Below are 71698 nucleotides of genomic sequence, written 5' to 3' on the forward strand. Positions count from 1 at the left end.
TTCATCGTTAAAAATGCGTAAATTAGTTATTTTAATCAAAGTTTGTTAAGTTTATTTGATATTTTAAACATATTTCATGATTTTACTTTGATTGTTTGCATCATTTGACACAACTTCACTTCGATGTTAACTCAAATACTAACGTGATATAAATTTAATAAAATTGAATTAAATAAATAATTTACATATTTCTAAAATTTTAGAATTATATTAGATCAAAATTTTGAAAAGAGACTAATTTAAATTTTTACTAAAATTTAAGAGACCAAATACATATTTAAGAAAAAAAAAATTAAAAATAAGCCTAACCAAGAACTATTATACTTTGTATAGAAAAAAAAATTTAAATCGACCATTTTAAAATCAAATTCAAACAGTCCTACAATTGAAGAATAAAAATTCTGGAGAATTTTTAAACCCATATAAGACTACATTCTGACACAATTAACAGCTGGAAAAAGTGTTATCACTAAAATTGAAACACGAAATATTGAAAAAACTCATAAATATAATATAAACGTGTTAGAATGTGATGATGTAAATAACTATTTATTTTAATTTAAATGCTACAAACAAAGCTATCAAGTGAATTAAAATTATCTAGTCTTTTATTTTTTTAATTCAAAAGCAAAAAATAAAATATATTATGACACAATTTCATTATTCAAAAATTAGAAATTATAATTGATAAATACATTATTTAAACGAGGATTCAATTCCATGTAATGTAAACAAATTTTCGAAACAAGTTTTTCTTCTTTTTCTTCAACATTTTCTTTCTTTTTCTTCCTCTCGAGCGAGATGACGACACCGAAAATACCTTAATTTAATTCTTCAAAAGTTTATAAAAATAAAATTATATTACATTATAATACAATCTTATTTTTATACAACTATATACATAGATACGGTACATTTATCGGTTATGACACGTATCCAATATGTCGATATATTTATTTTTAAAAATAATAAGATATGATACGTAATTGATACATGATATATGAATATTGAAAAATGTATAATAATTTTTAAAAATATAATAAATATATAATTGTTATTGTGTGAATCCAAATTAAAATTATATGTACTAAAGTTGTCAACATAAAAATTATAAATTATTGTCATCACAAAAATACGACTACAAGAAAATGACAAATTTTAGTAATAAAAAATATGTTAGATACCAATCTTATACTTAGAGACTTGGTAGCTAAGACCTTGGTGACTAAGTTAATGATCAATTCAGAAATAAATTATTTTGGTAGTCAAAACCTTGCTAGCTAATGTTAGTGACAAATTTAGAAACTAATTCATAATATAAATTATTTTAATTATCAATTTAGAAACCAATTATAATTTTTTGAAACTATTTTAGTTGTTAATAATTTTTATTTTTTAAATTGATATCTAAATTGATCATTATATATATATATATATATATATATATATATATATATATATAGTGAGTAATTATTTGTTGTCACTTAAAATTTTCTTGTAGCGTACTACGACTTTATAAATTATATACTTCATTTAAAGTATTGATAAAATAATATATTAAAGTATCGGATACATAGATGTGTCGTACACAGATACATGATCCAAAATGAAGTATCGGTGGTATATAAATGTACAGGTTTGTCAAAACAATAATAACCAAATACCAACATATCTTAGTAAACAATATTATATTTGTTACCAAATTAATTACAAATATTTTCCCACAATAATATACTTATAAATAGATAGAGATTGAATTTCTTAATATATTTATAACTATATATAAAGAGGATTCTCTCTTTCCTCTTTTGTGTCCACATTTCATAGTTCCAACTTTACCTTTTATAATGTAATTATTTGTTAAATTTTTAAAAATTAATGGTTACTTTTACATGTTTTTATAAAACTATTTACTTCCTTATTCTTTTTTTTTCCTACATCAACCGTTATTTTATTATATTTTCTTTGTACATCTTTATAAATATAATTTTATTTTATTTATTAACTTAATAACATTATAATATCATCGATTACTAATATAATATAATGCATAATTAAAAAATACATAGACATACACGATAGTGCCTGTGTTTACACTTATTAAATAAACATAATAAAATAAAATATTCTGTGGACAAAATGGTAGTGACGGACGCAAGGTGCTACTTGAAAACAATTAACGTTGTGAAAGGACAAATATATATGTGTTATGTTCTGTTATAGTCTAAGGACTGTTCTTTCCCCCTCTCGCACCCATTCACGTTTTTCTTCTTCACCTCAACACTGCTCCTTCTTGTTGCCAACAACAAACACAAAAAAACCAGTGCCAGATTCCAACACTCACACATCAAACATTCGCTCACTCAACAGAAATTCATCGTTTAGTTAATATGTTCAAAAGGTTTTCGCTCGGGGTATGAATCAGCACCCACCTTGTTATGTCGTTTCTTCTTCTGCATTGTCCTTTTTATGCAGGAAAACGCATGAAAGTTGTGAGAGTCTTTATTATTATAATTATATTAATATAACTGCATAATCATTATCTTGCTAATTGCTTCTTGTCCAGGTTAATGGCCATTTTAACACACTCTGGAAAACAAGATCTCCTCCTTCATCACTGTGATTCGTTACGTTCCTTATAACTTAGAGGTTTCAAGTTCTTCATCTCCTTCTCCTTGTTCTTGTTAGGAATGTGAAATGTTTATCTTTAATTTCCGGAAAAAATTAAAAGTTTATTAATGATGTTTCTGCGTTTCTTTTTTGACCGCTTTTTTTACTTTAAACTGCTACATAATTTATTTAATTGGAAAGTTATGCTAACATTAAAAGTGGCATTAACGCGGTTCTCTGTTTTAAAGTGTAGGAGTTGCGAGGTTTCGCTGCTTTATGATTTAGCACATACTTTTCGAATTTGAGTACATTATTAATGAGGGAAACATGTGTTTTGAACAGTAGAATTAGATAGTAAAATCTTGTTCCTTTTCATTTCGGAATGTGAGATTGTAGTGTTAAAAGAGTTGGATTGGATTCCATGATGTTCTTTCTTTGTTAGTTAATTCCGTGCTTGTTTCTTCTTTTTCAATATGCTTAATAAAGAGAACTTCTTACACTTTCTTTTTTTAATTTCAAAAGATGAATCTCCCCCTATTTTTCTACTTTGGTGTTTCCCTGTTCAATGCTCGTTGTCCACCAAGCACACATAACAAATTGTTATAAGAATCCCTATCTATATTACCATCATGTCTATTTTTTCTATTTACGATAATGTTCATGTCTATTTCCTTTCCTTCCTCATTGAAAATATTATGGGAAAATGTCAATGTGTAAGTCATTGAATGGCCACTCTGAATGCCCTTCTTTCACGGCTAAATGGAGGTTAAGAATATTTTTTTTTTCATTGCAATTACAAAAAAGTCCACAGCACATGAATGTGATTTCACTCACATAAATGGGTAAAATGGGTATCTTAGTCATTTACAAGATGAAGATTTGGACGTGTCTGTAATGGGGTGTCCTGTCAGTAGAACGTGCCTCTTAAATATTTTCTGGGATTTTTTGACACAAAGTTCTAGTCATTCATTTCATCAGCTAATAAAAAGACACTTTTGTCTTTTAGAGCGTGATTACGATGTCAAATTACACAGGTAACACTTGTTTTGTGTGTTATTTTCTTGTAACTAAATTGATGCATAACATGTTTATCCAACAATGCAAACTGAATTCTACACATTTCACCCAAATATATACCAGTAGCAGTTTCTCAAGGACTAAATTCATCCATACAAAAATTTCAAGTACCAAAACTCTTGTAATTTTCATTTCATCTTCTTACAATGCTGCCCAGAATCTCTGCCCTGATAGTATTTTCTTTAAGTGATGTCTTCAATTTTAGATATACTTTCTTCAGGTACGTCTAAAAGGGAGTAATAAAGGAGTAACTTTTGGAAATGAAATAAAGTGAAATTTGGTGGATGCAATTGTTGTGCATTTATGATTTGATATGTGATGATGATTAGGAATGCATTCATCCTGCATGAACCTATTTATTTTCCCCCAACTTCATTGACCTTCACATTGGATTCCCTCAGTTAATGATATTTTTCTGAACTGTTATAGTCCTTGTGGGTCAGGGAGCATTCAAGTAGCAAGGTCCTAATTATTAACCCCTTTTACTTTCCTGGAACACAAGGCAGTTAAACCATGCAGCAGACCCCAAAGACAAGGTAATAGCTTCAATTTTCTATTCTTAGTTCAAAATTATATTGTGATGTTTAAATGCCATGATAAGGCTAAATCAATGGGATTTTTCACCTTAAATTATGTTCTCATTTCTCAATTCTCATACTTTCAAATTCAAATGTTAACTACTATATCTGGAACATAATGTGCTCATGGATCTAAAGCTTTAATGCATAAACTGTATATAATAACTCTGTTCCAATTGACGGGTATAGTTAAAAGTTCTCACATGGTTACTAACTTAGCACCAACTCAAGCAAATGTTTTTCAACTATTTACAGTTTCAACTTTTAACTCTCCCCACTTTTACAAATTTCCTCACATAGTTCGTGTCATTTTCATATCGAGCTATTAGCTATATGGTGTTGAAACATTCTGCAATCAGGGTAGTAAGAATCTTAAAGTTTGATGCTTGTCTTTCTTTTTTGGTTAATTTTATTCCTTAATAAGCGCATGTTTCTAAGGTTAAATATATTTGTTGGGTTTTTGTCGCTGAGAGTTTACTTCTGTCATTTTTTTCATAAGACTAATGATTTGTTGTTCAAGTGCGTTTTAAATGGGCGGCGTTAACTGCGGAATTGAAGATTGGACCCGGGGCTTTTATTCCCAGTTACAATTATAATTATAATCATTAATATTGTGAGCAAAAGTTTTAGTTTTTCTAACTGGAATTGATTTCGCTGCATCACTGTCTATTTCAAATGGCTATAATGTCACCTTGTGTAACAACTTTATAGTATTTTTTTTATAGAGGAAAAAGCATAAGACAGTCCAGTCGTTAATTATCATTGGTTGTACGATGGTAAATGTTTGACGATAGATATATAAGAATAACATTTTCGGCACGAGTTATAAGGTTCAAATTTGAATATTTATTACCATATAAATCAATAATCATAATATGGGTTTTAATGCTTTGCAAAAAGTTTTAATTTTGAAGTTGAATTAATTAATTATATGGTTAATGACACTTACGTTACATCTGACAAGACTTGATTGTAACTTTAAGCAGTATTACTCACGTATTTATTACTCAATTACTCTTTACAGCAAAAGTAAATGTAATTAACTCAGCACTTGTCTGTTTAAATCTGTGTAACAGTTTGGGTTTAGGAGCATCCAGTGTACTCTATGTTCAAACCACATAAAGGAACTCTGTAACATGTTAGCAACTACCAAGTTCAGATTTCCCTGTGATTTAAAGAAATTGGTTTTGCTTTATATGGCAAAGTGTTTATTGCTGGTTTTTATTGCTAGAGTTCATAGATGCGTCTTTCCACATACCAATGCAACTTTTCTCGTTAACATGACCATCATAATTCATATCGCTTAGATTTTATGATTTCAGAAGTAGCTACTCTGAAGTGCCTCAGAAAGTGTCTCCTCGTGGTGGTGGACGCCAACTCAGGCCTGCTACACTAGACACTGCATCTTCATCAAACCAAGCTCACAAAACTTCAAAGGATAATAGAAGTCCTAAAGTCACCGACCGCAGATCACCCAGAAGTCCAGCTCCAGAGGTAGGTGTAGAATTTAGTTAGGTTTAGAATCCATTTAAAAAAATAATATTTTTATTAGAAAGTGTTTTTGTGAGAAGGTAACAGGCACGGAAAATCTGTTTTTAGTTTCTTTCTTTATCTTTGATTAAAAATTAAGCTTTATGCTTACTTAAAGCGCTTTTGTTTTTTGCCGAAATTGTAGGATGCTGTTATGATTATGTTTATATTTTTCAAGGCTTTGGAAAAGGTGGTGTTAACTGTTGTCTAATTAGTTGAAGGGTTTAATTCTACTCACTTTTATTGATATTCTTGGACAATGTACTGATATAGCTAATGAGAACGTGATAATGTGGCTTCTAATGGCGTGGGCACTTAATTCCTGTACAAATGCACGTTATCTGTTAGATAGATATTAAAGTCTCCTTTTTGAAGGATTCTGTTCCCGAGCATCTGCTGCATTCAAATAAATTGAGTTGGTAGAATAAGCTACTTCACTGCCATGTAATAACTTATCATTGGTTCTATATACTATATTTGGTGGCATTGTATATTCAAGCTTTGTGAAAGATTAGGTTGCTTCTGGGCCTCTTTTGTTTTCTTATTTTGTTGGCGTAGGTTTTTCTAATCCTTGTTGTTTTATACAATTCCTTATAACTATAGTCTTCTGATGTTTTAGAGGAAGCGTCCTAGCAGAATATCTGAATTAGAATCTCAGATTTCTCAACTGAAAGAGGATTTGAAGGTTGTGAGGAACCAGCTCAGTTTGTCTGATTCATCCAAGAAGCAAGCTCAGCAAGATGCTGAAGAGTCCATGAAACAACTATTTGCCGTATCTGTGAAACTTGAAGATTCTCAACAGCAACTTCAGAAGTTCTCTGCTACTGAACAATCTCGTGTTCTTGAGCTCCAGAAAACTATAGAAGATCATGATAAGGCGTGGCAATCCGAACTCAAAGCTGCACAACAAAAGCTCTCAGACAACACTTCTTCACTGACCTCTGCTATCGATGAAATTCAGCAGCTGAAGGTTCAACTTGAATTGGTAGCTAATTGTGAGAATGCACACACGCAAATTGCAGAATCATCGGACGTGGAGTTACTGAACTTGAAGGATAACTTGGCAGAATCACTTTCCCTTGTGGAGAACATGAAAAACCAACTCAGGGATTCTAAAGAGTCAGGTCAGGCACAAGCTTTGGTCAATGAGACTCTGCGACAACTTGAAGCTGCAAAAAGAACTGTTGAGTTCCTGAGAGCTGATGCTGCAAAAGCTGTGCATGGCTACAACTCTGCTGCTTCGGAATTAGACCAATCTAGAACACGGGTGGAATCACTAGAGACACTAGTCAGTAAACTTGATTTTGGCCCCATTAGTAACAAATGCAACCATTCTTTAAATGTTGCAGATGATGGGAACATGGAGCTGAAACCTGAGATATCACAAAAGGGTGAGGTTCCTAATCACACTGATGCAGAAATTTATTCTCTGAGGTCTGCCATAGAGACTGATGATGAGACTAAGCACCTGGAAGAACATATTCAGTGTTCATTGAAGCTCAGAAAAGCCTATGAATTGATTGAGCAGATAAAATCAGAATCAAGCCAGAGGGAATCCGAGCTAGAGGTAGAACTGAAAAGAAAGAATGCTGATATTGAACATTTGAAGGCTAACCTGTTGGATAAGGAAACTGAGTTGCAGGGCATTGTGGAGGAGAATGAGAAGCTGAATTTGCATCTTCAAAAGAGAAATTCATCCCAAAGAGAACTTGAACTGAAAAAGGAGCTTCGAAAACTAGATGAATGTGTGGCTGAGTTAAAGGGTGATCTAATGGACAAGGAAACAACATTGCAAAGCATATCAGAAGAGAATGAAATGCTGAAGTTTGAGATCAGTAAGAGGTTTGGACATGCTGAAGTTGCTGCAGAACTTGAAGCTGCTAAGGCTGCAGAACGTGAAGCTGTTATGAAACTTGGTATTGTGATGGAAGATGCAGAAAGGAGCAACCGAAAAGCGGAGAGGGTAGCTGAGCAGCTAGAAGCTTCTCAGGCAGCAAATTCAATAGTAGAAGCTGAACTGAGAAGATTGAAGGTACAGTCTGATCAATGGAGGAAAGCTGCAGAAGCAGCTGCTGCTATGCTCTCAGCAGGGAACAATGGGAAGCTGACTGAGAGATCAATGTCTTTAGACAACAACTATAACTCTATGATGAATAAGTACTCACCTTTCTGTGAAGAACTTGATGATGATTTTCAGACCAAGAAAAATGGCAACATGCTGAAGAAGATTGGGATCTTGTGGAGGAAACCTCAAAAATAGTAACTGTTTGGTTTAGACCAGTTTCTAATGTTGTAGTGCAATGTAATCTTATGTTACTGCAATGTTTATGTTATACAATTTTGTCTGACCACAACCTTTCTACTTGTTTGGTGAACATGGTCTACTACTTCTGCTTTGTAGTCAATTTATTTAGTTAAGCCCTTTTATATGATCCACCATTTCTCTATCTAGAAAATCCATGAAATTATATTTTCTTTGTGACTTGGTGGTATCAGGAAGCATTGATTTGATGATCTGTCTCAATGTTTGTTTCTTCTCCATTTCATGGAAATTCTCAATATTTGTACTCTCAAGACTATTTTTTTTTTAATTATGTATGCTGGAATTGAAAAATGTATATTAAAATTCACAAATATATGGATTGGTCCGCTCGTCCCTCATTGAAAATTCGGGTTCAAAAATCTGCCCACTCCACATAAATTCTGGCTTATGTGTCGGCCGTTTTTTTTTATATAAAACTTTTAATATTTAACAAATCGAAAAAGTTTAACAAGTTTACGAATTTAAGCATAGACTTCAAAAAATTAAATAATAAATTAATAATCGAATATTTTTGTTATATCTATATTTACATACATATTTGTGCTTTGATATCCGGATGAATTTTTTAAATTTTAAGATATTCAAAAATATATAATATTTATTTTTTTCATTTATATAAGAATTTAGAATATCTGAAAATTCAAAAAAAAAAGTAACTAATACATAGAAGTATAAATTATTTTTTTAATATATAAGTTGGAGCAGTACACGCGAGATGTGAGTTATGCGAGTCAAAATTTTGTAGGCGAACATACTTAATATTTGAGTCCCGTGTTTTTTTGACAGGTCAGCTCGATGGAAGAGCACGTTCCCACCACTAATTGCACCTAATAACATTATCGTCTTTTATATAATTTAAAGAGGTAATCAAGCAAGTACGCGTAGGTATAGATTAAGACATTCTCAATGTTTCATGAACCTAGGATCCAAAATGAGGTTCTTTGAGCTTTTGTTATGGGGTTTTTCTCCCTCCACCTCCATAATGTTTAACTGCACCCACCTCATAATTTTTCCAATGGCTATTTTACCCTTTGAAAAGTGAATTTCAACTTACCGTTTTATTAATCTTCCAGAACATGATTTCTTCCATAGAATTTCTGAAACTGAATATTTGAAATAAGATTTTTACAACAAGCTTTCGAGAACGGATGAAACGCACTGTGGAACAAACTTTGTAGAACATTATTTTTGGAACAAACTTTTTAAAATATACAAAATAACTTTTGGAAGGAGTTTTTCGGAATGAGCATTTTATAACAAATTTTATGAAACATATGTTTTTATAACAAACTTTATGAAACATATGTAATGCATTATGGAACAAGCTTTTTTATTTTTAATGTAATGATTATCTTTTTTCTTCTTCCTCTTCCTTTACAGTGAAAAGTGAAAAATGGAGATGCAATAGTGATGACATAAAGAATGGGTTCAGTATATCAGTGGCAGCTTAATCCTTCACCTCCATGAATTTCTTCCGAACTGAAGTAAACATAAAGAAACTTAACTTCTTGTCCTTTTTGCTTGTGTAACCTAAAAATAAAAAATAACTTTCAAAATTTGAAATAAATAAATAAATAAAATAGTTTCTAAATTACATAATTCAATTTAGAAGTCATTCGGCGTCCCAATTATATAATGCAGATAAATATTTTTTAAAGGAAAAAATATTTTTTCTAAATTACACAATTTCGTTTGTGCATTTTCAAATTCTAGAGTCCGAAAATATTTTAACTTTAAAAAATGACCTTTAGATTGTACCATTATATAATAAATATTCGTTTAAGTCTGCATTCAGTCTAAATCTACATTTAAAAAGAAAAAAAAATCTCAAATCAATAATTTTATGACTTTATTTCCAGAAAAAAAATAATGTAAAGCCATTTAACTTTATATTTTATTACATTTTATTATATATATATATATATATATATATATATATATATATATATATATATATATATATATATATATATATATATATATATATATATATATATATATATATATATATATATATATATATATATATATATATAAGCACTTCAATCAAGTTAAAACTAAATAACATGAGATTCCTATATGCTCAAATACTATCAAGGAAAAATATTTTTTTACACATTAGCGGACTTAAGCGAATAACATTTGACATATTATTTTTTATTTTTATCATTAAAAAAACTATGTCAAGTGAATGTAAGTAGGTCGTGCTACTATTAAAACAAACGGATTTTTTAAAATAAATAGTAAATATTAATAATACATAAATTAGCTATTGTAAGAGAATTACCACAATGTAAATCATATAATTTTACAATTACCTTTATGCTAAAGTTAGTACATTAAAAGTACTTGTTTTTAATAGCTTAAAATATATTTTTGTCTCAATTTTCGTTTTTGTCAAATCAATCATAATTTTGTGTGTTCAAATGGGTCTCAATCTTTGTCAGTTTTGATCAATTTAGTATATTTTTACTAACACAGTTTAAATTATTAACAGTAATAAACAGTGACAGTCAGGTGTTATTTTGTAGTTTTTTTATTATTTTCTGTTTTTTAATTATTATTTTTTTATTTTTTTTAAATTTTTTTCAATGTCCACGTGTCAACTCAGTAGCGTGTCATGCGTAAGAGTTAATGTTTTATATTGAATTTAGTCCCTATATTCATTATTATTTTTTAATTTAGTCTCAATATTGTTTAAAATTAAGCAATTTTATCCCTCTAACAATTAGGACCAAATTTAATTTTTATAACCTTAAACTAATTGTAATCTTAAACAAAAAGTATTTAATAAAAATTTGAATTTTAACAAAAACATCATTATAACTTTAATATAAAAAAATAAATTTAGTTCCAATTTTGAGAGAGACAAAATTGTTCAATTTTAAACAAAATTAATACTAAATTGAAAAAAAATAACAAATATAGGAACTAAATTGAATACAAAATAATTGACCATGACACGTGGCACGTTGCTAATTGACAAGTGGACACTTAAAAAAAATTAAATTTTTTTAAAAAGTTACAAAAGTAAAAAAAAAACACGAAGTGACATGTGGTAATAACGGTTCATTACCGTTAATAATTTAAATGGTGTTAGGGGAAAAATGATCAAATATTTGAGAACAAAAATAAAATTAGGACTGATTTGACAAAAGTTACAAAATTTGAAACTTAAAAGGTATTTAAACCTTTTTAATAATAAATACATTGACAAATCATTATTTTTAGCTAACTTGTTGCGGAAGAATAAGAGTTAAATGTGTTTTTGTTCCTTCAATTTCAGTTAAAAATAGAGCTTTTTTTTTTTAATATGAAGAAATGAAAGGGTTAAGAGAAGCAAAACTCGTCATAGGTGTAACGACGAAGAAAAGGTGATAACAAAAGATGTGAAAGAACCAACTTATAAGATAAAATTTGTATTCACTTATATATTATAAAATTATTTTATTTTTAATCGATAAAAAGTCCGGTAAAATAAATCAACTGGTATGAAAAAAAGTTCTAATGTTGTTTAGATGAGTTATGTGTCTATGCTTGAATATATTTTATACTGCCTCTCAGTTTCTAATTTTGGATCTATGCCATTAATCTATTTTAAAAGTCCAGATTTTTTTTAAAGAGTTCCGGTCTTTAATATTTTTTTTAGTATATAAAAACATTATATTATTAAAGTATATTATGGAGAAATTAAATTTTATGTTACCTAGAAAAATTTTTGTGCAAAATTTTTAACCTATATGCGTATATTTTTTAAAACTTTTTTTTAATCTTTACCATCTAAAGTAATAAAAGGTAAAAAAAAAAGAGTCTATAAAGACTAAAATGATAATAAACAATGATAATTAAAATAAATTCATAAACAATAATAATAAGTAAAATAAATTCATAAAATAATAATAGTTATAAAATTATACATTTATAAAATAAAGTTATTATCTTTGTTATCATAAATTAATATGAGATTAAATTTATATTGTTATTATTATTATAGAAAATGATATATTGACAACCATTATTTGACAACTTCTCTCACTACCTGACGTGATACTGTTTTTTGAATCTAAATTTTTTTTTTTTGCACAATTTTCACGTTGATCATGCTTGAGAGCGAGAGAGAGGAGTGGAAGTCGTGAGAGAAGTGCAGAGCAGTTTGTTCTTTTTCCATTCCCATGTTTGTTCTTTTTCCTTCTCCCAAGTTTTTTCTTCATCCATTTACGAAGTGTCTTCTTCGTCCATCTCCTTAAGTTTCTTCTTCCTCCATTTTTCAAGTTTTTTGTTCCTCCATTTTCGAAGTTATTTTCCGACGAGATTCGTCATTTCCCCGTTGGTGGAGCAAAAAAAGTATTGGGTTTACCCACTGCAATAAATTCGTGGTATTTGTTGGTGTTTGTGGAAATGAGGCATTTTTGTCTCCTTTTTTGGAGAATATTTGATAAAGTGTTTTTTTTTTTTGTTACAATGTTGGGTTTCCCTTTTTGCACTTAAATCCAAGATGAGAAGTGGCACAACCATCTATTGAAATGGGCTCACCTTAGCATAACTGCACACCTTGGTTTGCACTTAAATTCGGGATCACGAGTGACACTACCCTTTCTTGAAATGGCTTCACCTTATTAAATTCCACCTCAACCATGAACCACACATGTTAAATTGTAAAAACTTAATGGCTACTACTTTAATGAGGGTGAGGGAAAACAATGTAATGCAGAAAAATGCAAGTTTGCACTTACGATAACACCGCTTTGCACATAAACTGCAATTTTTTCGTATGCAAGACGTATGACACAATCTGCAAAATTTCTCGTTATAACTTCCTCTAACGTCACTTAATTAACAAATTTTATAAATTATTGATGTCACCAAGGGGACTGTTGAAAAGGATACTTATAAAGATAGTCAACCAGGGAAAAGGTTTTGTTCAAATGATTTAGCATAGGTTAGCAGAACCCAAATCATTGTTTTGCACTTACATGTGGGATAACGAGTTACATAACCATTTCTTTAAATGGGTACACCTTATTCCAACCCACTTCAACCATGATGCAGACATGTTAAATTCTCAACATCTAATGGCTACTACGCACACCACGGTGAGGGATAACAAAGTAATGTAGAGAAATGCAGGTTCGCACTTATGAACCCACTACTTCGCACGTAAACTGGAAACACCATCTTGCAGATTCCGCTTTAGAGTGATTATTTTCTACAATTGACCTTCTGCTTCCGCTCTTGAACAACACTGTTATAAAAAAATCCACACTTTATCAAATATTCTCCAAAAAGGGAAACAAAAATGCCCCCTTTCCACAATTATCAATGAATATGATAATCGTTCCAAACTCAATTTTGGCAACTAAACACTAGGGTTCCAAACCCCAGGTTCACCGAGGTAAATGCATCAAAAAGGGACAAATTTTAGCGGATGGTGCTGCTACAGTTGGCGGCGAATATATATATATATATATATATATATATATATATATATATATATATATATAATTCTCAAATATATTTTTAAATCCGATAATTTTCTTAACCGAATTATGAAATTTGGTTAACAAAATTACCGTACTTTATTTAAAATCTGAATTTTGGAATCTATTACCAACCTAAGGTGTGAGAGGGGGCGAGTGTTTGTGGATAATAAATATAAAGAAAGAGAGAAAGATGAATTTTTGTTATCATAGTGTGAAAGTGAAGGATCATTTAAAAAAAATTGAGAAAATTTTGAAAAAATTTTGGGTTGCTGAAAAAAGGGGGCTTCTCCCTGCACCTCCAATAATCTCTCCTGTACCCCCAAAACCTACTTTATTTCCAACGTTGCCCCTGGTTAAAAAAAAAAACTTACTGTGTCTTTTCTCAATTTCACCGAATTGCACCCCTAAATATCCCTGCACCCCTCACACTCCTCAGCACACTGCACCCCCAAAACCCCTCCACCCGCACCCCAATAAAAAGCAGATTCCCTCTCTTTGCACGTTGCACGCACTGCACCACCCTTGGAATCTTTGACCTAGCCTCCCCACAAAGCATTCTTCTCCCCCACTACACTGCACTCCTTCTCCCCCACACTGCACCGCACTCCTTCTCCCCCACTGCACCGCACTCATTCTCCCTCTTCTCCCTCTTCTCCCTCTTCTCCCACAAACCATTCTCCCCACGCCATCCTTTTCTCCTTTTCTCCTCCACACACCATTCTTCTCCCCACCGTCGGCAACCACGTTTGATCCTTTCTCGCGGCTTCTCAATTTTTGCAGGTAAGTAATACTGGTTTTTTAATATTAGACAGTGTATATTTTTATTTTAATGCATGTGTATATTTTTATTTTTATTGATTTTATATGTAGGTTTTTACATATAGCTTTTTGTTAAACCTGGAAAGGTGGGTTGTGTTGATGAGTGGTGTGCGTTTGAGAGGAAAGGTTGTGGTGTTTTTATTTTTTTTAAGGAAACGGATTGTAGAATCCGTTTCCCCTTTTTTTTTTTTTTTTCAAAACGGATTCTGGAATCCGTGTTTTTTATTTTTTTTTTGGAAACGGATTGTGGAATCCGTTTCCCGTCTAATTTTTTTTTTTTTTAGGAAACGGATTGTGGAATCCGTTTCCCTTTTTTTTTAGAAAACGGATTTTGGAATCCGTTTTTTTTTTTTTGAAACGGATTGTGTAATCCGTTTCACGTTTAAATTTTTTTTTTCAAAACGGAATGTGGGATCCGTTTCGGTTTTTTTTTTTTTTTTTTTTTACAAAATCCGTTTCTGTTTGTTTTTTTGGATGCGTTTAATGTTTTTTATTTAAATTCGTTTGATGAAATTGAACGTGCACTTGTGTTTGTATGAGGAAAAAAAAAGGAAAGATGAGTGCGAGTATTTATTATTTTTTATTTATTAATTTGTATTTTATTTTATTATAGATATGGTTAGGACACGAGGAAATATATCTAGACATGGTTCAAATGATGCACCTGAGAGTTCCACACAGGGTGCTGCACGAAAGAGACCGACAGCATCGGCTCGTAGAAGGGGTTAGCATGAGGCTAATGTTGTTGAGGACGACATTGTTGAGAATGAGGTTCCTGACGTTCCTCGGGAGGACGAGCAGGTCATTGATAACGATGGTGGAGGATTTCCTGGTGGGCCGTATGATACATCTTTATTGACGCAGTACCATGATCATGTTGCACGCATGATATGGGATGGTCAGGTCAGTAAGAAGTTTTTATATAGGTTTAATTTTGTTGTTGTTAAGTATTTTTATTGTTGTTTGTTTCTTCTGGTAGGATCGAGTTGTGAAAGTGGTCTCCCATATTAAAAAAGTTAAGAAATTAGGACGTCCTCACCCTGCTGTTGCACCTTTTGTGTTAGCTTCTGGATTATCGCCTTTGTGCGATATTTTATATGAATATATCGATCTTGGGTTAGTATTGGGTTTCGTGGAGAGATGGCATCCCGAGACTAATACTTTTCATTTACCCATTGGAGAGATGACCATCACTTTGGATGACGTATGGTCACTTCTCCATCTTTCCATCAGTGGAAACTTTTGCTCCACTGAAAATCTGGAATATGAAGATTCTGTTCAGATTTCGACGACACTTCTTGGTGTTGACCGGGCCATGGCATGTGTGGAGCTGAATCAAAGTCGGGGTGCACAGGTCCGACTGAGCTGGTTGAGAGACTTGTATCACAGCTGTTGTGAAAACGAGCTATGGGAGTTTGCTGCACGTGCATATCTTTTGCACCTTGTAGGGTGCACGATATTTGCTAACAAAAGCGCCACCTATGTTCGTACACATTATCTCGAGCTATTTAGAGATCTCTCCACATGTCGTACATATGGTTGGGGAGTTGCTGCTCTTGTCCACTTATATGAGCAACTAGGAGATGCCAGCTTTGCAAATACAAAGCAATTAGCTGGATATCTACCTCTTCTGTAGGTACCCATTTATATAACATTTTATTCTTTATTTGACTTGTTTTTAGTTTTATATGACAATGGTTAAATGAAATATTATTTGATACAGACTTGGATATACGAGCACTTCCCTACATTAAGGAAGCAAGTACGGGATACATATGTGGAGACTGAACCCCGTGCTCTACGTTATGTCACTGGACGAGCCATTTCCGCTATAGCTGATGTTAGAGTCCAGTTGGATGGCTTGACATATGATGGGATGATTTGGAACTCATATGTAGCACACAGAGCTGCTCGACAACTGGTAACACATGGCATGTTTTCTGGCTTCCTGAGGGTTGGGACCGTCGTTCAACGTCATTTGCCGGAGCGTGTGTTGCGACAATTTGGCTTCATCCAGCCTATTCCACGACCGCCTAGTTCGGTTCCCATGATGGACTTTGAGGCTATTGATGATCGGTGGAAAAAGCACGAGCAGTTTGTTGTACATCAAGTGGTCCAAGCACCAGCTCCTTTTTCTTGTTCGGATGAATATTTGCAGTGGTTTAGGAGAGTCTCCCATCCATACATTTTACGTGGAGCTGAGGCCGACCGACCTAGCCTTGTGCTTGTGCCCCGACTTCGTCGGAATTTGCCAGATGACATAACAGTTCAGAGGACGTCACCGTCATCATCTTCCAGTGGTTTATTGGTATGTAACACATTTAGTTGTTCATATTATTAGTAACTATTAATATTTGACATTAACTTGTTATTATCACAGGGTCTCGTGAAACGCATTGTAGGTGGTCTTCAGCGGATGATAGACTGTAGAGATGTTACTGAGGGCACAGTTGCCTGGATCGCACTCATGAGTTATTGCAGATGGCTCAAGATGGAGTTGAAGAGGAAGAGACTAGAGGAGGACGTAGAGTTCGAGGTCGACGACCATCTACGTCTGGATAGTCGATTTATTTGTATTTGATGTTAGAATTGACATTTGTATTGGATTTTATGTTAAGATATTTCATCTATATATGGTATTTTATATTAAGTTATTTAATGTTAGCAATGAGGCCAAAATATATCCGTCCCTTGGCCAAAGGAGTTAGAATTTTATATATTGGTAAAATAATTACAAACTACAACAGTGAAATACTTAAATACAATCAACAAATATCAGTCTTCCATGAGATCTACATAACTACGATCCACTATGTGTAAATCTAGGAATGCTTGCATCCTATCTCTATAAAATGATGCCCACCCTTTTGCCTTTGGGTAACAATTGCTAGATGATATGATATCCACTGTCGGTAATGGACAGCCTTCTTGTAGACGAACCTGTAAATACGCAATTAGTCAATAGAGAAATAAAGTTATTTATAAAAATTATATATATATATATATATATAAACATATATATATCTGCACAAAATGAGAATTGTAAACATGTCCGATACAAATTAGTCGATGTTGACTTTGCGAAATAGGTGGGGATGTACGAAGTGGGAATATAGTCAAATTCTGAACTGATGACAAGCACACGAGGATTACATTATATCGATTAGCAATCGCATACCCCATGTCTGGTATAGTCATCCACTTGTCTCGATTAGCCTGTATATAATTAATTAGAATATAATAAAAGAAAATCATAAAAAACTTGTAATACATAAATTTCAACACTGGTGTATAGAAGTTATACCTCTGATGGTGATTGAACTAGTAAAGACTTTCTCAGTTCTTCCAGACGATCATAGCCTCCAACTAACGTTGCATATTCATCTCGCCATTGACTAAGTTCTTTGTATAGATCATGTCTGATTAGAGGCCACGACTCCTCACCCATACCCAACAATGCAGCAATGCATCTATATCCACAATGACCGTCCGCCACAACATCGACAACATCGAGTATATAAGGATGAAAAACAGGATTGAACTGTTCTACCATGGGTATTACTTTCTCTTCAATTACACGTTTGCTCTTGACCTTGTTTTCTGTTTTTGCAACACATGTGTCTTGTCTTGAGGACTCAATGAAGGCGTCCACATGCTCAAAATAGGAGGGATCACGTTTGGTTGACTTCTTTGATCTATGACTCTTAGCTGCACCTTTCGTCTTAACTTTACTCGGTGGTGGTAACATCGATGTCATGGAAGGGCTAACTATGTCAAGTAATTTATGTTTTATGGTCACTTTTCCTGCAATATCAACTTCTTTGAAAAGATTAAGCAGTAGATCAACCTCCCTCTGAATAGATAATTGCCCTTCAGATTGTGAAGATGAGACATTGGAGAAGCTCAACCTAGTCCACATCACATGAATTTCTTGGAGAGGAATAATCCCAGGATTATATCGTGCTAATTCACACGCACATGGTAGACCATAAGTTTGTCTGAGAATGCAGCCACAACGACTACTATCGAATCCAATCTTTTTTACTCTTTCCAACTCTGGAGCAAGGAGTTCTAAGGCACATCTAGAAATATTTCCCACTAATCTTCTATAACTCAATGCCTTGTAAGAGTCACTGATCAGATTTAAACTTCTTTCAAAAGACGCCTTAATTTCGTTGTGTTGCAAGATAATAACGTTGTGAATTTCATCCCAACACGAACAAAGGTCTCCCATACTACTTCCAAGAACTTTCTTCAGACTCCAGTGAGCAGACTCAACCCTAGTACAATTTATACAAGGAAATCATATAAACCATTAACTGTTGTAACTCAGTTCTTGAACCTCTTATTGAACGTTTGTACCTATATCTCGCATTATACACTTGCTTCAGAGTTGTAACATTACAATCATCTTTTTCTTTCAAAGTGAGAAGTATATTTGCAGGTTTGACTTGACTTTTGGTCATATCAACAAGCAACGACTGTTCAGTAGACTTCAACCTACCCGCATAGGGGTGACCAACTAGAGTAGAAGAGACATCGTGATTATGGTAACCACATTTTACGTTCAACACCCATCCCTCCCCTTGAGAGATGGGTCTCCCTCTCAATCTAAAGGGACAATCACATTTTCTTGTCCCAGATAAACTGGGTTCTGCATCACACTTGTATTTTCTATATTTTCCACCTCTTTCACAACCTAATAATACATGGGTCTTTCTTCCTGGTTGTCCATTGTATTTATCCGATCTTAGAATAATAACGACAAACCCAAGATTATAAGCAACCCCTCTAACCCATTTAATTAAATCTTCACGTGTTGAGAAAATATCATCGGTTGTAAAATGAGATGTATAATCTTGTTCGCAGATATCATGAACAAAATCAGAAAACTCTGACATGAGACTACAATTTTGTTGAGAATCCGCTTGAGAATCCAAGAAACTCAAATAACTAAAATGATGATCTTCCATAATGAACTATAATAAAAAAAGAAATTTTAATAAGTAAATAACCCATCTAAATGCATAAAGAATGCAACACGTATCACAGAAAACGAGTGAATGCAACACGTATCAAAAATTGAAAACTAATTGCATGTTGATATTCAAAAATTGAAAACTAATTGCATGTTGATATTCATTGCATAATTTACGTTAGAAAATTCACCAATCACACACACAGTATACATTCACTCACATTAAAAATTCACCAATAACATAATATACACACCAACACACAAAATCAAAGTATGAAACGGAATACTATGAAACGGACTAGCTATTCCGTTTCACATCTTTAAGACACGGATTATGTAATCCGTTTGGAAAAACAAAATTTTGGTTTCTATTTCATGTTCAAGTGTTTGGACTTCAAGTGTTTGGTGTGTTGGACAAAACATCCATACAAATAAGGAGCGGAAATTTCAACGAAATAAGTTATTCAATTCTACCATGATACATATGCAATGACACGAAAATCATAATGTATGGGAAACGGAATACAGAATCCGTTTCAAAATGTTATGAAACGGTTTCTGTACTCCGTTTCTAAAAAAATTTGCAAATTTTTATGAAACGAAATACAGAATCCGTTTCAAAACTGTATGAAACGGATTCTATATTCCGTTTCATAAAAAAATTTGCAAATTTTTTTATGAAACGGATTCTGTATTCCGTTTCCCATACATTTTGAATTCCAAACAATCCCTTCAAACAAATTCCATTTACAAACTTATGGTGGTATGAAGGCTAACCTGGATTGACAGAAATACCACTTGGAGGAGCTAACGCGGTTACTCAGAAGAACTTCCTTCAAAGAATCAACCTTCAATCACAATAATAATCACAATAATGCATACTCAGTGTGACAGAATAAACAAAACAATAATCAAATGCATACTCAGACAGAATAAACAAATCAGGATTACTTAAAAAAACATAAATCAAAGTCATACAATACAAACCTCTTCGAGGGACCACCACAGACAGAATGAACGAACGAAGACACCAGGGACCACCGCAGAGAATGAAGGACTGAAGAAGCACGAATGAGAGGGACCACTGACTGAAGAAGCACGAATGAAAGCAGACACTGGATGATGGAGAACAGACGGAGTACAAGAATATGAAATAGGAACGTATAGTAACGTTTTGGGGGGTGCAGGGACGTTGACGCAGTAAATGAAATTTACTGCGTCCGTACCCACTTTCACCCATTCTCACAGGATATTAAATAAGGGCAGAAACGTAAATTTTGGGGGTACAGGAGATTTCTTGGAGGTGCAGGGAGAAGGCGCCCTGAAAAAATGCTTAGAGGAGGAAGAAGAAGTCCTCTGCCGTTGTGGGTCATCATTGTCCCGTCTCTTCATGGGCTGATAAAGAAAGGAAAGGGGGCCTTCTCTCTGCACCTCCAAGAGTTCTTCTGTACCCCCAAAATTGACGCTTATACCCTGGGTAAAAGTGGGTAGGGACGCAGTAAATTTTATTTACTGCGTCAACGTCCCTGCACCCCCAAACTTTTACCAAACGGAATACAAAAACTGTTGCACGATAAAACTCAAAATGTATAGGAAACAGAATACAGATTCCGTTTCAAAACGTTATGAAACAGATTCTGTAATCCATTTCATTAAAAAAATTACAATGAGAAAAGTCAACACCTTAATATACTCTAACTAGTGCCCACGACCCTACCACAATCATAAATTTTGTATGACCTTTATTTATTGTCTAAAGGTCTTGATGCATGGCTCACCAAAGAAGAAAAAAAGGAATGCGTAAAAATAACAAACTTTAAGTATATATATATGGTCTGCACCGTGAGCATAAAAGCGAAAGAAAAAAAAATAATAAACTAAGGATGTAAAGTAAACAATATGTATTCACGTGAATGAGAAAGTGATAAGCAAGAAAAGAAGGAAGGTAACGTCAATTTCCGTTTCAGAAACTATAACTTGAAATCTTTTGTAAAACGGATTCTGGCATGCGTTTCAATCATTTACCAAAAGGATTACCTAAGCCGTTTCACGAAAAAAAGTCAAATTGTATGGGAAACAGATTACGAATTTCGTTTCGTAAAGTTCTGAAACGGATTCTGTAATCCGTTTAAAAAAAATTGCAATTTTTTTTTGAAACAGATTACAGAATCCGTTTCTGAACTTTACGAAACGGCATTCGTAATCCGTTTCCCATACATTATGATTTTTTTGCTTGCACCCCCATTCATAACAAAATTACACCCCACCCCATTATTTTTAAACCTTACTCTTTGTGACCCTTTTTCAATTGCAACATTGTTTTCTGATCAGTCAATTGCAATGTTGTTATCTAATAAATCAAAATGTAGTGATAGAAAGTCAGATTGTAGTTCAGAAGACGCAACAGTATACTCTGAATTATCTCCTTTACAGGTTGATTTGAATATAAGGTATATGAAAACTATCTACTGAATATAATGCTGCTAGATTTTCCTTCAGGAGAAACTTGAGATTAATTGTGGGTATTTTACGATCTTGATAATTTTTCTCTACGTTTAAGCTTCCTCAATTTCTTGCATTTTGCAGCCAGCGTTTGATAAATCCTAATAATTTAGAATCTTAGAAGTGGTTGACTCAACTCAATCAAGAGCTTGAAAATCAAGGACTTAGTTTACCTGAAAGGTATTTTATGGTTCCTATGCATTAATAATTTATTCAGAATTGCCTTTGTCTCTTCATGGAATTGGATTTGTTGAGATTTTGTGTAACATTTGAATATATCACATCACCTACTAAATTTTGAACTCATTTTTATATTAAAATATTTTTCAAATGCTAAGCTGGTACAAAAAGCAAAGTCAGGTACTTCCGGTTCAGAAAGCAATAGCATATATATATATATATATATATATATATATATATATATATATATATATATATATATATATATATATATATATATTTCTGAAACGGATTCTGTAATCCGTTTCAAAAAAAAATTCAATTTTTTTTTGAAACGGATTACAGAATCCGTTTCAGAACTTTACGAAATGGAATTCGTAATCCGTTTCCCATACAATTTGACTTTTTTTCGTGAAACGGCTTAGGTAATCCGTTTGGTAAATGATTGAAACGCATGCCAGAATCCGTTTTACAAAAAATTTCAAGCTATAGTTTCTGAAACGGAAATTGACGTTACCTTCCTTTTCTTGCTTATCACTTTCTCATTCACGTGAATACATATTGTTTACTTTATGTCCTTAGTTTATTATTTTTTTTTCTTTCGCTTTTATGCTCACGGTGCAGACCATATATATACTTAAAGTTTGTTATTTTTACGCATTCCTTTTTTTCTTCTTTGGTGAGCCATGCATCAAGACCTTTAGACAATAAATAAAGGTCATACAAAATTTATGATTGTGGTGGAGTCGTGGGCACTAGTTAGAGTATATTAGGGTGTTGACTTTTCTCATTGCAATTTTTTTAATGAAACGGATTACAGAATCCGTTTCATAACGTTTTGAAACGGAATCTGTATTCCGTTTCCTATACATTTTGACTTTTATCGTGCAACAACTTTTGTATTCCGTTTGGTCAAAGTTTGGGGTGCAGGGACGTTGACGCAGTAAATGAAATTTACTGCGTCCCTACCCACTTTCACCCAGGGAATAAACGTCAATTTTGGGAGTACAGAAAAACTCTTAGAGGTGCAGGGAGAAGGCCCCAAGGAAAGAACCGAAGCCCAATTTAAAGTCCACACTTTGCTACTTCGAAACCTTTATAAACAAGAAACAGTTAAAGTTAAAACTAAATAGCATGAGACTCCTATGCTGAAATATCATTAAATATGCAACAGAAAGGTTAATTGTGGAGGAAACAAATGAATTCCTGAAAATAAATACTAATATTAATAATTATATCTACATCAGTTAGCAATTGTAAAAGAATTATCACAATGCAGTCATATAATTTTCTAATTACTGTTGTACTAACGTTAGTACGTTAAAAGTAACTGTTCTTAATAATAGTTATACATTGATATATCATTATTTTTAGCTAACTTGGTGGTTTTTTTGCTTTGAGCCTCACTTTCTTAAAATCAAAACAGGGTATTTCTATTTCGTATTTTTATGTTTTTTGGAGTTCTGAACAGAACCTCCTTTGTTTGCGTTTGTATTGTAGTACTTGTTTGTAAATTGTTAGTGACTCAACATTCATAATTGTCAAACTAATGTCTGGCTGCTTTCTCACGCCCAAATCCTACGTTGGATTTGGTCTGCCCAACGCACAGGTTTCTTTCCGAACATGGCGCTCACGCGTCACCCAAATTTCTATTTCACCAACTTCTGACAGTTTTTTTTTTTAATTAGTTAAACTTATATTACAATACAGGATTTTGAGAAATTTTACTACATAACTGTTTTTACTTTTAATTATAAAAATACAATCTATTTATCTGTTTGTAATTATTTAAAAACAAACACAGCATAATTCAAAACCCAGAGCTCTGAAACTGTTCAAACTTCAGTGGCTCGGGATTAAGCTGTACAAAATTAAACTACATGACACATCTCTTTCATCTCTCTATCAAATAAGCAAAAGATGTTCTGTATATTTTTTCTCTCCACTTCATTGCCTTGCTTTGGTAAACAAAATCTGAAATTTCATTAGTCTATTCATATTCATCAATAAGAAGATAAAAGTACAGAAAATTTGACAGTTTTGGAGTACTAAACAAAAGCAGGAAAAAGAGAAAAACACAAGTAAAGAAAGGATCCAAGTGAATCAAATCCCTGTTAATGAAGACTGAGATTTTACTCAAGCAAGTGCCTTTTTCTACATGAGGGGACTCTGCAGAAGTCCATGCCAAGAAGATGAGAAACTGTTCCAACTTTGAATTGCTCTTCCTGAATCAATTTCACCATTGTTTGTGTCTGCATTAAGCTGCCATTGTTTGAATTGCTCACTGCCACCACACTGTTCCTGCTTCAGTAATGCACTCACTGATTGAGTGGCTGCATTGTTCATCACTTGATTATAAGGGAGCATCATCTCTTCGCTGATCCCAACTCCACCAGAATTTCCATTATCCACCTCCCCAATGTCTCCATTTCCATACATGTAATACAAATTCTGAAGATGGTTTTGTGTTTCAAGGAACCCACTTCGAATTGCGTCCAGAAATGAAGGGTGCTCTGAGTAGGGATTCATGTCAGAAAAAGAGCCTGTGGGGTTCCCCACACCAGAAATTTCATGGTCATTGTAACCCAATTGTCCACTTGCTTGTTTTTGAAGTCTTGCCAATGCTAGAGTGAAGTCATTGGAGCCATAACACAACTGAGGGAATGTAGTGAGTGGGTTAAGATTGGGTGTGAAACTCTGATCATGATCCCTCTTAAACGATGACGATGACGACGATGATGATCTCTTCTTTCGGCATCCTCCTCCCACTGGAACATTCCTCAGTGTTCCTCCTTTGGTCCAATATCTCCTGCAAGACTTGCAGAAATATCTTGGCTGAGAAAGACTATAGTTGTTGTAGTAGCAAAATTTTGTGCTGGTGGAGTCGCATCTTGGACATTTCAGAGCTTGTTCTGGATTAGGCCTTGGTTTCTTCTCCACTGACATTTGCTGCATCACATAGACATATATAATCAGAAAAAAGAAGAGTTTAATTGGAATTGTATACTTCTAAACTTGTTCTAACAATTAAGAAAGCCAACACCAACGTGTTTGCATGATGCATCCAAATTCCTACCTGGGGTTGTTCACAAGAAGGATCCATCTACAGAATCAGAATCAGACTAAGCACTCCTTGGTTGGAACCTGAAAAGGAGTGATTTTTTTATGTGGGGGGGTTTCAATCTGGTTGTCTAAGGCGTGCAGGGACAAAAAGAGAAGGAAAACAGTGAGAGAGCAAATAAAGATAGACAATTGAGACAGATAGGAGAAGTTTTCATGCAAAGTGAGGGATGGTAATGGTAACAGAAGGACTTGTCTCTATATATAAAGCAAACAATCCCAATATATAGAGAGAGAGAGGAAGAGAATAATGATTATTTTTTGTCGTACAATGTGGTCGATGAATGAGGTTAGCTTGCACGCAGAGAAGGTAAGTAAGTATTCGAAATTCGAGTAATTGTAACGGTTTCATACCATCCCTAACCTGAGTCTTTGTCTTGTCCCTATAGTGGGTCAGTGGACCCAACCATTAAAGGCCCCACCATGCATCCACCACCACCTACATACAAATTAACATCAGTATTCAGTGGTCCAAAATCATTCAATAATTTTTGCATGCATAGCCGATTTTCTCAGCCCCCAATCTTAAACCTCGTGCACGATGGATTCCCATGTTCCTAAGTTCTAACTAACATTTGAACCCTCATTTTGCAATGAATAAAAAAAACACGGCTCTGTATTTGGTGAATAAACAAAAGTATCTTAATCAGACACAAGGAAAATCAGAGGTTTGGTCCAAGAAAGAGGCGAGAATGTAGATGTTTTTGCTAGGTGTGACGAGGTGGGGGGCCACATAGCAAGCAATTAGACAATAATTATTCTTGACATTGTTTGTTGAATGTCTGCTTGATGTGGACCGGTAATGATGTTGCAGACACTGATGACGGTGAAAGAGGATCTTCATTTTTTGTGTCTATTCATCACTCTCAAATCATTCACTTGTTCACACACTAGGCTTGTATTTCGTTCTTATTACATGGAACACGCTGCGCATATATTCTTACAAAATTTTAAACTTAATTTATCTTTGAATTTGTTGGAAGTCCACCTCGATTAGAGATAAGGTCAATTTTCAATATATAAGTGGATGCAATTTTTACATTGCAAGCCGGTTTTGTGGGTTGAGTTAGGCTTAAAACTCACTTCTAATATGGTATCAGAGTCATATTGAAACTTATCCTAACGAATTTTCTTAGATATTCTGTTTCACTCGATATCGGACTGCTAACGGATCATCCACTAATTTCTTATTCCACACACGAAATGAATTTATCTCGGTGTTTAGACTTAAAAGTCACTTCTACCGGGATTAGTTTTATCTATGATCGATGATAAATTTCCAACATTCGTAATACATATGCTAGCCACCTCACCAGGTACTCATCAACACTCATTCTTAATTCATCAATCAACTTTGCTTTTTTCTGAGTTTGATGGGTCTTTTGGTTCTTCAATTTGGGTGCTGGTGGTCCCTCCTATACCCTGAAAATGATCATCATGAATTATAACTGACGTGTCTTAACTCACACACCTATTCAATGGAACTCACTTGTTTCCATAGCCACTCAAGAGACATAATTTCCATTGTAGTCAGTTCACACCAAAACCAATGTATTTTTCTTTTTATAAAGATGACCGCATCATAGATTTATTTTCTCCAACATATCTGAGAGTTTTTTATGTTATCTGTGATCCATGCTGTCTCTGCACTGGTTCAAATATTTGTACACACTGTGATTTGTAAATGATATCCATCGTTGAATGTTGATGTATATATATATGATGGCAAGAACAATCTCTTGACGTGTGTATAATAATGGCAACTTGCAAGTTAAGTTTGAGTATGTTGGCACATTCATTCCTTAAAAAGTACTAAGTAATAACCAGAATGTTAATTTCAAACTCACTGAAACTTTGTAGGCACAAAAGATTACACTCACTGAAGCATACTTTGAAAATACTTCAGAGACTCTTCTCTTTTATAAATAAATCTATGTAACAGATTCATGATTTTGGGAAACTATGGAATGTGTCGTGATTCTTCTTATTTGGTAATGCATGATGAAATGATTAGTTTCACTGTGTTGTTAATTTTTTTATTGATCTACAAATAATTAAACATTTCCTCACATGCATGATGCTTAATTTGTCGCTTAGCTGGTAGAAAAAGCACTCTCTCTCTATCCTTTTTCCACAAGCAATCCATACATATCTTGGACTTGTTTTGTTTATCAAAAATCAAGAGAAAAGTTAACTTCTGTTCTTTGATTTTATAATTTTTTATTAAGCCTGATTAGTTTAAATAATTCATATAATGAACACTTTTTTTGGTCCTACTTACAAGGAAGATATGAACATGCAATCCACCAAAACTGCATATTCTCTTAGAGAATAAACTATGGCTATTATATCCAAATCCCCAAAATGGATTTGATTATATAAAATAAGAAATAAAATGCATGGCATGTGACATATATGGTCAGAAACTTAAAACTAATTAAAATAAACATCAAAGGAGATTTTAGGTTTTCACTCTCAGAAAAAGAAAAAGAAGCAGCCATAATATAGGAAACTATAGTATATTTTATTTTTTTATTGTTCTTGAATTCAGATATATATATATATATATATATATATATATATATATATATATATATATATATATATATATATATATTCCCAAACTTTTGCGGGAAAGAAATCTTAGAATGGATGACCTAGAACCCAAATAAGGTAGAATTTGACATGATGATTTTTTAAGTTTATTTTCCAATGAATTTTGTGTTTCTCCTTAAATATTTATTAGTTTTTATTTAAAATGAAGTCTGATTTGATTTTTTTCTCTTACGATAAAGAAAGAAAAAACTTAACTGATATTATTGACTAGCATATATATTTTTGTAAAGGCTAAATTCAGTGTTTACTTAAAAGAAAAATCAATGTTACTATATGATTAAAAGACAATGATACTATGATTTTCATCTTTTGATTTTTAACTCTAATTTTTTATTTATTGACCTTGATCTGATTTAATATGATCACTGATTAATGTATTATTATTTTTTTCTTTAAAAATATCAATAACACACAAAATCATATATAGTATAATTTTTTATGATTTAATGCTTTAATTATGATTTGAATATGATTGAGGAATGAACAAGTTAGGAAATGCTTTTGAAGAAGGTGGCAGTGTTGGATAAAATATCCATTGGATACTGTGAAAATGTAAGTAGTGTTGTAGCTTTGTGGTTTGTTTTAATAGGCTGATTGAGATAAACAACATTTGTTTGTATTGTGCATGGTGGAAGACAATGCTGAAGATAAACAAATTAATCAAAGATTGATGCAAAATATGGTGGGTCAGATATGTTGGTTGACCAGTCAAATTTATTTTGAGTCCAGGAAACACAAATGCAGAAAGCAAAAGTTAGTGATGAAAATTGTGCCCAACATCTACACACTGCAAATATCGTATATATGCCATTTCCACTTTCTACTTTCTACTTTCTACTTCAACTATTTGTGTTGGAACTAATTGGCGTGAGGTTAAATTCTTTGAAAGAAAACTTTAAAGTGATTTTACTCAAGTCAAATAAAAATAAAGTGAAATGTGAAATTGTGGAGATGAATCTGTTTATTGTTCAAAAAGTCAAGGTAAATAGTCTAAGTGCTGTGGTGATTTAAACATTGTAATGTCTCAAGTGTGGTGAATTTCTTTTACCATGCACACATCATGGGCAAAGAGATGGCAAAAGATTCAATAATTAAAGACTCGTGAGTCTTTCAAGGAAGTTAAGCGAAAAACTATTCACTCTCACTATATATTTATTAGGAATCAAATATTAAGTAGATTGAAAGTTTCAAATTGAATAGAATTAAAAAAAAAAAATTAGTATATAAGAAAAACAATATTTGTGAAGTGTTAAGATTTTACGTTGAAATTGGTATAAGGTCTCTTTTATAAATAATTTATGGTGGTCAATATTTTCAGTTAAGCTAAAAAAATGGTAAAATTTAGATATACGAGTGGGAAAAATATGTCTTGTTGTAGTATCTCATGGTTAAAACTCATAGTGTCACTCTTCAAATATGAATAGAAAGTCTTACATCGAACAAAAATTAAAAAAGATATATTTAAATTTATATTTAAATTTTTTTAATAGAGAATTATATATATATATATATATATATAATATGTATAATTAATCATCTATACCAATTAAACTACAAAAATTGCAATTGGAAAAAAACAATATCACAAACAAGCCAATTAGAATAAAACAAGTTTTATTATTATGAAGAGGTGAAGTTTAAAAATAATTCAACATTGCAAAATCAATTTGTAAGGTGAGGTTGCACCAACATTTATGAATAATTATTTTAGTTTAATAAATAGTTAAATTTAACACAAAATCACTTAAAAAGATAAAATGAATAGAGTAATTATTTTAGTTTAAAAAATCATATACTTATTAGAGAGTAATTTAAAAAAAAAAATGTGTATATCAAGAAAGGCGATGAATCCCTTTTATATAATTATTATTATTATATTGATGTTTATCACGTAATGGGTTAGATAGAATTTATCGAATTTGAATTTTATAATATTTTATTTAATCCAATAATTTAACTTAATATAAAACGCAATTGAGTTAATTTGGATGGAATGAGCTCACGAGTTTGATGTTTAAATCATTTGGTGCGAATAGTAGTGGAATCACCAAATTCATTTAATCATTCTAATGTAAGTGATGAATTGACCAAAGAGGTTGAGTTCGGCTTCTAACTTAGTTTCAAAATGGATGCATAAATTGAAAATAAAATAAAATAATTTTTAAAATGCAATCATATATAAACTTTTAATCATTATATATATATATATATATATATATATATATATATATATATATATATATATATATATATATATTTGGACCAATCACGTACTTGTTGAAAAACCACGTAGTATTATGATTATGAGTAAGAAAGGGCAAGGATGTTTGGTGAATGATGATAATTGGCACGTGAACAAAATGATGAAGACACGAATGAAGAAAACACATGAAATTTCAAAGAGTTAGGTGATGAAAATGATGAGTGAATAGTGAAGTACTCATACTAATGTTGATATCATCATGAAAAGAAAACGGTGTTTCAATTACAACTTCCAAATTCGTTTTCGTTTTGGTAATTACCAATCAAGATTTTCAACGTAAAAGAGAAAAAGCTCCATGCAAGACCAGTCACACCACATGAAACTCTACAAAATAATAATTTGTATGTAAGTGTGTTTTCTTTTCTCTCTTTTTTCTTTTGATAAAAAATATTTTATATACTTTTACCTCGGATAAAATTAGACCACCCTAAATTAAAAACGCAACAAAGAAATAAAAGAATTCGATACCTATGTTAAAGATATATTTATATTTTGTAAATTTCACTTTATAAATTGATATAAATTAAGTCAGAATTAACATGCAAGCGAGGATGTCTTAAGAAAATGGATTTCGACGTGTGTCGGTGCAACTTGTTTATGGGATTAGGTTTGCGCCACTTCAAATTTCGTTAGCCAAGCACGCATAGTTGTGTTCTCCATTTTAAAAAAATTATACGAATTTTGAATGAGGTTGTGGAATGTTAAGTGAAGTGGTTACGGAGTTTTTGGATGAAACAATTTTTAGCAATTGATTACAGAACATGTAATGCATGTGTACCGACTTGTTTTTAAAATCGTCATTCCAATTTTTTGATGCTCCACCTTGTACTTCCCATCATTTTCTAACATCAAATCCACTCATGCAGCCACCGATGTTTGAAACTGAGATGTAGTTTAAAATATTTTATGAAATTAGATTAATGGGTTAGTTTAGTTTTGTTATATATATATGGACTAAAAATAAAAGTATATTTTACAAAATATTTACATAAAAATTCATTATTATTTACTCTATGACATGTTTTAGTGTGTGTCATTGATTAATGTATCACTGTCTTTTCTTTTGAAAGAATCAATAACCCATATTAAGTCACGTTATCATGAAGTAAAGAATGAAAGTAAAAAAAATGAAAGTCATAATATAATTTTTTTAATATATATATATAATAAACATTCGTTTAAGTCTGCATTTTGATATGGGAAGTTCGATACAAACTTAATTGGGATGCGGACTTACAAATTTTTAAGAGTCATAATTGAATATAAAATATTAGGAGTTATAATATGAAATATTATGACTGTTAAAGATTTTAGAAGTTATAAAACTACGAGAGATACGAGATATAAGATAAATATAATATATGGAGAAACATGTTTTTTAACTTTATTCATATAATCTCTTTGTATATATAACAAAATTTATCAGAATATAAATGTAAAATATTTCCTAATTCTAAAATAATAACTAATTTTTAAAATTGAAAGATATTTTTAGAAAAAAAATATTTCTTCAAAGCTAATTTAAATAAAAACATATTAAATATTTTCAACAATGAGTCATATAATAAATTTTATATTTTCTTTACAAATAATTGAAAAAGTAGTTTACCTTATGCAAGGATGATTATTGAAAAAGATACTAAATACAAAAGGCAGGTCTATTTCTCAATTATCGTCAATGTTTGAAGATTATTGTTTTATTGAAGTAATCCATCCAAATGCAATTCATGTGAGGTATTGTTCATCATACTAGTTAAATCAAGCCAAAGGCTTTACATCCTTCATCATTTATAACATTTTATAAAATGGTCGATTAGTAATGATACATAAACAAATCAATCAAATGAATTTATATGATTTCTTTTTTTAAATAAATTATAAAATTGTTAATGCAAAAATTTTCTTTTTTTAAATAAATTATAAAATTGTTAATGCAAAAATTTTCATTTTTTAAATACATAGACGAAATGATAACTTAAATGATTATATATTCTGGATATCAAAATCCGGTTAATTTTCTTTACCAGATTTCGAGATTTCGACATTCAATAGTGTTTCTTTATCAGGGATGCAGAGAGAAACGGCTTTGTTTAAATGATGTGAGAAAAATGAATTGAGGTCCAACACAGCACGGCCCAAAACAGTAAAACCATTATTTTCATCGCCATCCTCTTCCATTTACCTTAACCCTAGTTTTCATCTTTTCTGTTCTGGAACGTCCAACCCCAGTAAGACTTTGTTGTCGTCTTGTAAAGATCCTTTCAGATTCGATGACAGGAACTCAGCCTGAGTCTTCTCGCACACCGCCTTCGATGGTTGAGGAGCCTTCAGTAACCGTTTTACTAAACGATCTTCGCCAACGTGACGATACCATTCAACAACTGCTGAACGGGATACATCAAATAAGAGCCGAAAGAGATGCAATGAAACAGCATTTGGATTCGTTTTCAGATACTATGAGAACAGTTCTTACCCACCATGGAAATCGCAAGACAAGAGGGGAAACGTTTCAGAAATTATTAGGTAGTAGAAGCTGCTTTTCTTCTAATTTTCTGTTTACTAGGGTTTATAAATATTCATGTCATCTTGATTACTCTTCCGTAAATAGCAACTTTTAATATTTGTATATACAGAATACTGAAAACTTGTATATAAGATGTTGTCTCACCAAGGCCTAAAGCATGTTCATAGCCCAATCGGCTTTATGCCCAGTCGAGGCAGCAGGTCAATTTTTTATTTTTGTAACCGTGGGCTTCTCTATATGGCCTTTTTGTTGTGAGCTGTCATGGTTTCCAGTTGGGGCGCTTTTTCCTGCACCTCCTTTTTTTCTTCCTGCACCACCATACAATTCAAAAAGTCCACTTTACCCTTTCATGGTTTTCCAAAGTGTTGTATTCAGATATACGTGTAAATACTTCATACTTCAGAATCAAAAACATATGATACTAAACGAGCAAAGGGAACACTCTCACATATTCTTAACATATTAATAATGTTTTACAACGTTTTACAAAAATAAAAGAAAAAACACAAATATTAAAGTTGCTTATCATACTTTCCTATATTTATAAATAATTTATTTTACTCTTCATAAACACTTTTTTTTTTCCCTTTTATAACTTTAGATGATAAAGACTAAAAAAAGTTAAAAAAAAAATATTCGTATATAGGTTAAATGTTACTGAGAGAATGTTAATTTCAACTCACTGAAAATTTGTAGGCACAAAAGATTACTCTCACTGAAGCATACTTTGAAAATACTTCAGAGACTCCTCCCTTTTATAAAATGCATATCCAACATAAATTTTGGGAAACTATGGAATGTGTTGTGATTCTTCTTAGTTGCTAATGCAGTTAAATTATTAGTTTCATTGTGTTGTTACTTTTTTTTATTGATCTACAAATAATTAAACATATCCTCATATGCATGATGATGAAATTTGTCGATGTTAGAAGAAGCATTCTCTCTATCTTTCTTCCACAAGCAATCTATACGTATATTGGACTTATTTTTTTTACTAAAAATAAAGGGAAAAGTTAATTATGTTCTTTAATTTTATTATTTTTTAAGCCTGATTAATTTAAATAATTCATATAATGGACACTTTTTCATATAATTGTGACATTCTTGCAGTGTACCCATTTTTCACATTCCTGGGCGAACATTTCCTGTGAATATATTGTGAAGTAAAACTCCCGTTGAAGATGAAGATGGAGCCTGAAAATGAAGACAAGTAAATTTAATCCCTTTTAGTAAAATCAATAATTTATATATATATATATATATATATATATATATATATATATATATATATATTACAATAATATATTATTGTAACAACTTTCTAATCATTATACTACTAAAAGACTAACAGGTGATTCAATTTATTATATTTAAAAAATTATTATTTTAATATTTTTTCTTTTAAATTAATATATACTTGTTCTTCTTTAAAACTTTGACATCAACTAAATCTCTCAAATTAAATAATGATTGTCTTTCAAAGCCTTTCAACTTGATTTTCAGTTTTGCAACTAATTAGATCAACAGTTTTTTTTTTTCCAAACTTCTGTAAGAAATAAAATTACATATCAATATAATTGTTTTTCCTATGTAGAATTGATTTTTTTAAAACAACTTAACTGGTAAGTTATTATCATAAAAATAGTAATATGAACGGGATAACTATACTATTGTGTTGTGTCACGTGATATTAGTGAAGTAAATTGAACAAACTTGATTATGTTTTCCTTTTATTTATTTAATTGAATGTTACGTCAGTTGCATAATTATATTTATATACTTTATTTCTTATTAATTTTGATGTCATAAATTTGTTTTTTTAATAAGAGAATGTAATTATATAATCAGTTATACTATTTCTTACTGTATACATTACATTGGAATTAGTAGAGTAGTAGGTGATTGATATTACATACATTATACATATTTTTTGACATACATTTTAAAGATATTTTAGTCATAATTTACAATAACTTTTTTATTTACTAATCTTTATAGTGATAACTCTAATCTGTTTACTTTATGTTTGTTTTGAAAATAATACTATTTTTATGATCCGTACTTTGATGTGCTTTTTATCTCCTTTGAGCATAATTAATAACCTATGCATGATTGATTTACTGACTCATCACCACTAAAAAATAACATAATTCATGTTTTATGTTTGGGATATGTTACCTTATATATTTATATGTAGTCAATTGTATTAATATAAATAATTTTGTAGTATGCAAAAAAAGAATTAATAATAACCATAATAATAAAGTTTTTTAAATAATAAAAATATAATTATGAATTGATAAGCAATAATAATATAGTAATATTAAAATTCTTAAATAATGGTAATAACAATATACATTTAATTTAATATTAATTAAAATTAATTCATGATAGCAAAGGTAATAACTTTATTTTATAAATGTATTATTTTATTTCTATTTTTAAATTTATTATATATATATATATATTAAATTATTCACATATTTTCACAATTTGTTTTTCATTCCTCCCAATTTTTTTACTATCTTTCTCGTAACTAATCCATTCTCAATTTTTCTTTTTTTTTTCTCACCCAAACTGTGAATAATATAGAAACTTAGTTTGAGAAAAGGATCTATATGCACACTTAAAAATAAAATAAAATAAAAGATATTAAGATGAAAAAAAAGTTGTTTGGATTAAAGAAAAAAATAATAAAAAAAAATTGTGAATAATTTTATTGATATAATAAAACTTTAAAAATAATAAAATTATATATGTACCAAATTGATCATATAAATTAATTTTATTTAAAATACTATATTTTAAGTATATTATTATTTTATGATTTTTTTATTATTTTAATTTTTGATTATTGTTATGTTATCATGGGTTAAATATGTTTTTATCTCTTAATTTTAGTAAAAATTGAAATTAGTTTATTTTTTGAACTTTGATTAATTTAGTCTTTAGTTTAAAAATACGTGGATTTAGTCATTTTAACAAATTTTTGTTAATTTTATTTGACGGTTAAAGATGCATTTCTTAATAGATTCTTTGTTAAAATTGAAGCAGGATTATATCAAACGATATAAATAAGTCAAATGATGAAACGTGTCTCAAAAGTCAAATAAATTTAACAAAATTTGATTAAGATGATTAAATTCACATATTTTTAGAATTGAGAAATAATCTGAATCAAAGTTTTAATGACAGATTAATTTCAAATTCACTACAATTTCGCAACAAAAAATATATTTAATCTTGTCATCATTAATTATGTGTCTTTGTTTTTATTATATTTTTTATTACTTTCTTTTATGATTTTTTTGATTATAATTGTTATTTTATGAATTTATTTTAATATCGTGGTTATTTTTTATTTTTTATATTATTATTATTATTTATTTATTATTTGTTATTATCATTGTTATCCGACATAAGAACCCACCATGTTGATAAGAGACATAATCACTTATCACCAGTTTCACATTCTCGTTTTTTTTCTTTCTACTGTCTTCTTTTTAAGTGGTCAATATTTGTTATTTTGTTCTAGAAATTAAAATTATGAGGCATAATTTAATATTTGTCGGTATGTTGGTTGAGTTAGATTATAATACTTAAGTGTGTGCTTCCCATTTTTATTGAATATATAAGTAAAACAAATTAATACACGTTGGTGAAAAACAAAATGTAAATATACATATAAAGACAAAAATAAAATAAAATAAAAACTGGTGTAATTATAGTTCTAAATAAATAAAAAAATAGTAAATTAAAAATAATTGTCTTGGCTTTGAATGCACCACAAAGTTATTTAATCATTCTCACAGACATACTGGTATCTATTTTTAATTTTGTATCTATGACATTAATAAATTAAAAAATCTAGACATTTTTTAAAGACTACCAAGTTTTTTAGTTTATTACTACATTATATTATTACAGTGTATATCATGGGGAAATTAGCCTTTATGATACTTAAAAAACTTTTTGTGCAAAAAATTTAACCTATATAGTACATATTTTTAACTTTTTTTATAGTTTTTATCATTTAAAGTTATAAAAGATAAAAATTAGAAAAAAAGTGTCTATGCAGACTAAAATAATTTATTTATAAATATAGTTACCTATATGTAAAATTTAATCAATTATATATATTGTTATGCAGACTAATCAAGTTTTTTATTTTAACTTTAAAAAAATTTATAGAAAATCTGAATAATTAAACTAATCTGTACAAATAAATACGGTTTGTTATTTTGTCAAAATATTGATTTTCTTTCAAAATCTAAAATACAAGCTGTGGGTTAAATATATATATATATATATATATATATATATATATATATATATATATATTTATTACAAGTTTGGATTACAACAGAGTTAATATATTTTGAAAAGTTTTCTTTTTCCATACATCAAAATAAATATTACCATGTAAGATATAACCTTAGTAATTTGATTTTTCATGATCACACACATAAATAACTGCAGATGAGTGTTAAATTTGATTTTATAATTAGGTGGTAGTTTTCTACTTGTGTTTAGATAGTGTTTTTACTCATAAAGATAAAAATATTTTCAACTTCTAAAAGTGAAAAAAAGTCAATTAAAAAAATTAAAGTCATACCAGATACACATTACTCCATTGATGACTAAAATTACAGGGCACATGCCATTAGATTGTGATATATGACCGCACCGTCACCCTGTGCATTCGTACCGGACGAGGTTGGGGAATTTTTACTCAAAAACAGCGACAACTTATAGCTGTTCATATATATTTTATATAGTTATTATAAATATTTGTCCCACTTTTTTTCTTTTTTATCATACTTTGCACGGCACCACCGAAAATTTCCGATTCTAATTGCGGTTGGAGAGGGGAAACTGAAAGCAGATAAACAGTGTTTTCTTCTTCCACTTCTCGAAAGTTGGCAGGGTTCAGATCTAGAGGAAGATCCATTTTCTCGATCGAGAAAATGGAGCAGTTCATCGATAACTTGCCGCCGATGGATCTGATGCGATCCGAGAAGATGACCTTTGTTCAACTCATCATTCCGGTGGAATCTGCACACCGCGCCATCTCCTATTTAGGCGAACTCGGTCTTCTCCAATTCCGCGACGTAAGTTCTCTTCCAGATCCGACCTAGCTCCCTCGAGATTCCTTGCCATTTCCTCTTTTCTTCGCACTTTCCTTCTCTGCATTGCTGCTCAAGGTCTTCTTCGAGCTGAGTGTGGAGTTTTGGAGTTTCTACATGCTTGCGTCACGGTGTAGCTTGAATTAGTATGTTTATTTGTTTGGATGTTAGTTGAACTGAGTGAGGACCTCTAGGAATGATGAAAACGCAGCACTGTGGGATTCAATGTATATTCAAATGCTGATGATAACGGTGAATTCAGCTAGTAATTCGGGACATTGTGGTTTTTGGTTTTACTTGTGGTTGACCAGTTTCATTGCTCAAGTCTTGTGTTCGGGACTTGTTTTTTTTTTTTTTTTCGAACTGTTGTAGAATGTTATAGGGCGCCCTCCTCGGTAGTCGTTTAAAAATTGGTCTGAGATCTGTACACATAACATGCGAGAATCGCTACACGTCTTGAGAGTTGTTGCTCTTTTGATGGTCGTGTAGGAAACATTTGTAGTTCAAACTAATTTCTTTCCTTCTTTGTATAGTAGAAATACTTTTTGGCCTTGTAAATTTTATAGATTGGATGTTGCTGGAGGAAAAGTTTTGTGTGGTTTGTCATCATTGCAGTTCTTATAGACACTGTTCTCTTGTTTGCAGTTAAATGCTGATAAAAGTCCCTTCCAGAGAACATTTGTTAATCAGGTAATCTGCATTGCACAAATGAGAATTCCTGTTAATTTACTAGTAAAATTATGATTGTGGTAATGTTTTCGTGTCCTCCCTTATTACTGTTAGACATAATCCCTGCAGCTATATCTGTTCGTTATAATATAGCAGTATCTGTAGCAGAGAGTCATGCCTTTTTTCAGTCAAGTTAGCCTAGCTGTTATGTCTATCGTATATATAGTGCTGAGTCATCAACTAGAATAGGTTGTTAGAGACAGTTCTCAGAGTCTATATAAATGTACTCCCTCTCGCATTGAGACATTGAGAATTACAATTTCACTTTAAGATTCTCTTTCTGATTCTTCTAATTATTAACATTAGCTGCATTTCTCTTTGGCAGGTAAAACGATGTGCAGAAATGTCAAGAAAACTAAGATTCTTCAAGGATCAAATCAGTAAAGCTGGCCTATTGTCTTCTTCTCGTACTGTATTGCAACCAGATATTGACTTGGAGGATTTGGAGGTCTGTTTCTATCTTTTATTTTTTTCTCATAATCGATTACTTTCTGAGGGACATAGAGTTAGCATTTAGGTTACATTGTGCCATGCTGTCAACAGTAACACGATGCTCTAAAATAAGTTAGTGGTAATCACTCAGCTATTTTTCCAGTTTGCTCAAAGATTTTCATTATTAAATCTACTACAATATACTTTTGTTTACTTTTTTTTTATGCCAGATACAACTTGCTGAACATGAACATGAGCTGATTGAAATGAACTCTAATAGTGACAAACTCCGGCAATCATATAATGAACTCTTGGAATTCAAGATTGTATTACAAAAGGTATATTTTTTCCCTGGTTATAGTTTGTGGTGAGCATATCCCAGGTTATCTTTAAGTACTGAAGATGTTTTCTTTTCCTGTTATTTTGGTTACATTAAGCTTCCTGTTGAAGTTGAGTTAGCAAATAATGATTTGTATGATCATAATTTAGCATTAGTTTTTTTCAATATTATTTTATCTGCTTTCGTTTTAATGTGTTCCATCCAATTCCAGTATAGTATTTATTTTTAATTCATGAATTCACCATGTTCTTTTAATGAATAAAATATCTTCTCTATGACTTTTGTCATGTATTCAAGATAAAAAATTTTTGGGTAAATTTCAGGCATGTGGCTTTCTTGTTTCAAGTCATAACCTTGCACTTTCAGATGAAAGAGAACTACAAGAGAATGTATTTTCAAATGATGCCTATGTTGAGACAGCATCTTTGCTTGAACAGGTTTTTTGTAGCATCCTTTATCATCCTCCATATCTTTTAGCATGATTAGTGCAGATCCTGTTACTACTTTTCAAATATTTTCATTCTGCAAGTTCACTACTCTAAATTGTTTATTACAGGAAATGAGACCTCAGTCATCAAATTCGACTGGTTTAAGATTTATCAGTGGGATAATATGTAGATCCAAGGTTCTTATGTTTGAAAGAATGTTGTTTCGTGCTACAAGAGGCAATATGCTATTCAACCAGGAACCAGCTGATGAACAAATCATGGATCCTGTTTCAACTGAGATGGTTTTCTTCCTTCTTTTTACCTTTAAGAAGATTGATAATTGAGCTCTTATTTTTCCTTCTTCCCCCCTCCTCCTCTTTCAATCTGTATTTGTCATTTTGAGTTACTGTTGCTAGTTGGCTTGTATCCCTATTTTCTGTGCACAATAACCCAGACATCTGTGGTTTTCCTTTTCAGATTGAAAAAACAGTGTTCGTCGTGTTTTTCTCTGGGGAACAGGCAAGAACAAAGATTCTGAAAATTTGTGAGGCATTCGGTGCAAATTGTTATCCTGTTCCCGAAGATATTAGCAAGCAGAGGCAAATAACTAGAGAGGTGAGTGTGCTTCAGTTAGGATTATGTTATTTTTGGACTCTTAAATTATGATCTTTTTTTCATTATGACATGTGGTTAGTGTCTACACAAGACAAAATTGAGATTTTTATTTCTACAGTTTCAGGGAGAGTATAGTTTTGCTGTGCTGTAAACTAATACTTTTGAATTCCATATATTGCTCTTGTAATAAAGATTCTTTCTCAATTAGCGGCACTTATACCTAATTATATGGGCATCTTGCTTTGCAATTCAAGCGACACGTATACCTAATTATATGCCATCAGTTTTTTGAGTTTCTTTTTTAGCAGTACCATTCATGGTATGAATACGGTTTTGATACTCAATCGAATTCAACTGTACCTTGTACTTAGTATTCCTGTTGTATGTTTCACCTTAACCGACTAAACATACAAATAGTTGCAAATATGATGCTTATAGTGGAAAAGTTTATTTTTTGGTACAGGTTTCATCACGTCTTACAGACTTAGAGACAACTTTGGAAGCTGGGATTAGGCACCGGAACAAGGCTCTAGCTTCTGTTGCAGACCATCTAGGAAAATGGATGAGCATGGTAAGAGTTTGCTTTTGTATGTCTTATTCTATTTTGTAAGATCTTTATTTTATCTATGTTTCTACTACAAACCAGTCCTAATATCTGATCAATGTGCACGTGTAATAGATATGTATTTTTTACCAATAGATCTCATCCTTATGAACTTGTCCTAGGTAAGAAGAGAGAAGGCTGTGTACGATACACTGAACATGTTAAACTTCGACGTTACAAAAAAATGTCTTGTGGGAGAGGGCTGGTGCCCTCTGCTTGCAAAAACACAGGTATTTCTTCCCAAATTTTTGAGAAATTGAAAAATCATCAATATTCGTTATCTAATAAAGAGCTTGAATTTAATGATTTTCCAGATGCAGGAGGCACTGCAACGTGCAACTTTTGATAGCAATTCTCAAGTTGGCATAATCTTCCATCCACTAGAGGCAGTGGAATCACCACCTACATACTTTCGGACCAACACTTTCACAAATCCATATCAAGAAATTGTTGATGCATACGGGTGAGCATATTTACTATTAATATTGACCGTCTATAGTTTCTTTAGTAGCTGCAACATGAATTATTGAATATCTTGTAGTAATTTTTGAAGAGGTTTATATGCATTGTCTTTTCTGAAGTTAGAAATTTGCATGATATGCCATACCTCTGTCTGATAGGTATATGCTGTACCTCAAACATGTTGAGGTTATTTATAAAATTCTGGGAAAGAAAACTATTTGTAAGTTTTTAATATATGTTTCACATGAAGTTTCTTTTACAATCTTCTTATGGAGTCCACAATTTGAAATGTCTTATGGTGGGGTATTTGAGTGATTAGATAAGTGAAGCGTGATAACAAAGCTTTGTATATTGGGAATGAAGAGGACAAATTTCTAGTATTAACCTGATTTCAGTACTGTGCAAAATTAACATTTGCTGACAGGACGGTGCAACAATTGTCTTTTTCGCACCACTTTTTCTGTTTTTAAGTTTAAATTTCTTTCTGGATCGAATGACTGTTCAAGGGTTTTCAAAACTTCCTTGGCAGTTAAATCATGTAATATTACTTTTATTGTTTGAATTTGTTTTCCTGATTGATTCTAGGGATTTAACATGGTCGATACTAGTTATCTAGCTTCCTAGCTATTTCATAAACCCATGACAACTGATTAGATTCCTAATAGCCCTTTTACATGGCAGTGTTGCAAGATACCAGGAGGCGAATCCTGCAGTTTACACAACTATTATATTCCCTTTCCTATTTGCTTTGATGTTTGGGGACTGGGGTCATGGAATTTGCCTGTTGCTAGGAGCATTGGTTCTTATAGCGCGTGAAAACAAGCTCAGCACACAGGTAATTTCATTCTAACTATAATACAGTAATATAATAATGGAAATGTACCCAAAATTATGTTGTTGATGATGGAAGGATCAGGCGAAATGCACATGCTGGCGTGAGATATGTTGTGGTTCATCTTGGGTGAACATAGTATTTAGTTGGGTCATGTCACATTTGAATGTTCCTTTTCCTTCTAAACTAAGTTGGGTCATCACGGTTGGTGTTCAAAGAATAATGTCAATGAGGCTTTTCATTATCTGCCGAGCATTCAGTGTTTAGTATTCAAATTCCCATTGCTGGGTTCCAGTTTGGGTATACCAAAGAAAGAGATAGTAGGTTATAAGGGCAAGATGGGAATTGAGGTGGAGTTTATTAGAGATGAGCCTAGTAGAGTGGACAGATGGCAGTAAATCAATGGTAAAAGAAGTGTGGAAAGCACTGGGAGTGGAGGGAATACAAGGGAGGGAATGCATTCTGGGAGGGTTTGGTGTAGGGGCAGAGTAGCGTTACTGTTTGAGTTTAGCTCTATTTTTTCATTTCTATCTGTTATTCATCTGCTTCTGTTAGACCTCTTCTCTATTATTTCCCTGTAATTCCAGTGTGAATACCATTTTCCATCAGAATGATTTAGCTTTATGTTGGATTTTGTTTTTTGGATGCCAGCATTACTTCTTTTCACCCAAAATATTGAAAATTGAACTGTTTTATTGAAATGACTTTCTATCAGTGATACTATTACTCTATTATTACTTTTATTCTGCTCTTGGTTGCAATTGACCCTCACAATTTTTTTTCTTAATTTCTGCCAGAAACTTGGAAGCTTTATGGAGATGCTGTTTGGTGGGCGCTATGTGCTTCTGCTAATGGCACTATTTTCAATCTATTGTGGCTTAATCTACAATGAATTCTTCTCTGTTCCTTTCCACATATTTGGTGCATCTGCATACAAATGCCGTGATAGTTCTTGCAGGTGTTGTATTTGTCTGAGTGTATGATTTTGGTTTTAGTTAATTATTTTTTAATCTTAATATCTGATATATAATGCCTTACTAATTGATTGGATATGTAATTATTTTACTTGCCTTGTACAACCAACATTTTTGAATAATGCCCCAGAGTTGTTATCTATCTATCTATCTAACACGGGGACGTTTGTAATAAGAGAGCATTTGAGGTGTGAACAGTAAATTTTCACACAAAAATGATCAATATAATTTTAATTATATCATTGAGATTCACTCCTCTCACATTATGCACACATACATACATGCATATTGAAACCCTACATGATTGATGGTTCATCCATTTTCTTGCCCATTCCCATTCCCAGTTGCACAGATTTCTGCCCTTCATTTTTCCTGCTCATTTGTCTGACTTTTCTCCTAACTACTTTTCCTACCCATTTAATGATTGTTTCCTGCCACGTTTTCATTATTTCCTCACATATTTTCCACACCATTTTTAATACCTATTCTTTCTGTCTATTGGCACATTTTTTCCTTACATTTGAATGATTCTGTTTTATGACATTTTCCAACCATTTTAAATGATTTTCCTGCCAATTTTTTCAAATATTTTTGATGATTTTTCTTGCTCATTTTGCCAAACTCACTTTAAAAGTTCTGTATTGCTGATGATTTTGTGGGTATATGAGATACATTATGTTGGACTGGGGTTCATATCATATTTAATATTTTGATAAAGGATTTTTGTGAGTATTATTTCTTTTAGTGTTTAATTTGTTTCTATGAATTGGTTCTTTTAGTAAATAGACGAATGACATGTGAAATTCATTTTGCGGTTGAATTTTTTGCTGTTTGTGGCTGAATTTTTTTCTGGACTTTTTCTACAACAGCTCTTAGTGCTGGGCATAGCCCAGACCCAGAAATTAAACTATTTTGTGTTTTGTTTTTGTTTCTTCTTAATTTCACCAGCAGCAGGGGGTGCATTGATTGATTTACTAAACTATGTCATCTAGATTCTAGGTTGTAGACATGGAACTGAAGTTGGTGGGATTTTGGCCAAAGCTCATAGGTTTGAGCTTAAGTTAGAATCCTTAATGTACCAATAGAATTGCTAAAATACAAATATTAATTCAACTAATTGACCTTTGCATAAGCTTTGGAACCACAATGAAAAGGAGGATGTTTGGTTTGAAGCCGCCTTCAAATCTGTTTTGCAATAGTTCTGGAATAGTTCTCTTGACTGCTATGTATCATGTTGCTTTTTATTAAAGATCGTATGTATGTGTGTGTGTGCGTGTTTATCTGTCTGTGCGAAATCCTTTCATGTATCTGGTAAGGAGTACTGTACTTTACATGTCACCTGTCAAACTTAGAAAAGTACCCAAAATCACTCAATTCCTCCGACTGGAGAGTTCTCAGATACACATACTACTATTTATAGTCCTTAATATAATAGAGCATTTTTTTGTCCTAATTCTGAGAAACACGAGATCATTTTCAATGTATTAACTGCTAAGTTTCTTTTATACCTTTAATTTATTGTGAGGTTTATTAGTGAGATATCTACTCATTTCCCATAATAGTAGATGCATTTATTATTGGGCTATTAACAATACGAGGCATTCTCATAGTTGAAGAAATTCTCCCTTAAATTGAGTGGTATAACTACCTATTAAACCATTAATTCCATGGATATTTTAGGAATAAAGTTAAAATTTATGGCTTTATTAATTAAAACTGACCAATTTAACAGCTTTATTAATCTTGATGAATTAGGTATTTTTGTTTTATATAAAGTACCGAGCTAGTTTTCTGTACTAGCTTAATTTTGCACAATGATCAGCTACACTTCTGTGTATACAAGTTTTGTACAACTGCGTATCCAGATTAAAAAGAGAATAACAGGTATAAAGCTACAGCTGGTAGGTGTCATAATTAAGAAGAGAATATCAGTTACAAACGGTTATGGGTCCTGCTATCGAATGTGAGTTTACTGGTTTTAATGACCAGAAAATTTACTCTGCAACCATTGACATAATCCAGGACTATTGAGTAATGATTCACCTTTCACTCTGTTTTTTATCTTCATATTTATGTCATTGGGAATAGTTTGGTTGGAATATCCTGCATAGTTGCACTATTTTCGTTTACTTTGTTTTATATCGTTTTCCTCCTTCAAATTGTTCTAATTATGACTATATACATTGGATGTGAATTTACATTTTGAAACCTATTCTGCGATTTCTAGTTTTTTGTAAGCATCCAGGTTTTAACATTGGTGCTGTCTAATGTTTCAACATTCCTCACCTTTTATCAGGGATGCACATACTATTGGCTTAGTCAAATACCAAGACCCATACCCATTTGGTGTGGATCCCAGCTGGCGTGGAAGTCGTTCAGAATTGCCTTTCCTGAATTCTTTGAAGATGAAGATGTCCATTCTGTTTGGTGTGGCACATATGAATTTAGGAATTATATTAAGTTATTTTAATGCACGGTTCTTTGGAAGCTCATTGGATATAAGGTGTCTCACTATTTGCTTGGCCTGTGCTGATATTATTATGCTATTCTTTTGGTAGTTGATTTAACTTGCCCTTTATGTTACTATCAGGTACCAGTTTGTGCCACAGATGATTTTCCTTAACTGTCTATTTGGGTATCTTTCCCTTCTCATTGTTATTAAGTGGTGTACTGGGTCTCAAGCGGACCTTTATCATGTTATGATATACATGTTTTTAAGCCCCACGGACAATCTTGGCGAGAATCAGTTGTTCTGGGGCCAAAGACCACTTCAAGTATGATTCTGGTTCTTCTATTCATTGTTGCATAATAAATTGTTGTTTCCTGTTTTTTTCATCATTCTGAGTTAGTGTTTTGTTGTGCAGATTGTGTTATTGCTTTTGGCTGTAATTGCAGTTCCATGGATGCTCTTTCCAAAACCTTTTATATTGAAGAAGCTTCATACTGAGGTGCCACATCTACCTGCTTTGTGTATGCTTTTCTTGCTTGAAAGTTTATAATTATATTCAGCCAGATTACTTTATTATACTGACCTATATTTACATGTGCTTGGCTTGACTTTCCCCCTTTTGGCAGCGAATTTCTGTATAAGGTTGCTGAAAATTGATTCTCCTTGACAAGCATTATAAGATTTTGATTTTCTACTGAATCAATATGTTTAAGTAATAAATTACTTATCACTCCTGTGAGCTATGCTGACAGCTTTTCTGCATATAGTCTGTCTTTGTTCCACACTTTCATTGCAGTTAGTTATTAAGGAGTTGATGCTAGGAGTTTGTCAAGATTATTAATCTTTTGTCTTTCTGACATTGTATAGAGATTTCAAGGTCGTAGTTATGGCTTACTGAACAGTTCTGAGGAGGATCTTGAGGCTGAACCTGATTCTGCCAGACAACATCATCATGAAGAATTCAATTTCAGTGAAGTCTTTGTTCACCAAATGATCCACGCCATTGAATTTGTTCTAGGTTCTGTTTCTAATACAGCATCATATCTTCGTCTTTGGGCATTAAGGTTTGCACAGTCATCATTCTCCTTCATCTCCATGAATTCCTATATTATGGGTTTTTGTTCCTTGTCTGATTTTATTTTTCAATTGTACAGTTTGGCTCACTCTGAACTTTCTACTGTTTTCTATGAGAAAGTCCTGCTTCTTGCTTGGGGGTAAGTTTGATTAATAACGTGTTATATTACTTTCAACATTGGTGTTAAGATTTTTCTGTATTGTTTAGCATTATTGAAATGTTTAATAAACAAACCCGCTTCCTTTAGTAGAAAAAACAAAAATCCATAGTTGAATGTGGGTGAAAATGAATTCCCTTCAACATTGTTGTGGATATATCACCATGTTATCCACAAACACTACACGATGTTAAAGAATCGGTGTTTATAATCCACAGAGTGCACTTAAAGCTCACAAGATTCTAGTCTGGTATTGGAGAATGTGGGGATAATTTAATTACATGAACATCGAGAGGAAACCAAAGGCATTTGTTTGATACTGTTAACATATGGGCTTATTGATCACATTGCCCAATTTCTATGCTATTTTAAACTAATGCTTAAGGCCAAAACTAGCATTGGATATGAAACATTTGTTTTATTAATGTAATCATCATAAAAATTAAGGCCGACGAATTTTTTGTAATAAATATTGGTTCTACAATTAATATATTATGTATACTGCAAATTTAGTTACATTCAAAGCTGCATGGAAAACCTGTGATTGGGTTATAATTTCAATATTTTAGCTTTTAAAATTATCTATCTCTATGTTTGGTTTATAATTTCAATATTTTAGCTTTCCGAATTATCTTCTGTAATGTTTTTTGCATTCCATTGTTGTGTGTATATATAATCTTATTCTTTAATAAATGTCATTCCTGGTTATATTTAAAACAGATATGACAATCTTATCATTCGGTTGGTGGGGCTCACCGTTTTTTCCTTTGCAACTGCCTTTATACTACTAATGATGGAGAGTCTTAGTGCTTTTCTTCATGCGTTGCGGCTTCACTGGGTAGAATTTCAAAATAAGTTCTACCATGGCGATGGCTATAAGTTCAGACCTTTTTCATTTGCTTCCTTAACAGAGGAAGATGATTGATTGATCCATTTATATATATGCAAAGGATATTTACACAAGTGAAGAAAGCACAAAATGAGAATTTGTAATTTAGTGGCTATGGTTGTTAGGTAATATTCCTGCTTGATATTAACCTGACAACAAAAGATTCCTGCTCATTTCCTGGGGCTATGGGGTTGTAAGAAGATCGCATTGCCGATGGTCATGGAAAGTATCTCTAACAGAATACCTGCTTTATAGTTTTGTATTATTTTTCTTTTGCTTAGAATAGGAAACAGAGGGGCCAAGGGAAGGGACTGTTTAGAGTAATTTTTTGTAAAGAGGAGTTGGAATCCATGAGAGTGTAGCTACTGGATTTTGGTTGTTTGGGGTTACATACATATATATACATGATGTAGGTCAGGATTTCCCGGGAAATAACCAATTTTTCTGAATTTTTTTTATGTTGATAGATGAAGTTATAGAACCCCACTCTTCTTTTGTAATGATTGATCAAATATATGGAAATCTGAAGTTGAATAATGCCATCTGAACGAGCTTGTGTAATGCCAATTTTGGCTACTTACAATTTGAAATGTCACTTCCACTGTCTGTCAAGTTGAATAAATACTTAGAGACTTATTTACTTATTTATTTTGTTTAATTAACTTTCAGTGTTATTCAATAAATTCTTATCTTATAAGGATTTATATTATGGGTTTATTTATAAGGATTCAATAAATTCTTATTTTTACGTTTAATTTCTGCGCCTTTTTTAAAGCGTAAGGTTTTTCAATAGCATGAATGTTTGAATACGTAATTGAAAAAGTAGTAATTAATTGTTTTCTGATAAAAATGTTGATTTATGCAACCATAAATCAACACAGTTGATGACTTGTCTTTAAGAAATTGGTTCACTTGAAAAAATAACCATTAAAGTAAATTCTCTGAGAGAGATGTTACAGCCAACATGTACAAGTAAATGGACGCGCTTCCATGAATGGCTGGTTGGGTGTGTGCGTGTAGATATGCGCAAATGGGGGATTGCGGAGAATATTTTCAAAGTAATAGAAAGCTTTTTTTTTTTTTTATGGATTGCAGAAAGTTATGAACATGCTCTTTCTGTATCGTGCTATCGTATTTTTTTTTTAGGTTTTTTTAATGCTTGGTTGATTCACATTGATAAAAAAAATACTATGGTGAGATTGGATTATGGAGCATATTGTAATTGTTTTTTTAATTTCTGTATGCCCTGTGCAAAGCTGGATCTCGTTAAAATTGATTCGATTATTAAAAACAATAAAGGTAGGTTTAGACAAGTTTTTCCATATATTCATCTTAGAAAAGAAAAAAAAAATTAAATTAATTTATCTATAAACTAAATTAATTCATGGATAAGTTAAATATGAAAGCTCATTTATTATAGTTTTTATTTTTTAATCTGTATATAGTATAAAGAATTATTTTTTTTAATAATTTTTCCTCTAAAAAAAACTTATATAAAGAAATTCGTTAAAATATACTCTAAATCTCAAAGTTGCTTTAGTATCAATGTTGAATATATTTAAGGTGATAACCAGGCACGTGATAAACGAGCAAATATTATGAAAAGGAGGGTGAGAAAGTTTGTAAAATCGTTGGTTACGACGATAGCATTTTATGATTTTGGCATTTGGGGAGTGAAGAAAAGAATCCACTTCTGTATTATAAAGTGTTTACTTTATCGAGAATGGATTCTTTTCACTCCCAACTCATTTATTATATTCTCAACTATCTCTATAAATTTATAGCTTATAAAAATATTTATCATATTCTCCCTTATCTCGTTCAAAAATTAGCTTTACACGCGACTAATGAGAGTAAGATTGTTTTGTTTTTTCAATACAAAGTATATTTATTATATTCTCTCTTATCTCATTTCAAAATTAACTTACACATTGTCATTGAAAGTAAGATCAATTTCTTTTTTAAGATTTTACATATTTTTCAAATATAAGTTATTATTGTTATTTCTAAATTAGAAATCAAACTAAATTATAGTTTATTTAAATTAGACCATTTTCTATTATTTTTCAACTCAAAATGAAATATTTTTATTGTTATTACGAGTATGAGCATTTTTTTTAGAAGAGAGAGTATAAGTATTTTATCATCTCTAACGTAAATCAAAACATGTTTTATTTAATTTCTAACATTTTTTTATTTAATGACATTTTTATAATGATTTAATTCATTGAAATAATATAATAAAGTCATCTAATGGGTCTTAATGTCATTTTTATAAGATACAATGAACTTTCCGTGGTGAATTTAAGACCATTTATGAGGTAAACGTTGTCTTAGTCTAAACATTTCTCAAGTCAAAAACGAATAATGTACATACATAAACATAATGCTATTTAAACAAAACAAATATATTTTCTGTAAAAAACTACAAAAATACCTAAAGCTGTATTTGGGCCAGAAGACTCCAGATTGGATCAATGGTATTTAATTGGGCCAGCCCATGAAACTCGTCAAGCAAATGCGTTCATCGCCGTTAACCGATGGAAGCGAAGCCGGAATGGGGGAAATCAAAAACGAGAATCTGTGCCCACGCAATCTCCCCCATGTCTGCATGTGACGACACGTTGTTTGCGAAATGGAGAATCGCTTAAGTTAGCGTCTTCGACACTCATCTCTTCCACAAAAGGAATCAAACACCTTCTTCTACAACTGCAACTGCAACTGCATCAAGTAGACGACGCAAACTCTGAAGAAAAAAAAAATGGAAAACCTCCATAACCACAGGGGCATTACGAATGCCAATACTGGACCTCCACGTGGCTTTACCGATATTTTCAGGAGAGAGTTGGGCTTCTCTCATCCCAACGCTTTTGCGCGTCGCTTTTCAGCTTCCGAGGTTTTCTCAATTTCTCTCTCACATTCGGTTTTCATATTTTTTTTCCTTTCCAAATTTCTCTGATTAATCACCGCCAACTGCCAAATGTTTTCATTGTGACTTCAAATCTGTAAAATACAATACAATTCAAGGAATGCAAAGTGAAAAACCTATTCCGTGAATCAACTGCTATTTGTAGGTCTCATGTTTTATAATGTGTGTAAGTTAACCTTATTGCGGACATTGTTATACACACAGTTCATATCATATATAACTGATTTCCTTGAGTATTTCGTTAACTGTTGAATTCTATTTGTATGGACATTTTTTTTCATAGATACAGAATTCGCTTTTTGTGATTTCTATATTAAAAAAAAAAAAGGATTAGTTTACAGCTATCCATTTGCTCTATTGTGACTAATGAATTCAATGTCAAGGAATTTGTCTCGTGAGGGTTGTTTTATTTCCACTTGCAGGTGCTTGTGAAGAGCTTGAATTTATACGGGAAGTTAGATGGTCATGGAGGGTGTGTGAATGCAGTGGAATTTAACTCCACTGGTGACCTTCTTGTATCTGGTTCTGATGACCGACAAGTAATGTTATGGAATTGGGCATCCAAAGCTAGATTGCTTGCTTACCCATCTGGCCACACAGACAACATATTCCAGACAAAGATTATGCCATTTTCCGGTGATTGTCGAATAATAACTTCTGCTGCTGATGGCCAGGTAAATAATAAATCCGTCAAAGTCTACATCAGATCAAATATTCTGTGTAGCCCCAAAATAGGAGGCTTCAATTCCCTTTGCTTCCTCTTTTTTAGGAACGAGTATACGGGTGTTGATTAATTTTATCAAGATGTTATTATGCCTTTTGTCGGTCATCCAAATGTTACTATAAATCGCCACACCCATAAGGTTGACATAACTCGTGCTTTTTAACAGGTAAGGCTTGGCCTTTTCCGGGAGGGTGGTGGAGTTGAGACTACATTGTTGGGGAAGCACCATGGTTGTGTATACAAGCTTGCTGTGGAGCCTGGAAGTCCCCACATAATTTACAGTTCTGGTGAAGATGGATTTATTCAACATGTTAGTCAAGTATTACAGCATGTTGCACGTTGAAGCTCTCCTTTATGCTATCCCCGTACAGTTATAAGTTTGTTTCTTTTGCAGTTTGATTTGCGAAGTAATTCTGCTACAAAACTTTTCTGTTGTTCCTCATCAACAGGAAAACAGACTCCAAGCAAAATAGGGTTGACTTCCATTGTGATTGACTCTAGAAATCCGTATTACTTTGCTGTTGGTGGTTCTGATGAATATGCACGTGTTTATGACATAAGAAAATGCCAATGGATTTCAGCTAGAAATTCAGATCAACCTGTTAAGACGTTTTGCCCTCGTCACTTGATTGGTTCAAATAATGTCCATATTACAGGATTGGCTTATTCAAGCTTTAGTGAACTCCTTGTTTCTTATAATGATGAGCTCATTTATCTGTTTCAAAAGAATGAGGGCATGTGTTCTTCACCTTCATCTGAGGATTTGAAGAATTCTAATGAGCCACAAGTTTACTCAGGCCACAGAAATGCACAGACAATTAAAGGAGTGAATTTTTTCGGCCCGAATGATGAATATGTCTTGAGTGGTTCAGATTGTGGTCATATATTCATCTGGAAGAAGAAGGAAGCTAAGCTGGTGAGATTAATGGTAGGCGATCAACATGTTGTAAATCAACTTGAGGCCCATCCTCATATACCTATCCTTGCTACTTGCGGTATAGAAAAAAATGTGAAAATCTGGGCTCCTCAAGGGAATGATATACCTCCACTTCCTGGAAATGTGAAAGAGGTACTATCTATGCTGTCTTTGCTTTTTCCTTCATTCTTCCTCTTTCCATTACTCAACTATTTTCTTACACAGGATATGTTTGATGCATTTTTTTCTTCATATGCAAATTTTGTGATTATTGTTCATGTGACCAGATAATGGAGGCAAACAGACAAGGCAGAGAAGACCGATCACGAGTAACCCTTACCCCTGATGTTATAATGCATGTTCTTCGCCTGCAGAGGCGGCAGACATTGGCATATATTGAAAGGAGATATAGTAGGGCAGATATTGTGAGTGATGACGAGGATGCAGAGGGCTACCTTTTAGGACGCTTGGATGGTGATGCTTCTTCTGAAGAGGATTCTCCTGGAAATTCCAGAGATTGCAACATTAGCTGAAGCTTACAGTCGGGTTTGGCTTCTTTCGCTGACTAATTCCTTAGAAATACTAAATGATATTATTTTCACTAAGCAGTACCATATACATGTCTGGAACGTGTGCTAATAAACATCATTAGGCAAAACAGTGCAGAGGTGTAAAATCTGGATTGTTCAAAGTTGAAGTTTAGGCAGATTGTTTTTATATATATTTCATATGTACAGGTATAAATTTGTGTTGGTAATTAAAGCAAGTGTACATTTGATACTGTAGAAATAAGTGAATAACCCTACTCTTGATTTTATAATGTTGAATTTAACGGTTTTGGTAATTTAAGTGAGTGTGAATTTGATATTGTAGAAATAAGTGAATAGCTTTAGTTTTGATTTTAGTTGGATTTGTTAATTAAATCAAGTGTAAATTTGACAATGTACAAATAAGTGAGTAACCCTATCCTGATTTTATTATGTTTAATGTAAATGGTGTTTTTCATTTATAGTTTTTTATGATTTTATGTCAAGATGATAGATTGACAATATAGAACTTAACTGTTGTCTAATATTTTTCTAGAGGGTATTATTGAAATATATAAAGTTGATCATGATTTTCATTATTCTAGAAAAAGGAAAGTCTGAAGCAAATTTTACATCTTTTATTTCTTTCTTGCCGAGAAAAATCATCTTCAAACATGTGTTCTTTTGTTCTGTCCAATTTCTCTTTCTCCCAACAAACGGTCAATGTTGAACTTGTTCTCATACGGTAAAGAATTACAAATGTTTCTGTTTTAACAGGAATTGACCCTACAAGAGTATTTCTGTTTTAACCTATTTATAGAGTTCGGATAGGTCTTTTACTTGGACATTCCGGGTTGGTGTTAACTATATGACGAGTTCAGTATAGTTCGGATAGGGTTTTTTTTTTTTAATTTTAATTTGATCTCGATTTTTAAAAATGTGATGTAATTTTTTTTTGTTAAATTTTTTAAAATAATTTAATGATTTTTTAATCAAAATTAACACTATGATTATGTCATTTATACCAATAAAACAAATAATTTTTATTAATAATTTTAATTTTGATGAAAAATCTTTAATCTTAAAACGAAAGTAATCAATTGTATAAATTTTTTAAAATTATAACTAAATTAAAACTAAATTATAACCAAATTGAAGCTAAAAAAGATTGAAGAACTAATTTAACATTATTTAACAAAAACTAAAACTAAAAAAGTAATTAAACTTAAAAAAAAAAAAAAAAACTTGTAAGCAACATGTTGTTTATCCTTTCAACGGGGGTTTGTGTTCACTCATCAACATATTGTTTATGTAGTTGTAGGCAAGTGACTTAGGTTTTCTTCCCTACAAGTATATATTAGTTGTTTGTCATTATTATTGAAAGTACTAAAGTTTTTTCAAATATTTCTAGGATATTGTCTTTGGAAACCATATGACAATTGTGTCCGAAAACTATTCATTGAAAACACTAAAGTAAAATTTTTCACAATTTTTTCGTCAATGTTTGAGTTGATTTTCACAAGGACTTATAATTAGAAAATAACTAACAGTATAAATGGTCTTTATAAGAGGAATTCGGTTATTTTATTATTAGAAGACCGAAATTATAAGCACAAAAATCAATTAATCATATTATTTTATAAAAGACTACGTTTCTCAAGAAATTGTTTCTTTTCTTTTTCTTCATTCTCTCTAGAACTTTAATTTTTTTTCATATTTTAAATATCAGAGTGTTAGAAAAAAAAATCAAATAATAATAATAATAATAATAATAAAATATTTGGACTAAGAAACGCACGAAAGGATTGAAATAAATGTCAAAGTTGTAATATATATATATATATATATATATATATATATATATATATATATAATTTTTATTTTTTCAAAAATAAAATAAAATATAATTATTTCCTAAATAATAGTTAAATTAAAAACTAGATTATTTCACATTTGGGAAATGAACGTCACAAATTATTCTATTAAAATTTCTTATTCAAACACATTATAAGATTAAATTTCTACGAAAATTATAAAATAAGAATATGGGTGACAAGAAGAATATATTGTGTGGTATTAGAGATCACCAAGAAAAAGATGATAGAAACGGATGAAAGAATATATAATATGGTTGAGAGATCCGAAAGAAGCAAGTAAGGAGAAGTGAAGAAAGTATTACACATTTTCAAATAAAACTAAAAGCTTTATCGATTTTCTATCTGTAATCCCCCACATTTACTAAGTTTCACTTCCTCTCTAATTTCTTTGAAGTTGAAATTATTTCTCGCCCAAAACCAACAACCTAAAGTCTAGTATTAGGATTATATTCACTCAAATTCGATATTTTCACTCTTTTTACATACCTAAAACAAAAATTCAATACATTACCCAAAAGTAAATTATTAATTTATTTAGATAATAAGCATGTAATAAATGTAATTAACACTTTAAAATTATTATAAACACTTGTTTTAAACATACTAAGATATCTTAACAGCTAAAATCTTAACGAAATAGGAAATCAAAGGCTAAGTAAGTTATGTAATTAGAAATTTGAAATCGATATGTCTTTAATGAATTATAGGAACAAAGGATTTACAAACTGAGTCATCACCGAAACTTAAAAAAAATAATTAAATTAAATAATTTTAAGTTTTAATCGAAATAAGTGGAACAAAATCCAACCATTTATATTAATAAATAAAAAAGCTAAAAAGAACGAGAGAAATCTAACTGCACGTCACTCGAGCACTAAAATAAGGAAATAATTTTTCAAAGTTAGAAATGAAGTTACAAAAATACATGTTTAAGGTAAACTCAAAAGTCCATTTCAAGGTATGAAGTTACAAATTATAATAATAATTATTATTATAATTATAAAAATAATATAAGTAATTTTTACGATTTTTATTATAAATAATTATTTTAATTTAAAAATGAGTTAAATTTAAAAAAAGAGTCAAATAAGAAATATTAGTCTTGAAAAGTGATTACTTAAAAGAATGACAAAAATAATTATTTTAATTTAAAAAATATTGCAAGAATGAAAAAAATTATGTACATCAAAATTAGAAGTTTTTTTATAGAGTAATATATAATAATGCAGATAATAAATCGTTCTCGACAAAACTATATACAATGAATCACATCTTAAAAGGAAAAGTTAAAGACATAAATGGCGTAAATATAAAGAGTGTAGTGCGAATTTTTGGTTTAACAGAAAGAGAAAAAAAGATAGAACACACGTGGTGAGTTTTGGTGTTGTACGTATCCTTTTAGCCAAGTCCACAACATTATAAAGTTAGATGTCTTAAGACAAATTTTGCATCTCCTAAAAAATTATGAAATGTCTAGGGGTTTTCTTAGGATTTTTTTTTAAAGATGTATTATTTTGATGTTTATTTTATTATGATGTGAAAAAACAGAAGAGCATCTTGCATATCTGAATTAGAAAATGTATGAACTTTTTAGTATGTTTGTTAAAAATAATGTATGAACTAATTTGCATCATCGATTCCATTCAAAACACTTTTTTTTTTTTGGTTAAATATGTTTTTGGTCACAAGTTTCAGTGAATTTCGAAATTAGTCCCTCATCAAAATTTTATACCAATTTAGTTCTTTATCTTTCAAAAATGCGTGAATTTAGTTCTTTTAACCAAATTTTGTTAAGTTTATCTAATGTTTCAAGCACATCTCATGATAGTATTTAAGTTAACATTGAAGCAAAAATGTGTCAAACAGAGTAAATAATTTAAATACTATCATGAAATGTGCTTGAAACGTCATATAAACTTAACAAAATTTGATTAAAAGGACTAAATTCATGCATTTTGAAAGATAAATGACTAAATTGATCAAAAGTTTTAATGAGAGACTAATTCCAAATTTCGCTGAAATTTGAGGGACCAAAAACATATTTAACTCTTTTTTTTTTTACTTTCATCTGGGTTCCTACATTGCTCCTCCCTCCAGCCGGTGAGTGACCATAGTGACACAGTACTCAATCTTTCTCAGCCACTCTCTCTGTCACTCACACACAATCTTTTTTGCCATTAGGTTACCCTCTCTATTCACGCCACTGCCACTATAGTTGCCATGTCAAAATCTAATGCTCCAAGAACCAACCTAATTCTTCCCCAAATCAAGTTTTTCTTTCATTTTTAATAACAAAAAACAAGTTAATACAAATTAAACAAAAAAAATAATGGTTTTATTTTATAATATTGCACGCAGTTTTAAGATGAAGAAGGTGAGTGCAGCTGCATGAGACATCGGTAAAAAATTTTAACATTGTAAGTGGTGAGTCGCACTTTTTTAGATACATGGTGGGTATAAGCGTGATTCGTATCTATGATGGGTTTGGGAAAACATTTTTAATATTGAAATACAAATATTTATTGATAGCATTATTTGTTAGAAAATTATTTTTTAATAAAATTAATTTGATTAATGTAAAAATGTTTGATAAATATTTTAAAATAATTTAATTTATGAGCTTTGATCTTATAAACCGTAAGCGGTTTCAATTAACTTGTCGTTATTTATTTAATTATTGTCATTTATATTTAAATACATTGTTTTATTATCTTAATTTTGTTTTACTTACTGTAAATTATTTTAATTTTATAGACAAGTATTATACATGTTTTTAGTATTTATCGGATTACATTTTAAATTTTTTTTAAATGGAGAAATATTCAACATAGAGAATTAAAGTGACAAATGTTGCCTTACATGTGTTATATGAAAATTACATATAATAAAAATTATATATAAACTTGATATGACAATAATTTAATTTAATAAATAAAACAAAATGACTAATGTCCCAATATAAAAAATGAAAAATTGTACAAAAAAGTAATTATCTTTATAAAATTGAAATAGTTGATAATAGATAAAAATAAATTAAAGTTAATAAAAAAATATATATTACAATACAAGGGATAGTAATGAAATAAGATTAATTAAGTTACAAATTACAAACATAATGAATTGTTTATCAATTAGTTTTGTATCAATCGAATAAATTAAAACATAATTATTGACTTTACCAAACATTTAAAAAAATTAAAAAAAATTATAGATTATTTATTTAAAGTAGTTAAATAAACTTCTATCTCATATGAATTATAGATTTAGTTTACAAACACTTTTTTATTAATTAAATTTGTTTATAAATTAGATAAATAAGCTAATAATCTATTTATCTTACTAAAAAGAAGTATTTTAAACGAATTATTTCCTAGTTTGAGAATATGCATGAGTAATTATTACTTTTTATTACAAATAAAAATATATGCACACGAAGTGTGGTCAATTTATTTTTATGATAATAAAAAGTAAAAAGTTATTATTGTTATAATTATAAAAATAATATAAATAATTTTTACGATTTTATTATAAATAATTATTTTAATTTAAAAAAAATTCAAAGAATAAAAAATTATGGACATCAATATATAATAGAGTAATATATAATAATACAAATAATAAATCGTTCTCGATAAAACTGTATATTGTGAATCTCATGTTAAAAGGAGAAGTTAAAGACATAAATGGCGTAACTATAAAGAGTGTAGGGCGGAGTTTTATTTTACGATAATGATACTTTAATCTATTTTTTTTATCTACTTTTAATCTATTATTTTTATCACTCTTAGATCATCACATCACATCACATTATTACAACAAATTAAAACAGATGATCTAAAGATGATGAAAATGATAGATTAAAAGTAAGTAAAAAAAAAATAAATTAAAATATTATTTTCCTTTTGTTTAATAGAACTAATGCTATATCTGTTCTTAGGCACGACTGTTGTGTTGTTTTTCTTTTATACCTTAACAACAAATTAATAACAACAATACATTTCACAATTTTTTATGACTTAATATCAATTTAATTCAAGAATACTTTTCCTGGTCAGAAAAAAAAAAGTAGCCTCTTTAGTTAGTTTAGGTTTTGAGAAGAGACACGGAAAGAAAAAATACATAAAAATAAAAACAAAATAATGAAAATAGATAATACATAAACATTGTTATTTTCTCTTTCTATAAACACATCAATCAATTTTCTACGTATATTTAGAATTTATCTTCACACATTTACGCAGAAATTAGAAAAAATATTAAATTATTTTGAATTTATAGTAGTGAAAAAAAAAGAAATTACTTTGTTCTACTCATCGATGGTCCCTCGTACAAACATAAATAAGATAATACAAAAGTACACTTTTGTAGTAGCTTTGAAATTGACAACTACCGACTTACACTTATGTGGCCAGGTAAGTAATAAAAGAAATGATAATTTAATAACCAATTTTGACAACTTCTTTTACTACCTGACGTGGCAGTGAGAAAGAGTTACACAACTGAAAGAGAAACAAGTGAGAGAGAGAGAAAGAGTTACACAACTGAAAGTGAAACAAGTGAGAGAGAGAATCAGAGTTACACAATTGAAAGAGAAGCAAGTGAGAGAGAGAGAACTAGTGGTTGAAGGAGTTTCATGAGTGAGAGAAGGGAGTGAGGGGTTACAGAGAATGCAGTGGAAGTAGTCGGAGAAGTGGTGGTGAGCAGTTTGTGGTTAAACCATCTGCAGGTTTGGTTTTCGTCGTTGCCCACTGTTTTTTTGTCCTCCATCTCTTCTCCAAAGTGTATCTGCTCCTGTTCCTTCATTGTTGAAGTTTGTTGTTGGTCCGTTTTGGGAGATATTTTGTTAGTGGGTTTGTCGTTTCCCTTTTCCTTTTCCCTTTTGGTGGAGCACAAAAAGTTTTGGGTTAACCCACTGCAAGAAATTGTATGTGTTCCTTGATGATTGTGAAAAAGAGTGATTTTTGTTTCTATTTTTGGTTAATATATGATAAAGTTTGGATTTTTTTTAAAACATTGTTGTTGAAGAGCGGATTGGTGAGCAACAGTGTTGTTTTTGGTTCTGCTATGGTCTACATCCGTGAAGAGGTAGTAAAAGTTAAGTGACACAAAGTCATAATGAATAACGATTAAAAATTGTCCACTTTGTTTTAAAGTTTTTGCATATGCAAAACTCTCAGATTAAGCTCAAAGCAGTGTGATCGTAATTGCCAACCTCAAGTTTTGTGCAAAATATTTTAATTATCACACCTTCTTCATGAACACAAATATTTTGTATAAGCACAAAACCTCTTCAATGAAAGACAAAGAAAAAAATTCGAAAAACCTCTCTTATTTTTTATTACCAGAGCACACACGCAAAATGGATCACCTTACTATCCTTTCAGTCGGTTTTGCTCTATTCGGGACCCTGAAAGGTAAATCCTCTTTGCTTTATCCAATTTACACTCCCTTCACTTCAACTCTATTTATACTCTCATAATTTCGTTTCATTTCATTATGTTTCTCGATGTTGCTGCGATCTCTATAAAACCCTGACCCTCTATAAAACTTCATTTTCTAAAAGCTAGGTCACACCTATCCATCCAATTTACACTCCCTTCTTTCCTTTCCATTTCTCGAATCCTCCCTCATTTCTCTATCCCATTTTTCCTTTCCCATCTCTCTGTTTCTTTCCTCTCATCATGGCCAATCCTCCTCCTCCTTTTGATGTTCAAAACTTTTTGAAGAACATAGATAAGATGGTTGAGGATATGAACCAGGATTATCCAGTTTTAAGGCAAACACTCTCGATGTTCAAAACCAAAATAATTGAACTAGAAACTCAATCTCAACAACGAGAAGAAAAGTTACAAACTACGATCACCAAATTTCATGCTGAAATTGTTGTCTTTCACACTCAGCTCAACAATCTTAAAACAGTTCAAACCGACCAGAATGCCTACCAACTTACCTTAGATAGGTTGTCCGATCAAATCTATGATGGTAGTTTTTTTTTTTAACTTCGATTCTACCATGAAAAAAAAGGAAAACAAAGAAAGAAAAAAAAAGAAAAAGAAGGGAGAATCTAATTTGTTTTTAATTATCGCACCCTTTTTATGAGCCCAACTATTTTATATAAGGACAAAACCTCTTTAATGCAAGACAAAGAAAAAAATTCGAAAAACCTCTCTTATTTTTTATTATCAGAGCACACACGCAAAATGAGTCACCTTAATATCCTTTTAGTCAGTTTTGCTCTATTGGTGACCCCTGAAAGGTATATTCCTTTTGTTCTATCCAATTTACACTCCCTTCACCTCAACTCTATTTATATCCTCATAATATTATTTTATTTCATTTTATTTCTCGATGCTGTTGCGGTCTTTACAAAACCATCTTTCCTATAAAACTTCATTTTCTAAAAGCTGGGTCACACCCATCCATCCAATTTACACTCCCTTCTATCCTTTCCATTTCTCGCATCCTCCCTCATATCTCTGTCACATTTTTCCTTTCCCATCTCTCTACTTCTTTCATATCTTCATGGCCAACCCTCCTTCTCCACCTTTTGATGTTCAAAACTTTTTGGAAAACATAGATAAGATGGTTAAGGATATGAACCAGAATTATCCAGTTTTAATGCAAACACTCACGATGTTCCAAACCAAAATAACTGAACTAGAAACTCAATCTCAACAGTGAGAAGAAAAGTTACAAATTACGATCACCAAACTTCATGCTCAAATTGTCGTCTTTCAGACTCAACTCAACAATCTTGAAACAGTAAGCCGACCGAAATGCCTACCAACTTACCTTAGATAGGTTTTTCGATCAAATCTATGATGGTAGGTTGTTTTAACTTCAATTCTACCATGAAAAAAAATGTTATAATGTAAAATAATAATATATTAAAAATGTTATAATGTACCGGCGATAATTCCTCACAAATACTTTTAATAAACTAATTTTTAGTTTTTCACTACATTTCCTCTTATCCCAGCAACAGATCTTAGTAATCGACTATCACGAGTCGCATTTACCATGACTTAAAATTAAATAAAGCACACAAAAAAATATTAAAAGATTAGATTGAGTTTCACTGTTGAGAGATGCTACGTGCGGGGAGGTACGTAGCTGGTGGATAACATGTGTTGGACTACCGACGGACAGATCCATAGAGTAGGATTACGAGCGGGAAGGTTCGTAGATGTAGGACCACGGTCTAGCTATGATAATATAATTGGGCATATTTATATTAATTAATTGATATGTTTCTTATATTCTTTTGAGCTCACCCTTTCTGTTTGTGCTTGGCGATAATCGTGTAATTCTTTACACGAGAGCAGTTAATGATACAGGTGATGCTGCTAACACTTGAGACGGAGAGAGGGGCTAGCTTGGGATTCGAGCTAGGAACTATTTATAAAATTTTGTTATTTTATTGGATTTTGAAAATTTTAATAAGAGTGTTTTTATAACTATAATTGATCTTTGACGGTTGGAATAATTTATGAATATTTTCCGTGTTTGGGAATAATAACAGTTTGATGTTGAATTTGTTTTCTCAATTATTTAATTTAAATAAGTAATTTCCAGAAAGGATGTTACAACTATGATGCCCGGATACGGATACGGACACGACACGGACACGGATAGGAAGATACGGCAAAATTGAAAAGTATAAGACACGGACACGGCAATAAACATATTAAAATCTAATAATTTTATTTCATAATAAAAAAAACTTTTAAAATAATTTATAGAATAATTTGTTATTATTGATTTTATTTTTGTTCATCATCTTGATTTTATTTTATTTTAATAGAAGGTACGGAAGATTATTTTTTATCATTTTATTTAAATTTTTTTGGATTTATTTTAATAGAAGGTAAGGAAGATTATTTTTTATTCTTTTATTTCCACTTTCATTTAAATTTTTTGGATTTATTTTAACAGAATGTATGGAAGATTATTTTTTATCTTTTTATTTCCATTTTTATTTAAATTTTTTTGGGTTTATTTTAATAGAATGTATGAAAGATTATTTTTTATTTTTTTTATTTCCCTTTTTATTTTAAATTTGTTAGATTTTCCTTTATTCTCTTAAAAAATAACAAACAAAAATATCATGCCAATCAAATAAAATATCAGAATGGCGTTAGGTGGGGTGAACAGAGCAAATTGTGAACACATCGTGAAACAGCAAAACGTGACCAGCAATTTTTCACTCGGATACGTGAAAAAAATTCTCTGAATCTTGTATCAGTCGCGCATCCAAACAACCAGAGGTGTCCGCCGGTCGCGTGTCTGAGAACTGGCCGTGTCTGATCCATGGAGAAGCTTCCGACACCGTGTCGTGCAGGTGTCTGCTGCGCCTCCGTGTCCGCTTCGGGAGCGGGAAGCGCCGTCCAACTACCGTGTTGGAGCATCATTGTGTTACAGTTTGTGTATACCTTGATATAGGAGATGTCTAAATAAAGGAAGGTATCTTGAGTTCTAATAATCGCTCACGTTCACATAGAATAGAACGATTTATGTGGTGAGAGTGGCAGGAGGTTCTAGTCTTGGGACGTATTGGGCCCAAGACATTAGAGGATTAACCCTGTTTGTGGTTGGGTGATAACCCCTTGCGTCTATACTCTACAGAGTTTAGAAGTCAGCACAGACGCATACTTCCTTTAGAATTCTATATCAAGAGTATAATCTGGATATTGAGTCAGAGAGGTCTTGTGTATGTTTGTTTTCACATGGATGCCAACTGCTATGATTTAAACTGATTTACCTTTTATTTGCTCTATAACATGACTAAAACATTTTTGCTAGCTTACCCTTTTATTTGTGTTTGTTTTCTTGTGTGGTGTTTCTTTTTGCCATGATCACCAAATCCTTTGTGTGAAAAGCCGTGGAGATTCCTGGGGATCATTCAGATGGTAGTGATGTTGCCTTGTTTTGGGCATGGTAGCTGATGCTATTTTGAGCAACTTTTGTCATACCATTTTTATTTTTATTTTTTAACTTCGAGCTCTATGAGTACTCTCAAGTTAAGCTTATGGCAATATTTTGTATCTTAGTACTCTTTCTCTCAGTATATTTTGGATAACTTTTAAAGGTTAATTCTATATACTTTTTGTTGGTGCTCTATTGTGTACTATAAACATGCAACATTTTATTTATTAGCATTATTCTTCTAAAATAGGACCTTACATTGTGAAGTGTGCAATTCATTTAATAACATTTAAGAAGAACACGATTATGAGTACGAGCTTGTTGTTGCTGCTTTTATGATGGAGTGTGCAATTCATTTAAAAGCATTTAAGAAGAACACCTTTATGAATACGTGCTTGCTGGAGTTCATGCGTTATCTCTGTTTCATTGTACAAACGTAGCAGAGAATCAATCACAACAGGAACACCCTCCATGATTCTGTTCTGTGTGAAACAAAGAGGGAACCAACCCGTCTTTGTCCTCTTCCTTCTCATAACTTCCTTATTAGAATTAGTAATTTCAGAAGATCAACATCAAATATCTGCTAAGGTTTTTTAATTTTCGAGTACTACGAATAATGACAGCTACAACTCTAGATAACTTTTTTAGTGAGCCACCACATTCAAACACTACAATTGAGATTTCTCTTTTATAGTACTCTCTTCATCATCATTATCTTCAACCATCCACGTTTAATGTAACCAAAATATCTCTTTCACTTCCTTTTACGTCTTTCAATTCATCTTTTCTGTTCTTACTAGAAAATAAATTTAACTAAAATCTACTATATATCTAAGACAATGTTAGTGTAGGTAAATTACTGAAATAGACATTTTATTTAATTGACACGTGTCTAAAATTGAGGTTATTTTTGTCTTTTTGATGTTGTTGGGTTTTGCCACTTGAAGTAATTAGTGATTGACATTAGCTGTCAGCAGATAACATCTTCTTCCCCTCAAGACAATCTGTTTTGAACCATTTGCTTAGTCAAGGTTAGGTTTTCCTCTTCTTCCGTCTTCTTTGTCCATCCTTATTTTTTCTTTTTCTTCATACGAAGTTACATTTTTTTTAACTTCCTATTTATTGTTCTTAATGCAGAACATAATGTTTGCTTCATCAAGGTTAGTTTTTGTTGTTCTTCTTCCTTTTTCTTCTTCTTTTTCGTGGATTTTCTTTTTCTTCGTACTCTATTAATTTTCTTTTATTTTGTGTTGATTGTTCTTCATGAAAGGTTTGATTTTTTTTCAGATTGAAGTGCTTTGATATCAAACAAAAAAGGCTCAAGGATATGGATCTAAGGCCCTTTGCAAAAGCGGATTAAAAAGGATTCAATTTGTTGTTTTTCTTTTCTTTTCTTTTTATTCTTCAAATGCTTTTCTTAATTTTTTCTTTCTGAACATTTGTATTGATCTTTTGTTGTTGGATATAACATTTTTCGATTTTGATTTTTTCAGGTTTGGATCAGAGATAAGGCTCGAGGATAAGGATTTAAGGTCCTTTGCAAGATCTGGGTTTCGTATGGTGAGGCATTTGCACTGCTTGAGACTCTTAAACTCTACAACAAACTGTTGGCTCTTGGGATCAAAGTTGTGTTCATCACATAAAGACCACTGGATCTGAAGGATGTGACTGTTTCCAACTTGAAGAATGTTGGATTTGACAAATGGGAGTAGCTAATTGCAAGGTTAGTTTTGTTTGTTCTGATGAATCTTAAACTAAACATGTTTTTTATATGTTATAGTGTTTGAGGAACACTTTTATTGATAGAAAGAAAAACTATTTGATGAATATTATTTGAAGAAGTGGTTTTTGGGTGCAGGGATCCATCCATATACGTCATTGTCATTCATTGACATGTTTATAAATAGAAGGTCCTTTTGGTCTTTATTCTTTTCTTTGTTGTTTCCCGCTCCATGCTGAAAAAATATGGCCGTGAGTGTGCATTTAAGTTTTCCCGCTTCTTCCTCTAATGGTTGATCAAATCTTTAAATGATTCCACATTTAATGCTTGATTAAAATATTGATTGACGTATTGATTGATGATTGACAGACAATTGCTTTTCTTCTTCTTCTCTCAAAAAAACCTATTTTCATTCTTCTTCTTCCGTAACACGACAAATCTACATGATCAGAAGAAAACCCTTCAGCCTTAAGGTTAGTGCTCCTTCATAGTGCTCAGTAGCTTGAGTTTTCTTTCTTCTTCTTCTTCGTGGTCTTCTTCTACTTTGGGTTCATGGTAGTTTTGTGTTTTTGGTTTTTGGTCATTCCATAATTTGCCAAATATTGATTTTGTTTTTACCTTCTATCTCCTATATCAGAGTTTGGGTGCATCAGATGGTTATTTGGTTAAGCATAATCCTCATGATCCTGAAGGTTATTATTTTTTTCAAAGAACTTATCTCTTTTGTTTCTTCATCTTTAAATATACCTATAAATTTTTGTCATTCTTATTTTTTGGGTTGAGATTATTGTAGGTACGGGGATGTTATGTTTAAATGCTATGGTTGTTGGATTTGTTTTTGTATTTGTAATGTTACTGTTGAGGGGAGTTCGTTATATAGTTATGTTTTTGTTCTGCACTTAGGTGTTTGATATATTTTGTTGTAAAATATTGGGTTTGTAAATTTAGATTTTTGTTTTCTAGGGTCCCAAAGTTTCATTTTCTTCTTTATTTTTCATGGTTAATTTTCGTTACCCTATGGAAGAAATCATTTTCATTAGACTTTCAGAAGAATATGTTCTAGGGTATTTGGATGGGGATGTTGGTTCAACTCGATTTGATTTTAGAAGGAAGTGTATCTTGAAAAATTAGTGGTTTTTTTTAGAGAAAAAAAATGTACTTTTTTTTCAACTATTTCTTTCTCTATAATACTATTTTGTTAATTTTATATTAAGGAAGCAAAGGTTGTCAAAGACAAACCAACTATTTCTTTTTCAACTATTTTGTTATTTTCGTGCAGCCACCAAAGATGCAAAGGCTGTCAAAGACAAACAAAATTTGATTAAGGTTAGTTACATGGCATGATTAAAGAAAAAATAAAGCATTTTTATATGTTTTTCTTTGGGATATTTATTAGTTTTCTTTTCATCTGTTATTACTATTTCATGGGTAACCACAACCATTGAATATGGTTCTCCAAAGAAAGCTAACTCCTACAATTAGGAAGAACAAACTTACCATGCTTATGTAGGTAAATATTATTATTCATGGCTCTATAATAATTCTAAACCTTTTGACTTGAACATTGATTGTGTATGTAACATATACATTTGGAGGTACTCCTGTTAATTGTGTTTGCCTTAAAAGAGCCATTGGAGTTAATCACTCAATTTAGTGGACACAACTATCTAAATTATAGATGTGAAGGAAATAATCTAAGCTATATATGAAAATCAGCCATAAATATTACATGCAGATGTCTGTCACATGTTAAATACAAATTATTGATTTTGTCCTTAAGTCTATGTTATTTGTTTTAACTTTACATAATCAAATCCTTTCCTTCGTTGTTCCTGATTTGGGTTATTGTGTTAAAAAAGAAAAATAAGATAAAAGCATACTAATAATGAGGAAAGAGTAATCTAGAATGAAGAACAATTAAATTTACGACTTGGTTTGTCTACATGGGATAATAGGATCGAGTTTGCTCTTTTGGGAATGTCATGGTGTGTGAAGAAGAGGGGTCATGTCTAAACTGCAACATTCGGTCCTCTTGGTAAGTATATGTAATGTAGAATTTTAGTTTGATTACATGATTTTTTTTTTCAAAGTGTGTTATTGATCATATTAGAAGTCAACTTCACGTGGTAAAAATTGTTTTGAAATTACTTATTTTCATACATATTACCCAATATAGTTTATGTTTATTCAACATGTATTCAATTGTTATTTTAAAACTTGCATTCCCTCACAGATTGCAGAATGCAGTAATAAAGGTGGATCAAGTTGATGGTGAGTGTATATGTAATCCTAGCATGAGGCTTTTGATGTTGTTGTCTATAAACCCTATATCATAAAAAAATGCAACTACCTAAGCCTTCATTTTCTTACTTTTTACTTCTTTGTCTAACTTCTTTGTCTAACAGTTCATTCAATACTCAATGATTTCCAAATTGTTGGAATACAAGCCCATTACAAACTCTAAAAGACATGAAGAATTAGGGGATACATGCTAGTTATGACCAAGATATTCCTTAGAACAATGAATAGCTTAATTACCAATGTCAGCACAATTGAAAAATAAGAAGGAAAGTTTTAGCAAGATGACAGAAACACTCAATTACTTCGGCATTGAGCTCATGAACACTGATCTCACTGCCACAAAAGAAGCATTTCTAATTACAAGCGACACACAAGTGATCTTGAGAATGATAATAATGATGCACTTCCATCCCACCTCTCCAACTATATGTACTGTAATATCTTTCTATTTTTTCTATTCCTTCTTAATAATAAGCTCAGTGGTTTTCTGCTAATGATTGCCCGCTACTGTGTGTAAATGGTCCTTACATTTCTTTGCAATGTCCTTAAATGTAATAAATTTTCTTGATTTTAATAAAATATTTATGAGATTTCTATTTAATCATTTTCCTTTATACATATCAATGTGTAAACTAATTAAATATTAGGTGAAGTGTAATGGTATAAATGAAAAAGAAAAGATAAATTAAAGTTGTGTTGAACTTTGAAAGTGATAGTTTAGTAGAAACACAAATCTTCAAGAAAGAAAATATTTAGAAAGGAACAGAGAGAGGGAGTAGTTGTTATGCGAAAGAACAAGGGAAGTAGTTGTTATGCAAACAATACATATTGGGTAAAAGTTGTGAATACAACATGGTTAAGATGGAGAATTTTAATTCAACTATCATTTCATTGATTCGAGTGAATCTGAATTTATTGACTTATTTGTTACTAGAAAAAAACATTAAGACATTTGGAAGAAGTTATATATCATTATTTTAGGATTTATAGTTGTTATATATATATGTGATGGTTTTGAATGACGTCGGATATATGATTAAGAGTCAGATTATTTGTATTGCCATGCAAGTAAAAGTTAACAAAGAGTAAGATATAAATTTGCAGCATTATTTATTGTTATTTACCTACTATATAGATAAACTTATTATTTCTATAAAAAATTTAAATGTATATATTGGATCAATAACTGATACCTTAAGTTTCGGTGTTTCTTTATATACAATTTAAAATGATTTAATTTTTTTATAAGATTCAACTTTTACTTCGATAACATATATATATATATATATATATATATATATATAATATTTAAATATATTTTTCTTAACTTTATTTAAATAAAAGTAATGACAATTATATTATTTTAAAAAATTAAAAGAAAATTAAAAAAGGAACTATGCTGCTGATTTCTGTTGACAAATGTAAAGGTAAATTGTGTTTGGTCTCCTGATCCATAAACCATGTAAGAAATACATTATGATGGCCTTTTTTTTTAATCAGCCGATGGCCTTTTTTTTTTAATCAGGCGGTTGTGCATATAATCAGTGAGAAATGATGCCACACTCGAATTGCAGTATATTTACCCAGTAATTTTGTACCATGTAAGAGTGAGTTGATCAAATTTCATTGTTTCATTTAAATATGAATGGGTATATGTTACTATCAAGTTGTATACGTTACCATCAAGTTTTCGCTTGAATATTAGGTTGTTTATTTCGATTTCTGTTTAATAGTCTTTTTATTTAGTTTATTATTGCTAATATATATTTTATTTCCAAAATATAAAAGACAAGAATATTAATATTTTTAATCTAAAAATAAAAAATTTTATTTACTTCAACCAAAAGGAAATGTACAAATTCATAATTATTATATCAAATTTATAATTTAACACAAAAGATAAATAATTTTTTACTACACGTCACTAATACATCATTAATAAATTATTATGTCAAACATTTAATTTAACATAAAAGTATTCATACCTAAATATATGATTCAAGAAAGAAATATACTTAGGCATAATGAATAATTAGTTATTGTACGGTAAATTTTACAATTATATACTGATAACAATATTTGCATTTTTGTTTAAAAGTGAAAACCTTAAATTCATGTTATACCCTAATTAAAAATTGTATTGATATACATAAACATTTGTATTTTGTATTACTATTAATATTAGTATTATTTGTAATATTATTATTATTATTATTATTATTATTTCTACTTATAAGTCTACATTTTACTTTTTAACAATAACTATATGTGTATATATATTTAATTTTAATATAATATATCTCTGTTTGTCTCTACATATATTTTTACTTACAAATATTAATACCAATTCCGTGTTGTATTTATTTTGTATAGAACCATATTACACAATATACTTACATTTTATCCTAACAATGATTCATAAATACACATTTCATTTTAATATATATGTATTTATATCTAGATGTATTTTTATTTAAAAATTTAGGTTTATTTAGTGATTTTATCCTCTGATTACTTTGACTTATTGTGGTATTCTTGCAAATTAGTATGTTTGAAAAACATATTAACTACTTTTTTATTTATATATTTTTTATATTTGATAAAAAAAAATGTTTGAGAAACAAAAAGTAGGGAGAGAACTCTAAGATTTATTAGTGCCCAACCACATTATTATTCTCTTACATTTTTGTGTGTTTGTATAAAGATGAACAAAGCAAATAATATAGAAAGTTGATGCCCCCTATCGAGGCCATCATCCAGTAGAATCGATCCAGTTTCCCTTCATTTATGTTATCAGGTAACCAATCAGTAATCTTCTGCACTTCATTGATCAAGGCTGTGCTCAGATAAAAGGAGATTCCAATGATCACTGAAATCATAGAAGTTGAAGTGTTTTTGAGTGACTGAGGAAGTTGCTGGTAGTAGAATGCAACTTGTGCTGGAAAATGAAAGGATTCTCCAACGCCAACTAACACCAAAGGTGGAAGCAACCATAGTATAGACATAGTTTCTGAGGGGTTGGAATGAACCATCTTCAACCTCTTTGATTCAACAAGAGCAGAAGCAACCATTCCAAGCACATTCAGCACATGCCCTGTTCCAATCCTTTGGAGAGTGGTGGGAGATTTATCATTGAACTTGTTCCATGCAGGCCAAATAACCCTGTCAAGAAAAGTGAGGAAAATGGATGTGGAAATTAAGGGTATAACACTGATGGAACCTGCTGGAAAATTGAAGTGGTGTCCTATTTTACGATCTGTGGCTAGAGCTTGAAGAACTGTCATGCTTGCTTGAATTCCTATCGGAACTGATAGGAATATGCTCGAACTCCACAGTGGCAAGATTCCAATCATAGCTTTGAAATTTTCCACTTGCTCAACTGTGCAGAGTCTCCATGGTTTTCCTATTGAACCATCTAATCGAAGGTCTCCATCAGTTATCAGGGCTGCACGATTGAAGAATCTGCATTTCCATGTAGGACCGTTTGTTTGAAAATTTTCAAATATTTGATAATCTTATCTTTGTAATCAATACAGGACTTCCAACATAATTAACATCGATAACTAAGTACCTTAATCTTTTTGCAGGAGTTGTAGCAGGTTGCATCGGAAGTATCTCATCCTTGCTGCTATAGTAATCCTTTGTTGCGGAAGAAAGCTGAGATTTCCATTTACGTATAGATGCAACGAGAACACGAGCAAGATCGAAGAACGCGCTTCCTTGGGGTTTATCAAGGCGATAAAATCGGTAACCAAGTACGAGAATGATTAGGCCAATGAAGGTGGCCACACTACATATGCCAAAACCCCAAGCCCAACTCACGTTATCTTGGAGGTAGAAAATCCCAGTAAAGGATACAACGGAAGCCATGTACCATGTCAGAAAAAACCAGTTAAAGAATGTGTCTTGATGCTTTGCCTCGTTAAATTGATTTGCTCCTAATGATGCTGTTGTGAAGCGTGCACCTCCGAAACCAAGTGCGCACAGAGCTATTGCTCCGTATAAGATCGCATATTGAAACTCTGAAGGAGGGTTGCATGCCTCTGATCCATTGTCACAGGGGACAG

General features: G+C 31.3%; 7 protein-coding genes across 14 annotated transcripts in view; 4 read left to right on the forward strand and 3 right to left on the reverse strand.

The window, feature by feature from the left end:
- Positions 1-2197: 2197 nt before the first annotated feature.
- LOC114186046 (interactor of constitutive active ROPs 3-like) lies at positions 2198-8277 on the forward strand. 4 transcript variants are annotated; one of them, XM_028074044.2, is made up of 5 exons: positions 2198-2414; positions 2567-2649; positions 4117-4223; positions 5573-5759; positions 6415-8277. In XM_028074044.2, the coding sequence occupies exons 3-5, from the start codon at positions 4201-4203 to the stop codon at positions 8053-8055; spliced, it is 1851 nt and encodes a 616-aa protein (XP_027929845.1). In that variant the 5' UTR covers positions 2198-2414; positions 2567-2649; positions 4117-4200; the 3' UTR covers positions 8056-8277. The 4 variants fall into 4 exon arrangements, with proteins under 4 accessions (XP_027929845.1, XP_027929847.1, XP_027929846.1 ...); XM_028074046.2 differs by having other exon boundaries at positions 5588-5759; XM_028074045.2 differs by having other exon boundaries at positions 4131-4223.
- Positions 8278-17005: 8728 nt separating this feature from the next.
- Positions 17006-20635, reverse strand: LOC146886535 (uncharacterized). Its single transcript, XM_085673496.1, has 6 exons — positions 20611-20635; positions 20383-20510; positions 20173-20243; positions 17722-18697; positions 17447-17633; positions 17006-17362 (listed from the first exon to the last, which is right to left on the reverse strand). The coding sequence occupies exons 1-6, from the start codon at positions 20633-20635 to the stop codon at positions 17193-17195; spliced, it is 1557 nt and encodes a 518-aa protein (XP_085529622.1). The 3' UTR covers positions 17006-17192.
- Positions 20636-24036: 3401 nt separating this feature from the next.
- On the reverse strand, positions 24037-25407 carry LOC114183889 (dof zinc finger protein DOF5.3-like). Its single transcript, XM_028071059.2, has 2 exons — positions 25154-25407; positions 24037-25026 (listed from the first exon to the last, which is right to left on the reverse strand). Exons 1-2 carry the CDS (start codon positions 25178-25180, stop codon positions 24232-24234), a joined length of 822 nt encoding a protein of 273 aa, XP_027926860.1. The 5' UTR covers positions 25181-25407; the 3' UTR covers positions 24037-24231.
- An 11902-nt stretch (positions 25408-37309) lies between these two features.
- On the forward strand, positions 37310-48254 carry VHA-A1 (vacuolar proton ATPase A1). 2 transcript variants are annotated; one of them, XM_028072253.2, is made up of 18 exons: positions 37310-37711; positions 38372-38416; positions 38781-38903; positions 39118-39225; positions 39551-39664; positions 39784-39957; positions 40133-40270; positions 40734-40841; positions 40997-41104; positions 41189-41337; positions 42018-42171; positions 42966-43126; positions 45439-45645; positions 45733-45916; positions 46007-46090; positions 46459-46655; positions 46746-46805; positions 47042-47341. In XM_028072253.2, the coding sequence occupies exons 1-18, from the start codon at positions 37568-37570 to the stop codon at positions 47067-47069; spliced, it is 2286 nt and encodes a 761-aa protein (XP_027928054.1). In that variant the 5' UTR covers positions 37310-37567; the 3' UTR covers positions 47070-47341. The 2 variants fall into 2 exon arrangements, with proteins under 2 accessions (XP_027928054.1, XP_027928053.1); XM_028072252.2 differs by lacking the exon at positions 47042-47341 and adding an exon at positions 47544-48254 and having other exon boundaries at positions 37316-37711.
- Positions 48255-50242: 1988 nt separating this feature from the next.
- On the forward strand, positions 50243-53125 carry LOC114185960 (Transducin/WD40 repeat-like superfamily protein). Its single transcript, XM_028073950.2, has 5 exons — positions 50243-50608; positions 51064-51315; positions 51532-51675; positions 51760-52434; positions 52569-53125. The coding sequence occupies exons 1-5, from the start codon at positions 50474-50476 to the stop codon at positions 52812-52814; spliced, it is 1452 nt and encodes a 483-aa protein (XP_027929751.2). The 5' UTR covers positions 50243-50473; the 3' UTR covers positions 52815-53125.
- An 11516-nt stretch (positions 53126-64641) lies between these two features.
- LOC146886536 (uncharacterized) lies at positions 64642-68149 on the forward strand. Of its 4 annotated transcripts, XM_085672868.1 has the most exons (10): positions 64642-64770; positions 64898-64984; positions 65104-65333; positions 65469-65581; positions 65700-65803; positions 65968-66022; positions 66610-66656; positions 67286-67365; positions 67564-67601; positions 67736-68149. In XM_085672868.1, coding segments are annotated over exons 4-9 (306 nt in total). In that variant the 5' UTR covers positions 64642-64770; positions 64898-64984; positions 65104-65333; positions 65469-65562; the 3' UTR covers positions 67565-67601; positions 67736-68149. The 4 variants fall into 4 exon arrangements, 2 of the variants coding, with proteins under 2 accessions (XP_085528994.1, XP_085528995.1); XR_014994742.1 differs by lacking the exon at positions 65968-66022; XM_085672869.1 differs by lacking the exon at positions 67736-68149 and having other exon boundaries at positions 67564-67699.
- Positions 68150-70265: 2116 nt separating this feature from the next.
- LOC114183932 (protein NRT1/ PTR FAMILY 2.6-like) overlaps positions 70266-71698 on the reverse strand; it is a 2836-nt gene continuing 1403 nt past the window's right edge. The window contains exons 3-4 of the mRNA XM_028071129.2: positions 71203-71698; positions 70266-71093 (exon numbers count right to left, since the gene is read on the reverse strand). The exon at positions 71203-71698 is cut by the window's right edge and continues 46 nt beyond it. Coding sequence (XP_027926930.2) covers positions 70310-71093; positions 71203-71698 — 1280 coding nt within the window. The 3' untranslated portion in view covers positions 70266-70309. The remainder of the gene's footprint in view (positions 71094-71202) is intronic.

This window comes from Vigna unguiculata, chromosome 5, assembly GCF_037176805.1.
Source record: "Vigna unguiculata cultivar grain cowpea cultivar isolate G323 ecotype 2 chromosome 5, ASM3717680v1, whole genome shotgun sequence".
Classification (NCBI taxonomy): domain Eukaryota; kingdom Viridiplantae; phylum Streptophyta; class Magnoliopsida; order Fabales; family Fabaceae; genus Vigna; species Vigna unguiculata.

Excerpts from the sequence above, each read along its gene's own strand:
- LOC114186046 (XM_028074044.2), top strand. The coding sequence starts at position 4,201 with ATGCAGCAGACCCCAAAGACAAG. Across the intron at positions 4,224-5,572 it reads CAGCAGACCCCAAAGACAAG|ATTTTATGATTTCAGAAGTA; the intron begins GTAATAGCTTCA and ends CATATCGCTTAG. Across the intron at positions 5,760-6,414 it reads CCAGAAGTCCAGCTCCAGAG|AGGAAGCGTCCTAGCAGAAT; the intron begins GTAGGTGTAGAA and ends CTGATGTTTTAG.
- LOC146886535 (XM_085673496.1), bottom strand. The coding sequence starts at position 20,635 with ATGGGTGAAAGTGGGTACGGACGCA. Across the intron at positions 20,244-20,382 it reads TGTGGTGGTCCCTCGAAGAG|GTTGATTCTTTGAAGGAAGT; the intron begins GTTTGTATTGTA and ends TTGTGATTGAAG. Across the intron at positions 17,634-17,721 it reads TAGTTCAATCACCATCAGAG|GCTAATCGAGACAAGTGGAT; the intron begins GTATAACTTCTA and ends AATTATATACAG.
- LOC114183889 (XM_028071059.2), bottom strand. The coding sequence starts at position 25,180 with ATGGATCCTTCTTGTGAACAACCCCAG. Across the intron at positions 25,027-25,153 it reads CTTCTTGTGAACAACCCCAG|CAAATGTCAGTGGAGAAGAA; the intron begins GTAGGAATTTGG and ends TATGTGATGCAG.
- VHA-A1 (XM_028072252.2), top strand. The coding sequence starts at position 37,568 with ATGGAGCAGTTCATCGATAACTTGCCGCCGATGGATCTGATGCGATCC. Across the intron at positions 38,417-38,780 it reads AGAGAACATTTGTTAATCAG|GTAAAACGATGTGCAGAAAT; the intron begins GTAATCTGCATT and ends TCTCTTTGGCAG. Across the intron at positions 38,904-39,117 it reads TTGACTTGGAGGATTTGGAG|ATACAACTTGCTGAACATGA; the intron begins GTCTGTTTCTAT and ends TTTTTATGCCAG.
- LOC114185960 (XM_028073950.2), top strand. The coding sequence starts at position 50,474 with ATGGAAAACCTCCATAACCACAGGGGCATTACGAATGCCAATACTGGA. Across the intron at positions 51,316-51,531 it reads CTTCTGCTGCTGATGGCCAG|GTAAGGCTTGGCCTTTTCCG; the intron begins GTAAATAATAAA and ends GCTTTTTAACAG. Across the intron at positions 51,676-51,759 it reads AAGATGGATTTATTCAACAT|TTTGATTTGCGAAGTAATTC; the intron begins GTTAGTCAAGTA and ends TTTCTTTTGCAG.
- LOC146886536 (XM_085672868.1), top strand. Across the intron at positions 65,804-65,967 it reads GAAAACCCTTCAGCCTTAAG|AGTTTGGGTGCATCAGATGG; the intron begins GTTAGTGCTCCT and ends CTCCTATATCAG. Across the intron at positions 66,023-66,609 it reads TAATCCTCATGATCCTGAAG|CCACCAAAGATGCAAAGGCT; the intron begins GTTATTATTTTT and ends ATTTTCGTGCAG.